The sequence below is a fragment of the Syngnathus floridae genome, unplaced genomic scaffold, assembly GCF_059516105.1.
Source record: "Syngnathus floridae isolate MCC-2025c unplaced genomic scaffold, RoL_Sflo_1.0 HiC_scaffold_164, whole genome shotgun sequence".
NCBI lineage: Eukaryota > Metazoa > Chordata > Actinopteri > Syngnathiformes > Syngnathidae > Syngnathus > Syngnathus floridae.
In genome coordinates, this window is record NW_028284182.1 from 1 (window position 1) to 50,877 (window position 50,877).

Sequence of the window (50,877 nt, forward strand, 5' to 3'; positions counted from 1 at the left end):
AACTTACTTGTCTCCCGTGTGGTTCTTGCAAAATAAGTTGGAGCGAGCGCAACTCTAACAGGGTGCATTTTGCCACTAGCTGCCTACGGACAATGACGTCGCGCTCGCGGCTCATGGTTGACGGGCTGAGCAGCCGGGCAAGTCCGTCGTTTTCAGCGCACAGCGAGTGGCAAAGGCGCTGACAAAACGGGAGCTTTGAGCTGCTGAAAACGGCAAAACAAGTCTAAAGCGTGTTCAAACGCGTGCGCACAATGCTCCTGCTTGAAAGGTCGGAATTTAAGGGGCCAATTTTTTGGATGGCGGCCGCCGGCCAAGCTTTGGACGGAAAAGGTTTCCTGGCGACAGCGAGCGAGCGCGGCGCTGCCGTACGTGCACCGAGTCGCCTGCCTGAAGACCTTGGACAAGTCGTCGATGATGTGCCGCTGCTCCACAACTTGAAGGAACTCCATTTCACCGTCCTGCTGGCCGCAACCGCGGTCCAGGTCATTGAGCGAACTAGGCCTTCTCTGTGGAACACAAATGCAGTGGACTCTGTTGGCACGCCGCCGTTGTCCGCGTCGACTTACCAAGCTTGCCATCTCCTCGTTCTCCTGGGTGACAAAGCGCACTTTGTTTTCAAGGCGACACAGCACCAGCGAGAGTTCTTCATTCTTCCTGCTCAGGCGTTTGTTTTTGTACAGGAGTGGCAGAAACTGGCTTTCTGTTTCTCTCAGTCGCTTTAGCTGCAAGCATGAAGTGCGGGATGTGAAAGACGCACAACACGCGGGCCAGAACGTATCCATTCCTTTTGCATCGGTTTGAACGGAATCGTGGCTTTGGCTCCCAATAAAAGACATCTACCAGGCAACCGACTCGCCGCGCCGCTCAACTAATAAGCAAGCGCAATGGGTGCCTCGCTGGATGGCGCGCATCAAACGTAGCGCAAACCTTCAAGCGTGCCGTCAATAAATTACCAGTTCATTGCGCTCTTCAGAAAGCAGGGCGTTTCGATCCTCCAGTTTCCTGATGACTGCGCTGAGCTCAGCGATTTTCAGATGAAACCGTCGCGTGTCCCGATCCTCCTGAGACTGAAAACGCCCCGCAACACACACACACAAGCACTCGTTCAAAGTTCAAAACAGTTTTTGTGCTACCTTCCTCCAGCAACGAACTAAGTCATGCGTACTGCAAGTGTGTGATGAGGTGGCTTACGCAATGAAGAGGATTGCTAGTAGCGGCGTTGACCCCACGTCCAGGGTAGTTTAGGCCCGCCCTTTGGGAATCCCTCAGGGCAGCGATCTGCTGCTCGGCAGCCTGAGTCTGCAGCTGAAGGCGGTGGACGTGGCCGGCCCCAGGGCTTCATCCAAAACACTAACCGCTCTGTCTTTCAGCTTGATCTCATCCGTCTGGATGTACAAACGGGGAGCGCTCAGGCAGGCGGGCAAACTCATTTGCCAGAATTGTGACAAAAACAAAGAGAGCAACCGGCCAATTTTTTTCTTGAATCGACTAGAACACCTTTGCTGTGACAAAAGCGAAGCGAGCAACCGGACATTTTCTTCTTGTGAAATAGAATAGAATAGAATGCCTTAGGTGTCATTGCACTGCAGGTATACAACGAAATTGGGAACATAGCCACGCACCGCGCATCTGATCAGTCCTACCAGTCGGCGGATCTCCCTCTCGCAGTCTCTCTTGGTTCGGCTCAGCTCCTCCCGATGCTGGTGATGAGCCGATCGGAGCTCGGCCGCTCGGGACTGCCAGGCCTGCTGGGCCGCTGCCAGGGCTTCCTCCGCGCTCCTGGTGGAGGCGACACCGCTCGGTCTCCCGACACCGCCGCGTCTCCTCCACCTCCGCCAGCAAAGCGCCCCCCCTCCTCACCTGAGCAGACATTGCGCCACACCGGGCCGTTGAGACCGCAACGGAGCGCCGCGACGCTTACTGGGGACAAGCTACACAATACGGTAGCGGCCGCATCGAAGCCCGACGTGGCGTGCGGATAGTCAGACACGGATAGAGCGGATCACCTTGTCCATGGAGCCGTCCCTCAGGCTGAGGACCAAGGCATTCAGTCGCTGGATCTCTCCATCTTTGATTTTGATCACTCTCATCAGCTCCATTTCATGCTGCCGCAGTAATGTCTCCCTGGTAATGGCTAACTCTTTCTGCTTCTCCTCATGGAGTTTGCTTTTGAGTTCCGTCATGGCGGCGGTGGCACGGTGGTGCTCCGCCCGCAGGTCCTGACTTCTCTCTCTCTCCAGACAGCTGACCTGACATGACTTAGACTTAGACAAACTTTATTGTCATCTTGTCTGCACATGGTGCATACAAAACGAAATTCCGTTGCATACGTCTTACAACAAAGTAGTGATATTGCAGTTGAATAGAAGTAACATATCCTATGAAAATATATATATATACATATATACTATATATATATATATATATATATATATTAAAAATAAGTATAAAGTGCAGCAGTGATAATTATGCAATAGTGCAAGTAGGCAAAACAGTATTCAAGAGTGTGCAGAGGAATGCTAAACCATGTATTAAACTTCTATTTAAAGGGTTTATACAAGTTCAGTAAAGTTGGTAGTGCGAGATAGTGCAAGATAGAGGTCCGTAGTGTCATAAAGTACAGTTCTGTGAATGTGTGATGCAGAGTTCAGTTTAGAGCTCAACAGTTCTAGTGTTCAACAGTCTGATGACAGCAGGGAAAAAGCTGTTGCAGAACCTGGTGGACCTGCAGCGGATGCTGCAAACCTCTTCCCAGAGGGCAGCAGGGAGAACAGTCCATGGTGGGGGTGTGATGGGTCATTGATGATGTTACGGGCACGGGACATGCAGCGCTGAGATGAAATGTCCTGAATGGAGGGAAGAGGAGCCCCTATGATCCTCTCTGCTGTCCTCACCACTCTCCTCACGTTCTTCCAATCGGAGGCGGTGCAGCCTCCACACCACACAGAGAGACAGCTTGTCAGAATGCTCTCTATGGTGCTCCTGTAGAACGTCCTCATGATGGGTGGGGGCAGGTGGGCTCTCCTCATCCTCCGCAGGAAGTACAAGCGCTTCTGTGCCCTCTTGACCAGTGCCGTAGTGTTCATAGTCCAGGTGAGGTCTTCTGTGATGTGGACCCCCAGGAATTTGGTGGTGCTGACCACCTCCACAGCTGAGCTGTTGATGATCAGTGGAGCGTGGTGAGGCTGTTTTTTCCTGAAGTCGACGATGATCTCCTTCATCTTCTCCTCATTCAGGATCAGGCTGTTTTCTCTGCACCAGCCCACCAGCTGCTCCACCTCCTCTCTGTAGTCCAGGTCGTTGTTGTCTCTGATGAGCCCCACCACCGTTGTGTCGTCTGCTGACTTCACGATGTGATTGGTGGTGAACCTGAGGACGCAGTCGTGTGTCATCAGGGTGCACAGCAGGGGGCTCAGGACGCAGCCCTGAAGGGAGCCTGTGCTGAGGGTGATGACATCAGAGGTGTTCTGTCCGACCCGGACTGACTGAGGTCTGTTGGTGAGGAAGTCTAGCAGCCAGTTGCGAAGGGGGGTGTTGAAGCCCAGGTGTTCCAATTTTCCTACCAGATGCTGTGGGATGATGGTGTTAAACGCTGAGCTGAAGTCCAGGAACAGCCTCCGCACATGGGTGTTCTTCTCCTCCAGGTGAGCCAGGCTCAGGTGAAGAACGGAGGAGATGGCGTCCTGAGTGAAGCGGTTTTGCCGGTCGGCAAACTGGAACGGGTCAAATAATAGGGGGAGTCTGGAAACGATGTGACCTTTAAGCAGCCTTTCGAAGCACTTCATCATAACCGGAGTCAGTGCAACAGGCCGGTAATCATTAAATGAGGTGATTTGAGGTTTCTTCGGCACCGGAATGATGGAGGCAGTCTTAAAGCACGCCGGCACTGTGGCTTGGCCCAGCGAGGTATTAAAAATGTCTGTGATGACCCCAGCCAGATGACTTGCACATTCCCTGAACACACGCCCAGGAATGTTGTCGGGGCCAGGGGCCTTACAGGGGTTGACTCTCCTCAGGGTCTTCAACACATCGGCGGAGTCAAGGCAGAGTACCTCCTCTTCCTGATGGGGGACAGTTTTAACTGCTGGAGTGCCGTTTAGTGCCTCGAACCTCCCAAAGAAGTTATTTAGACCATTTAGAAAGTCAGCATCAACTACACCCACCGGGGGGGGGGAGGGTGAGTTGTAGTCTGTAATCGCCCGTATGCCTTGCCACATACTCCTGATGTTTTTGACGTCGTGGAAACGATCCTGAAATTTTCGACTGCGGTCTCGCTTCGCTATCCTGATGGCACGGTTCAAGTTGTCTCTCGCTGTCCTCAGTGTCTCCTTGTCGCCAGACTTGAAGGCAGAGTTCCGCGCTCGTAGCGTTTGACGTACCTCCTCAGTCATCCAGGGTCGTTGGTTGCCCCGGGTGATGATATTCTTAGTGGTGCTGACGTCCTCGGTGCATTTGTTGATGTAGGCTGACACAGTCATGGCACACGCATGTCTAATCTACATCGGGAAAACTGGGAGGGAGGGAGGCAGGCAGGGAGGCAGGCAGGGAGGCAGGCAGGGAGGCAGGCAGTGTCTGTCTGTTGAGGTTTTCACCTTGTTCTTCTCCTGCTGAAGTTCTAACTGGACGTCCATCAGTTTGGTTCTCAGCTCGTCATTGGCGGCCTGAAGGGCGTCCGTTCGCTCCGCCTTGGCCCGCCCTGCCGGAGCTCGTTTGGACATCTCTTACTCGAGTCTCGCCCGGTCGTCAGTCAGAGATCACAACATTTGTACCTGGAGAGCACAAACGCAGCGCTGTTTTCCACTGGCTTCGAACTCAACTTCAATCGCTACCGTAACTTACAACATCATAAACATAGAACTAGCTTGACTTATTCATTGAATAAATGCATTTGGTTCTTCAAAACTGCATCACGCAACATAGCGTGACCGAGACGGCCGTTATCCACCTGCGTGAAGTTATTTGGTGAAATGAATGAGATGTTTAAGACACCATCGTTCTGTCTCTATGTAGATGAAGGTAAATAATCGATTGCTGAAGGTCCAAAGGTGTTGTGATAAACAAATAAACATATTAGTGATTAGTGACATATTTGTGATAAACATATTAGGCAGGATAATCACATATGTTAACGTGACTGCCCACACTGTATTTATTTATGGTTATTTGTTAAATCGAGTACTGTTAGACATGAAATAGGAAGTGTTTAACATAAATGGAAGACGAAAGGGGTACTCACCATTGTAGCTCCTGCTGGTCAATGATACGAGCCTCTTCTTGCAGTGGAAAACATACAGCCAACAAACACCGTGGAACCTAAAGGAATGAAATTAAACATTAACATTTAGCCTCAACCAACATTCACAGATACAACGCAACGCAAACTACACAAACGTAAATCTTTTTAAACACAATGAGTTGTACTTACCGTGTACGCTCTAGACGGTCCACTTGCAAGCAGAAAATAAAGATATTTCTGTTGATAATCGTCGTGTTTGTATCCGGTGTCTCGCTCAAGGCCATTGCGCCCACAGATTTGAATTTTGGCGAGAGTTCAGCCTATTGACGTCATTTCCGCGGTGTAATACCCGCATATCTGAAACGGCAAAGTTAAGAGTAGAGTTAAATAAAGTTTTTAGTCAACGCAATAATTTACAACCGTTGACCAGTCGAAATAATCGTCGAAATTTGGCGTCTGTGGCTGGAAGCAGACGCCGAGTTCGACATTCCTCCCAAACGCCACACTCCCTCGCTTTTCAGGGCTAAAAAAAACCAGTTGTAATTACCTTGTACGCTCTAGACGGTCAAGTTGCAAGCTGAAAACAAAAATATTTGCCTTGTTAGTCATCGTGTTACTAACCGCTGTGTCTTGTTTGCCAGAACTGCCGCTTTCCTACTTCCTGTTGCAAGCCACGCCCACGGATTATAATTTTGCCGTGAGTTCCGCCTATTGACGTCATGTCCGCGTCACATGACTGCGACGTAATATTATCTAAAACTGTTTGTGCGGTATTGTGTTGTTCTGTGCGGTATTGTGTTATTCTGTGCGGCGTCGTGTTGTTCTGTGCGGCGTCGTGTTGTTCAGTGCGACGTCGTGTTGTTCAGTGCGGCATGGTGTTGTTCAGTGCGGCATGGTGTTGTTCAGTACGGCATGGTGTTGTTCAGTGCGGCATAATGTTGTTCAGTGCGGCATAATGTTGTTCAGTGCGGCATGGTGTTGTTCAGTGCGGCATGGTGTTGTTCAGTGCGGCATGGTGTTGTTCAGTGCGGCATAATGTTGTTCAGTGCGCCATAATGTTGTTCAGTGCGGCATGGTGTTGTTCAGTGCGGGATGGTGTTGTTCAGTGCAGGATGGTGTTGTTCAGTGCGGCATGGTGTTGTTCAATGCGGCATGGTGTTGTTCAGTGCGGGATGGTGTTGTTCAGTGCGGCATGGTGTTGTTCAGTGCGGCATAATGTTGTTCAGTGCGGCATGGTGTTGTTCAGTGCGGCATGGTGTTGTTCAGTGCGGCATGGTGTTGTTCAGTGCGGCATGGTGTTGTTCAGTGCGGAATGGTGTTGTTCAGTGCGGCATGGTGTTGTTCAGTTTGGGATGGTGTTGTTCAATGCGGGATCGTGTTGTTCAGTGCGGGGTGGTGTTGTTCAGTGCGGCATGGTGTTGTTCAATGCGGCATGGTGTTGTTCAGTGCGGCATGGTGTTGTTCAGTGCGGGATGGTGTTGTTCATTGCGGCATGGTGTTGTTCAGTGCGGCATGGTGTTGTTCAGTGCGGCATGGTGTTGTTCAGTGCGGCATGGTGTTGTTCAGTGCGGCATAATGTTGTTCAGTGCGGCATGGTGTTGTTCAGTGTGGAAAGGTGTTGTTCAGTGCAGGATGGTGTTGTTCAGTGCGGCATGGTGTTGTTCAATGCAGGATCGTGTTGTTCAGTGCAGCATAATGTTGTTCAGTGCAGCATGGTGTTGTTCAGTGCGGCATGGTGTTGTTCAATGCGGCATGGTGTTGTTCACTGCGGGATGGTGTTGTTCAATGCGGGATCGTGTTGTTCAGTGCGGCATAATGTTGTTCAGTTCAGCATGGTGTTGTTCAGTGCGGCATGGTGTTGTTCAGTGCGACATAATGTTGTTTAGTGCGGCATAATGTTGTTCAGTGCGGCATAATGTTGTTCAGTGCGGCATGGTGTTGTTCAGTGCGGCATGGTGTTGTTCAGTGCGGCATGGTGTTGTTCAGTGCAGGATGGTGTTGTTCAGTGCGGCATGGTGTTGTTCAATGCGGCATGGTGTTGTTCAGTGCGGGATGGTGTTGTTCAGTGCGGAATGGTGTTGTTCAGTGCGGCATGGTGTTGTTCAGTGCGGGATGGTGTTGTTCAATGCGGGATCGTGTTGTTCAGTGCGGGGTGGTGTTGTTCAGTGCAGGATGGTGTTGTTCAGTGCAGGATGGTGTTGTTCAGTGCGGCATGGTGTTGTTCAATGCAGGATCGTGTTGTTCAGTGCAGCATAATGTTGTTCAGTGCAGCATGGTGTTGTTCAGTGCGGCATGGTGTTGTTCAATGCGGCATGGTGTTGTTCAGTGCGGGATGGTGTTGTTCAGTGCGGCATGGTGTTTTTCAGTGCGGCATAATGTTGTTCAGTGCGGCATGGTGTTGTTCAGTGCGGCATGGTGTTGTTCAGTGCGACATAATGTTGTTCAGTGCGGCATAATGTTGTTCAGTGCGGCATGGTGTTGTTCAGTGCGGCATGGTGTTGTTCAGTGCGGCATGGTGTTGTTCAGTGCGGCATGGTGTTGTTCAGTGCAGGATGGTGTTGTTCAGTGCAGGATGGTGTTGTTCAATGCGGCATGGTGTTGTTCAGTGCGGGATGGTGTTGTTCAGTGCAGGATGGTGTTGTTCAGTGCGGCATGGTGTTGTTCAGTGCGGAATGGTGTTCAGTGCGGCATGGTGTTGTTCAGTGCGGCATGGTGTTGTTCAGTGCAGGATGGTGTTGTTCAATGCGGGATGGTGTTGTTCAGTGCGGGATGGTGTTGTTCAGTGCAGGATGGTGCTGTTCAGTGCGGCATGGTGTTGTTCAATGCGGCATGGTGTTGTTCAGTGCAGGATGGTGTTGTTCAGTGCGGCATGGTGTTGTTCAATGCGGCATGGTGTTGTTCAATGCGGCATGGTGTTGTTCAGTGCGGCATGGTGTTGTTCAGTGCGGCATGGTGTTGTTCAGTGCAGCGTAATGTTGTTCAGTGCGGCATGGTGTTGTTCAGTGCGGAATGGTGTTGTTCAGTGCGGCATGGTGTTGTTCAGTGCGGGATGGTGTTGTTCAGTGCGGCATGGTGTTGCTCAGTGCGGCATGGTGTTGTTCAGTGCGGGATGGTGTTGTTCATTGCGGCATGGTGTTGTTCAGTGCGGCATGGTGTTGTTCAGTGCGGCATGGTGTTGTTCAGTGCGGCATAATGTTGTTCAGTGCGCCATAATGTTGTTCAGTGCGGCATGGTGTTGTTCAGTGCGGGATGGTGTTGTTCAGTGCAGGATGGTGTTGTTCAGTGCGGCATGGTGTTGTTCAATGCGGGATCGTGTTGTTCAGTGCGGCATGGTGTTGTTCAGTGCGGCATGGTGTTGTTCAGTGCGGCATGGTGTTGTTCAGTGCGGCATGGTGTTGTTCAGTGCGGCATAATGTTGTTCAGTGCGGCATAATGTTGTTCAGTGCGGCATAATGTTGTTCAGTGCGGCATAATGTTGTTCAGTGCGGGATGGTGTTGTTCATTGCGGCATGGTGTTGTTCAGTGCGGCATGGTGTTGTTCAGTGCGGCATGGTGTTGTTCAGTGCGGGATGGTGTTGTTCAGTGCAGGATGGTGTTGTTCAGTGCGGCATGGTGTTGTTCAGTGCGGCATGGTGTTGTTCATTTCGGCATAATGTTGTTCAGTGCGGCATAATGTTTAGTGCGGCATGGTGTTGTTCAGTGCGGGATGGTGTTGTTCAGTGCGTTATAATGTTGTTCAGTGCGGCATGGTGTTGTTCAGTGCGGCATGGTGTTGTTCAGTGCGGCATGGTGTTGTTCAGTGCGGCATAATGTTGTTCAGTGCGGCATAATGTTGTTCAGTGCGGCATGGTGTTGTTCAGTGCGGGATGGTGTTGTTCAGTGCGGGATGGTGTTGTTCAGTGCGGCATGGTGTTCAATGCGGAATGGTGTTGTTCAGTGCAGGATGGTGTTGTTCAGTGCGGCATGGTGTTGTTCAGTGCGGCATAATGTTGTTCAGTGCGGCATGGTGTTGTTCAGTGCGGCATGGTGTTGTTCAGTGCGGCATGGTGTTGTTCAGTGCGGCATAATGTTGTTCAGTGCGGCATGGTGTTTTTCAGTGCGGCATGGTGTTGTTCAGTGCGGCATAATGTTCAGTGCGGCATAATGTTGTTCAGTGCGGCATGGTGTTGTTCAGTGCGGGATGGTGTTGTTCAGTGCAGGATGGTGTTGTTCAGTGCGGCATGGTGTTCAGTGCGGGATGGTGTCTTTCAGTGCGGCATGGTGTCGTTCAGTGCGGCATGGTGTCTTTCAGTGCGGCATGGTGTCGTTCAGTGAGGCATGGTGTTGTTCAGTGCGGCATGGTGTTGTTTAGTGCGGCATGGTGTTGTTCAGTGCGGGATGGTGTTGTTCAGTGTGGCATGGTGTTCAGTGCGGCATGGTGTTGTTCAGTGCGGTATCGTGTTGTTCAGTGCGGTATCGTGTTTCTCAGTGCGGTATCGTGTTGTTCAGTGCAGTATCGTTGTGTTGTTCGTATTGTGTTTAACACTTAGCCTCTAACACTTAGCCTCTAACACTTAGCCTCTAGCATCTAGAAGGTAAATAAATAGGAAGGAAGGACTCACCGGTGACGTCTTCGCCCACGTCCAAGCGTTGTACTTTGTATTTTCATCCTTCTGACAGTGGAAAACATAGCCAACAAACACCGTGGAACCTAAACGAATGAAAGAAAACTATCATTTGGCCACAACCAACATTCACAGATACAACACAATGTGACGTGCGGGGTTGAGGTTAAAGGTTGAGTGAAGGGCCCTCGTTTTAAACTACTTTTTTGAAAAGGATTGGGAACAAGTAAGACGTATTTAATTTATTTAATGGGAAGTAGTAAGAGCTATTGAATTTAATCTATGTATTATATTCTATTGTATTGTATTCTGTTGTATTCTTTTGGATTGTATTCACACTAACCCCACTAAAACTTCAGCCCACAAAAACTCGCCTCTGGCGCCTAGCCTCTGGCACTTAGCCTCTAACACTTAGCCTTTAACACTTAGCCTTTAACACTTAGCCTTTAACACTTAGCCTAGAAGGTGAATAAATAGGGTTAAAGGTTGAGTGAAGGGACCTCGTTTTAAACTACTTTTTTGTAAAGGAGTGGGAACAAGTAAGACGTATTTAATTTATTTAATGGGAAGTAGTAAGACTTATTAAATTTATTTAATCTACTTTTCTTCCCAGGCAAAATTTGATGTGCTGCAATTCCAAATTTCCAAAGTGAATGAAGGAATGAAGTCCTTTAAATTATGATTTTGTATAAATACTAGGCATTAACACAAAATCGACGGCACAAAATGGGCAGACTTTACTTGTTTGAAAAGGACTGGTTACAAGACAGACTTTTTTAATTTATTTAATGGGAAGAAGACTTATTTAGTTTAATTGATCTATTTTTGTTCCCTGGCAAAATTCGATTTGCTGCAATTCCAAATTTCCAAAGTGAATGAAGGAAAGAAGTCGTTTAAATTATGATTTTGTTTAAATACTAGGCATAGACACAAAATCTACGGCACAAAATGGGCAGACTTTACTTGTTTGAAGAAGACTGGTTACAAGACAGACTTTTCTGATTTATTTAATGGGAAGAAGACTTATTTAGTTTATTTAATCTATTTTTGTTCCCTGGCAAAATTGGATTTGCTGAAATTGTATTTTGCCAAATCTTGCCTTGAGACCTGATAGGAAGTATTAAACGCTTAGTTAAATCAATACAAGTTGGTAATAAGAGCGAGTAATGTTGGTTGAACCGATGAATGAAGGTTGAAAGCAATTTAAATTATGACTTTGTATAAATACTAGATATTAACAGAACATCTACTGCGCGAAATGGGCAGAGTTTACTTGTTTGAGAAGGAGTGGCTTATTCAAAACTAAGATTTATTTAATCTGTTTGTTCCCAGGCAAAATTGGATGTGATGCAATTCCAAATTTCACCACATGATGGTGCCCAATTTTGACTTCATAGGACATATTAAACACTTAGCTTGTTATTATGTTCAAGGTAATCAGATTTGTTTATTATTCTAATGGCCTCTTCAAAACTATTCTGGATTACTACTTTGGATCTATTCTACATTACTTGGCAACAACATACTCTGTAACAGATTAGGCAGTATAATCATATCTGTTAACTTGAGAGTGCCCACACTCAATCTACTTATCGTGATGTGTGAAATCAATTACTGTTAGACATTATTTGTCTGATAATCTACCAAATCTTTGAATTGAAGAATTTGTGATTTAATTAATAGCTTGTTGTTATGTTAAGGGTAATCAGACTTGTATATAATTCTAATGGCCTTCTTTTGAAAACTATTCTGAATTACAACTTTGGATCTTATATTACTTTGCAACAATCTACTCCGTGACAGATTAGGCAGTATAATCACATATGTTAACTTCAGTGCCCACACTGTATTTATTTATGGTTATTTGTTAAATCAAGTACTGTTAGACATGAAATAGGAAGTGTTTAACATAAATGTTATGGCTACTCACCATTGTAGCTCGCTCCTGGTCAATGATACGAGCCTCTTCTTGCAGTGGAAAACTTGCAGCCAACAAACACCGTGGAACCTAAAGGAATGAAATTAAACATTAACATTTCGCCTCGACCAATTTTCACACGTACAACGCAACGCGGCTACACTTCTGCTATTACAAACGTAAATCTCCTTAAACACAATGAGTGTTACTTACCGTGTACGCTCTAGACGGTCCAGTTGCAAGCAGAAAATAAAGATATTTCTGTTGATAATCGTCGCTGCTCAGTGGCTCACGGCCATCGCGCCAACAGATTTGAATTTTGGCGGAGGTTCGGGCAATTACGTCATATCCACGGCACATGACTGCGACGTAATACCCGCTTATCTGAAACGGCAGTTAAAAGTAGAGTTACATCAAGTTTTCTTGGAACCTAAACGAATGAAAGAAAACTATCATTTGGCCACAACCAACATTCACAGATACAACACAACGTGCGGGGTTGGGGTTAAAGATTGAGTGAAGGGCCCTCGTTTTAAACTACTGTTTTGAAAAGGAGTGGGAACAAGTAAGACGTATTTAATTTATTTAATGGGAAGTAGTAAGACTTATTAAATTTATTTAATCTACTTTTCTTCCCAGGCAAAATTTGATGTGCTGCAATTCCAAATTTCCAAAGTGAATGAAGGAATGAAGTCCTTTAAATTATGATTTTGTATAAATACTAGGCATTAACACAAAATCGACGGCACAAAATGGGCAGACTTTACTTGTTTGAAAAGGACTGGTTACAAGACAGACTTTTTTAATTTATTTAATGGGAAGAAGACTTATTTAGTTTAATTGATCTATTTTTGTTCCCTGCCAAAATTCGATTTGCTGCAATTCCAAATTTCCAAAGTGAATGAAGGAAAGAAGTCGTTTAAATTATGATTTTGTTTAAATACTAGGCATAGACACAAAATCTACGGCACAAAATGGGCAGACTTTACTTGTTTGAAGAGGACTGGTTACAAGACAGACTTTTCTGATTTATTTAATGGGAAGAGGACTTATTTAGTTTATTTAATCTATTTTTGTTCCCTGGCAAAATTGGATTTGCTGAAATTGTATTTTGCCAAATCTCGATTTGAGACCTGATAGGAAGTATTAAACGCTTAGTTAAATCAATACAAGTTGGTAATAAGAGCGAGTAATGTTGGTTGAACCGATGAATGAAGGTTGAAAGCAATTTAAATTATGACTTTGTATAAATACTAGATATTAACAGAACATCTACTGCGCAAAATGGGCAGAGTTTACTTGTTTGAGAAGGAGTGGCTTATTCAAAACTAAGATTTATGTAATCTGTTTGTTCCCAGGCAAAATTGGATGTGATGCAATTCCAAATTTCACCACATGATGGTGCCCAATTTTGACTTCATAGGACATATTAAACACTTAGCTTGTTATTATGTTCAAGGTAATCAGATTTGTTTATCATTCTAATGGCCTCTTCAAAACTATTCTGGATTACTACTTTGGATCTATTCTACATTACTTGGCAACAACATACTCTGTAACAGATTAGGCAGTATAATCACATATGTTAACTTGAGAGTGCCCACACTCAATCTACTTATCGTGATGTGTTAAATCAATTACTGTTAGACATTATTTGTCTGATAATCTACCAAATCTTTGAATTGAAGAATTTGTGATTTAATTAATAGCTTGTTCAGGGTAATCAGACTTGTATATAATTCTAATGGCCTTCTTTTGAAAACTATTCTGAATTACAACTTTGGATCTTATATTACTTTGCAACAATCTACTCGGTGACAGATTAGGCAGTATAATCACATATGTTAACTTCAGTGCCCACACTGTATTTATTTATGGTTATTTGTTAAATCAAGTACTGTTAGACATGAAATAGGAAGTGTTTAACATAAATGTTATGGCTACTCACCATTGTAGCTCGCTCCTGGTCAATGATATGAGCCTCTTCTTGCAGTGGAAAACTTGCAGCCAACAAACACCGTGGAACCTAAAGGAATGAAATTAAACATTAACATTTCGCCCGGACCAACATTCACACGTACAACGCAACGCGGCTACACTTCTGCTATTACAAACGTAAATCTCCTTAAACACAACCAGTGTTACTTACCGTGTACGCTCTAGGCAAAATTGGATGTGATGCAATTCCAAATCTATCTGAAACGGCAGTTAAAAGTAGAGTTACATCAAGTTTTCTTTTTTAATCAACACAATCATTTACAACCGTTGACCAGAAAGAATCGTCGAAATTCGACGTCCCCCACAAACGCCACGCTCACTCGCTTTTCAGGGCAACAAAAGTACTTCTTTTTAAAAACGATGAGTTGTACTTACCGTGTACGCTCTGGACGGTCCAGTTGCAAGCAGAAAATAAAAATATTTCTCTTGTTAGTCGTATGTTACCATCCGCTGTGTCTTTGTCAACATCGCCGCCATTTTCCTACTTCCTGCTGCGAGCCACGCCCACGGATTTAAATTTGGGCGGAAGCTCTTTCCATTGGCGTCGTTTTCGCGTATAGCAAATCCGATTGGTTGGGAAGGGGGCACGGTTATGCAGCCGAGGGGTCCTGTGATCGGTGGGATGTAAAGTAGGCGTCGACGTCACGTCCGCGTCACGTGACCACGACGTGGCAGACGTCATATAGCAACCGCTGTTTTGTTTAGTAGACTTACAGTTGTTATGCATTGACATAATGGCGCACACACCAAATAGATTTAAATAAATTAAATAATTCTTCTGCCCACTCTCTTTTAAACAAGTTAACTCTCCCCGCGGATTTGAATTCCGGCGAAAGTTACGCCCATCGACGTCACGTATGTCACGTGACCACGACGTGGCAGATGTCATATAGCAACCGCTGTTTTGTTTAGTAGATTTACAGTTGTTATGCATTGGCATAATGGTGTGCACTCAAAATAGATTTAAATAAATTAAATATTTCTTCTGCCTACTCCCTTTTAAACAAGTTAACTCTGCCCACGTCCATTGACGTCTTGTCTGCGTCACGTGACCACGACGTAGCGACGTCATATAGTAACCGCTGTTTTGACCAGTAGACTTAGTTATTATGCGTTGACATAATGGCGCACTGGTTAGCATGGCCACCTCTTAAGCATGATGATGCGGGTTCGACGCCTGATCAATGTTAGCATGGAGTGAGCTGAAGTGCATGGCGCTGAAGATTTGAATCTTTGAAATGCGCTGAGGTCTGACATATCAGGCAGAATGGTTTGCCATCACGTTCAACAAAAAATAGAAACTTTCCCACTCTGATTAAAACGTCCTGTGTTCATCTACGTATTTTCGTTTTGCTGTGCATCTTTTCCCTGCCATTTCGAGAGCCCAATTGACACTCATAGTTTAAAGAAATGTGTTTGCCCATCCTACTTTGTGGAATTTCACCACATGCGCTTTTGACCAAAATACCAAATTGAACTCAAGTGAAGCCAACACGCACAACCCCCCCCCCCCACACACACACACACACACACACACACACAAATGTTGATATGAACATAAAAGAGCCGCATGCGGTTCGGCAGTTGCGGCTTGGCCAAACCTGTACTATACAACTTTATTTGTATAAAATTTTCACAACAGCTGTCACACAAACAAAGCGGGAAAAACCGAAGACGTGCGTGTTCCGCCCACGCTGGATTTATTTGCACCTTTGAAAAGACACCGTATTGCCGCAGATGTGGCAAAGAGTACTTTTGGGCATCTGAGACGGAAGGATGTCCAAAGCATCACGTCACCTGCTCTGGTAGGCATGGTGGTGGGACGTTGAGGTCAACCGCTTTGGGGTTGGCTGACTCTTTGATCGCAGGATGCCACACACTTGAAGACAGAAGCAGAAAAGCAGAGCTAAATGCAAAATGTACTCACCGGTGACTCCAATTTTTTTCCCCCCTGAAGAAACAGCTGGACGGGTGGCCCCGGCTGGCCAGTGGGACTCTTGTTATTCTGACCCTTTTTAGTGCGCGTTTGGGGCAACAACCGTTTTTTGTGGCGCTCTCTTCTGGTTCAAAAGTGCCCTGCATGTGAATTTGCTTTTCCTGCCTTCTGATTGGATGAGCGCCGGTGTGACGCGGTGCCTCTGTCACCGTGGCGGGGGGTATACGTTGGCATCGGAGCGTCTGCCAACGTCTGAGACCGGCTGGCAGTGTATCGGAGGTGTCGAGTGCGGTGCCGCTGGAGCTCACTCACCAGCTGGTGTTAGGGCCACAGAATGAAGGCCAAGGAGAAGAATAGAAAGAGAAACAGAAACTTCTCCTCCAATTGTTTGATTTGTCTCTTCTGAGCTTCGATGAATTCTTTCAGCTCTTTGTTCCTCTAGGACGGACAAATGGAAAGTGGCATTCAAAAGCCAGTAAGCGTGCAAGTAAGTGCCGGGCTGGCTTTGGGCCCTTACCTGTTGCGCGCTGTGCAGCAGATCCATTCTCTCTTGGAGGATGCAAGCGTCGCGCTCCCTCAACTCGCACATCAGGGCTCGCTTCCATTGGTCCACGGCGCTCCTAAGCTCTTCTCTCTGATCCGCCGTCAGCACGTCATTCACGCCAGCGTGGCTGGCTTTTTCGCCGTCCGTGGCGGGGCAGTCCCGCTGCGGTAGCGCCTCGTACAACATGGCCTCCAGCTCCAGGATCCTCTGGGCCGCAATCCTCGTCCATCAGTGGTCCGGCGGGAGATTTGAGGGCGGCTTACCTTATGAGCCTGGTCCATGGAACACTTCCTGAAGTCCAACTCTTCATCCAGGTAGCCCTTCTGCTTGCAGAACATATCCTAGCACAGCTCAAGGTCAGAATTGTTGGGGCACATTGCCGGAGTTCCCCTTGGCTGATGTCGCGTGTCTGTCTACCTTCTCACTTTCAATGTCCAACATCTTCTGTTGAAGTGCTGACTTGGTCACTTTGATGTATTCTAACCACTGAGGAAAGGCTGCTGTCACATAAGCAGAATGCGAGAGCGTGCGTGGACGTGCGCGTTACCTTCTCGGCTAGGGTGAGAAGGGTCCTGGCGTGATTCACGACCACCTGCTCCTCGTTGGTGAGATTCTGCAAGAGCCCAAAGGCACAGCGTCAACAAGCTTCTTTCAGCGCAAAGCCTTCCAAAAGTCACATTTGAGCCGCCGAGTCTCGTGGAGTGCGAACATAAGGAGTTCGACATACACTTACGGCGTTATAGCCCAGGATGTCCAGCTTCTTCATCAGATCACTGATGACGATGTCCGGGGGAAAGGCGCAAGGAGCAATGTAAGGTGTTCTGGGACCTCGGGTTAAGGTTAGGGTTGCGAGGGACGCCTTACGTACGCTCACGCCCTCGGCCTCGCAGTAGATCTGCAAAGGGCTGAGGCCGTCTGGGAAACGGACTTGCAGAAACTTCAAGACGGGGGAGCGCCACTCCCTCTCCTGAAAGGCAGAGGCATGCATCCGTCCGTCCGTCCGTCCGTCCGTCACATCTCTGGCCTCAACACGCTTGTGCGAGTCTTCCCACCTCCAGCTCCAGGATGCGGAACTCAAGCAGTTCGTTTTGGTCTCGGATATCCTGGATGTGCTCTTTCAGACGCGCTTCTTCCGCCTCCATCCGCCTGACCTGAAAAGACAGTCAGACCTCATCTGCGGGGCTTCCCGACAGGTGTGACGCCAAGCGACTCCGCCCAGCGCCTTTCTTTCCGTCACCTTTTCGGCCAACTGCTGATTGCTCTGACGCAGCAGCTGCTTCTCCTCCACCCACTTGACATTCTAGAAGAGACAAACGCGTGGACAGCTTTGGAATGTTGTGTCATTTTCATCCACAAATTCTTTGGTTGACTGGAAAATGACATTTGCTTTTCTCCGCATTTTCCCAGCCACGTTCGGGGGGGGGGGGGGGGGGGGGTTGGTCCAGTAATGCCAGACGGATGAGTGACTGAAGAATGTAGCTATTTTGTCTGAGAAAAAGGTGTGCTCATTGATGAGCTTACCTGTCCTTGTTGCTTCAGCGCTGACTCCAGATCTGCTACTCTGCTTTGATAGTGACCCATTTCTACCATCAGCTTTTCTCTGGTCTGAAAGGAGGAGGAGGGAGGCTCCTCCTCCTCCTTTCAGACCAGAGAACACCCGAGGCTGGGTGAGAACGGGGAGGCTGCGACCCGGCCGGGGGTTGCGGGAAGGGGCGCCACCTTGATCTCCTTCTCGGCGTCGTAGTCCCCTTTCGCTGGTCTGGGCTAGCAGAGCGTAGGCTCGTTGCAGCGCTTGATATTCTTGCGTCAGCTGGCGGTAGCGAAGCTCCGCCTCTTCATGCACACACCAATGCAACACAGCACTAGTACCAGAATCAGTCAGACCGGCGACAAAGCACCCGCGACGCAAAGACGAGTCCGATTCCAGGCTGAAGAGGAATGTTTGGTGCCAATACGCTGGCAGAAATGGCGGGCTACCTCTTCGGGTTCCGTGTCGGGGGTTCTGTCGGTGTGAAAAGACAAGGACGATCCGTCCGAGTCCACCAACACGTCTTCGTCGTAGCCGTAAAATGTTTCGATGACCTGCGGGCGCGGAAGCAAACATCTCTCTGAACAAACTGAAGCGACACCTCACGATGAATCGACGAGAGGAACGATAGCGAGAAAAAGGCCATTTCATCTTGCGCAACACCAAGCAGCCGCAAACAAACAGACTCACCTTGCAGGACCTCACGCTTTGTTCCTCCTCAGAGATTCTCGACGTCGGTATCGTAGCAGCAAATCTCTCTCCTGTCGACACAAATAATCCGCCTTTGAGATTCTTTGGATGCAAAGGGAACGAACGGCTCCGGCGCAGAAACAAACGCGACTCACAATGACATTTCTGACATGAGCTCCTGTCTCCAGAGCCTGAAAAACACGTCACCGGCGATGATTGGAGGGACGCTCGTCTTTTCCAAAAGTGACAACTACAGGGTGTGTCAGGGTTTTCCAGATTATCTTTATCGTATCATTGTGTTGCTTTGACTTTGACTGCGACCTGTAATAAATAATATTATTTATCCCTTATTTATCCCTATCGCTTATCCCTTCCTACACAAAGTCGTAAAACACCCCTTGCTATGTTTTGACTAGAGGTCAAGGGCTTCCTCTATTCAATCCACTCTTACACCCACCCTGTTTCTCTTAATTAAAATGCTCGTGCAGGAGCCGAGAGTCAGACTTCATTCGTACAACGGATGGACTCTCCACCTGCAGGTGTCCAAAAGAACTTACTTGTCTCCCGTGTGGTTCTTGCAAAATAAGTTGGAGCGAGCGCAACTCTAACAGGGTGCATTTTGCCACTAGCTGCCTACGGACAATGACGTCGCGCTCGCGGCTCATGGTTGACGGGCTGAGCAGCCGGGCAAGTCCGTCGTTTTCAGCGCACAGCGAGTGGCAAAGGCGCTGACAAAACGGGAGCTTTGAGCTGCTGAAAACGGCAAAACAAGTCTAAAGCGTGTTCAAACGCGTGCGCACAATGCTCCTGCTTGAAAGGTCGGAATTTAAGGGGCCAATTTTTTGGATGGCGGCCGCCGGCCAAGCTTTGGACGGAAAAGGTTTCCTGGCGACAGCGAGCGAGCGCGGCGCTGCCGTACGTGCACCGAGTCGCCTGCCTGAAGACCTTGGACAAGTCGTCGATGATGTGCCGCTGCTCCACAACTTGAAGGAACTCCATTTCACCGTCCTGCTGGCCGCAACCGCGGTCCAGGTCATTGAGCGAACTAGGCCTTCTCTGTGGAACACAAATGCAGTGGACTCTGTTGGCACGCCGCCGTTGTCCGCGTCGACTTACCAAGCTTGCCATCTCCTCGTTCTCCTGGGTGACAAAGCGCACTTTGTTTTCAAGGCGACACAGCACCACCGAGAGTTCTTCATTCTTCCTGCTCAGGCGTTTGTTTTTGTACAGGAGTGGCAGAAACTGGCTTTCTGTTTCTCTCAGTCGCTTTAGCTGCAAGCATGAAGTGCGGGATGTGAAAGACGCACAACACGCGGGCCAGAACGTATCCATTCCTTTTGCATCGGTTTGAACGGAATCGTGGCTTTGGCTCCCAATAAAAGACATCTACCAGGCAACCGACTCGCCGCGCCGCTCAACTAATAAGCAAGCGCAATGGGTGCCTCGCTGGATGGCGCGCATCAAACGTAGCGCAAACCTTCAAGCGTGCCGTCAATAAATTACCAGTTCATTGCGCTCTTCAGAAAGCAGGGCGTTTCGATCCTCCAGTTTCCTGATGACTGCGCTGAGCTCAGCGATTTTCAGATGAAACCGTCGCGTGTCCCGATCCTCCTGAGACTGAAAACGCCCCGCAACACACACACACAAGCACTCGTTCAAAGTTCAAAACAGTTTTTGTGCTACCTTCCTCCAGCAACGAACTAAGTCATGCGTACTGCAAGTGTGTGATGAGGTGGCTTACGCAATGAAGAGGATTGCTAGTAGCGGCGTTGACCCCACGTCCAGGGTAGTTTAGGCCCGTCCTTTGGGAATCCCTCAGGGCAGCGATCTGCTGCTCGGCAGCCTGAGTCTGCAGCTGAAGGCGGTGGACGTGGCCGGCCCCAGGGCTTCATCCAAAACACTAACCGCTCTGTCTTTCAGCTTGATCTCATCCGTCTGGATGTACAAACGGGGAGCGCTCAGGCAGGCGGGCAAACTCATTTGCCAGAATTGTGACAAAAACAAAGAGAGCAACCGGCCAATTTTTTTCTTGAATCGACTAGAACACCTTTGCTGTGACAAAAGCGAAGCGAGCAACCGGACATTTTCTTCTTGTGAAATAGAATAGAATAGAATGCCTTAGGTGTCATTGCACTGCAGGTATACAACGAAATTGGGAACATAGCCACGCACCGCGCATCTGATCAGTCCTACCAGTCGGCGGATCTCCCTCTCGCAGTCTCTCTTGGTTCGGCTCAGCTCCTCCCGATGCTGGTGATGAGCCGATCGGAGCTCGGCCGCTCGGGACTGCCAGGCCTGCTGGGCCGCTGCCAGGGCTTCCTCCGCGCTCCTGGTGGAGGCGACACCGCTCGGTCTCCCGACACCGCCGCGTCTCCTCCACCTCCGCCAGCAAAGCGCCCCCCCTCCTCACCTGAGCAGACATTGCGCCACACCGGGCCGTTGAGACCGCAACGGAGCGCCGCGACGCTTACTGGGGACAAGCTACACAATACGGTAGCGGCCGCATCGAAGCCCGACGTGGCGTGCGGATAGTCAGACACGGATAGAGCGGATCACCTTGTCCATGGAGCCGTCCCTCAGGCTGAGGACCAAGGCATTCAGTCGCTGGATCTCTCCATCTTTGATTTTGATCACTCTCATCAGCTCCATTTCATGCTGCCGCAGTAATGTCTCCCTGGTAATGGCTAACTCTTTCTGCTTCTCCTCATGGAGTTTGCTTTTGAGTTCCGTCATGGCGGCGGTGGCACGGTGGTGCTCCGCCCGCAGGTCCTGACTTCTCTCTCTCTCCAGACAGCTGACCTGACATGACTTAGACTTAGACAAACTTTATTGTCATCTTGTCTGCACATGGTGCATACAAAACGAAATTCCGTTGCATACGTCTTACAACAAAGTAGTGATATTGCAGTTGAATAGAAGTAACATATCCTATGAAAATATATATATATACATATATACTATATATATATATATATATATATATATTAAAAATAAGTATAAAGTGCAGCAGTGATAATTATGCAATAGTGCAAGTAGGCAAAACAGTATTCAAGAGTGTGCAGAGGAATGCTAAACCATGTATTAAACTTCTATTTAAAGGGTTTATACAAGTTCAGTAAAGTTGGTAGTGCGAGATAGTGCAAGATAGAGGTCCGTAGTGTCATAAAGTACAGTTCTGTGAATGTGTGATGCAGAGTTCAGTTTAGAGCTCAACAGTTCTAGTGTTCAACAGTCTGATGACAGCAGGGAAAAAGCTGTTGCAGAACCTGGTGGACCTGCAGCGGATGCTGCAAACCTCTTCCCAGAGGGCAGCAGGGAGAACAGTCCATGGTGGGGGTGTGATGGGTCATTGATGATGTTACGGGCACGGGACATGCAGCGCTGAGATGAAATGTCCTGAATGGAGGGAAGAGGAGCCCCTATGATCCTCTCTGCTGTCCTCACCACTCTCCTCACGTTCTTCCAATCGGAGGCGGTGCAGCCTCCACACCACACAGAGAGACAGCTTGTCAGAATGCTCTCTATGGTGCTCCTGTAGAACGTCCTCATGATGGGTGGGGGCAGGTGGGCTCTCCTCATCCTCCGCAGGAAGTACAAGCGCTTCTGTGCCCTCTTGACCAGTGCCGTAGTGTTCATAGTCCAGGTGAGGTCTTCTGTGATGTGGACCCCCAGGAATTTGGTGGTGCTGACCACCTCCACAGCTGAGCTGTTGATGATCAGTGGAGCGTGGTGAGGCTGTTTTTTCCTGAAGTCGACGATGATCTCCTTCATCTTCTCCTCATTCAGGATCAGGCTGTTTTCTCTGCACCAGCCCACCAGCTGCTCCACCTCCTCTCTGTAGTCCAGGTCGTTGTTGTCTCTGATGAGCCCCACCACCGTTGTGTCGTCTGCTGACTTCACGATGTGATTGGTGGTGAACCTGAGGACGCAGTCGTGTGTCATCAGGGTGCACAGCAGGGGGCTCAGGACGCAGCCCTGAAGGGAGCCTGTGCTGAGGGTGATGACATCAGAGGTGTTCTGTCCGACCCGGACTGACTGAGGTCTGTTGGTGAGGAAGTCTAGCAGCCAGTTGCGAAGGGGGGTGTTGAAGCCCAGGTGTTCCAATTTTCCTACCAGATGCTGTGGGATGATGGTGTTAAACGCTGAGCTGAAGTCCAGGAACAGCCTCCGCACATGGGTGTTCTTCTCCTCCAGGTGAGCCAGGCTCAGGTGAAGAACGGAGGAGATGGCGTCCTGAGTGGAGCGGTTTTGCCGGTCGGCAAACTGGAACGGGTCAAATAATAGGGGGAGTCTGGAAACGATGTGACCTTTAAGCAGCCTTTCGAAGCACTTCATCATAACCGGAGTCAGTGCAACAGGCCGGTAATCATTAAATGAGGTGATTTGAGGTTTCTTCGGCACCGGAATGATGGAGGCAGTCTTAAAGCACGCCGGCACTGTGGCTTGGCCCAGCGAGGTATTAAAAATGTCTGTGATGACCCCAGCCAGATGACTTGCACATTCCCTGAACACACGCCCAGGAATGTTGTCGGGGCCAGGGGCCTTACAGGGGTTGACTCTCCTCAGGGTCTTCAACACATCGGCGGAGTCAAGGCAGAGTACCTCCTCTTCCTGATGGGGGACAGTTTTAACTGCTGGAGTGCCGTTTAGTGCCTCGAACCTCCCAAAGAAGTTATTTAGACCATTTAGAAAGTCAGCATCAACTACACCCACCGGGGGGGGGGAGGGTGAGTTGTAGTCTGTAATCGCCCGTATGCCTTGCCACATACTCCTGATGTTTTTGACGTCGTGGAAACGATCCTGAAATTTTCGACTGCGGTCTCGCTTCGCTATCCTGATGGCACGGTTCAAGTTGTCTCTCGCTGTCCTCAGTGTCTCCTTGTCGCCAGACTTGAAGGCAGAGTTCCGCGCTCGTAGCGTTTGACGTACCTCCTCAGTCATCCAGGGTCGTTGGTTGCCCCGGGTGATGATATTCTTAGTGGTGCTGACGTCCTCGGTGCATTTGTTGATGTAGGCTGACACAGTCATGGCACACGCATGTCTAATCTACATCGGGAAAACTGGGAGGGAGGGAGGCAGGCAGGGAGGCAGGCAGGGAGGCAGGCAGGGAGGCAGGCAGTGTCTGTCTGTTGAGGTTTTCACCTTGTTCTTCTCCTGCTGAAGTTCTAACTGGACGTCCATCAGTTTGGTTCTCAGCTCGTCATTGGCGGCCTGAAGGGCGTCCGTTCGCTCCGCCTTGGCCCGCCCTGCCGGAGCTCGTTTGGACATCTCTTACTCGAGTCTCGCCCGGTCGTCAGTCAGAGATCACAACATTTGTACCTGGAGAGCACAAACGCAGCGCTGTTTTCCACTGGCTTCGAACTCAACTTCAATCGCTACCGTAACTTACAACATCATAAACATAGAACTAGCTTGACTTATTCATTGAATAAATGCATTTGGTTCTTCAAAACTGCATCACGCAACATAGCGTGACCGAGACGGCCGTTATCCACCTGCGTGAAGTTATTTGGTGAAATGAATGAGATGTTTAAGACACCATCGTTCTGTCTCTATGTAGATGAAGGTAAATAATCGATTGCTGAAGGTCCAAAGGTGTTGTGATAAACAAATAAACATATTAGTGATTAGTGACATATTTGTGATAAACATATTAGGCAGGATAATCACATATGTTAACGTGACTGCCCACACTGTATTTATTTATGGTTATTTGTTAAATCGAGTACTGTTAGACATGAAATAGGAAGTGTTTAACATAAATGGAAGACGAAAGGGGTACTCACCATTGTAGCTCCTGCTGGTCAATGATACGAGCCTCTTCTTGCAGTGGAAAACATACAGCCAACAAACACCGTGGAACCTAAAGGAATGAAATTAAACATTAACATTTAGCCTCAACCAACATTCACAGATACAACGCAACGCAAACTACACAAACGTAAATCTTTTTAAACACAATGAGTTGTACTTACCGTGTACGCTCTAGACGGTCCACTTGCAAGCAGAAAATAAAGATATTTCTGTTGATAATCGTCGTGTTTGTATCCGGTGTCTCGCTCAAGGCCATTGCGCCCACAGATTTGAATTTTGGCGAGAGTTCAGCCTATTGACGTCATTTCCGCGGTGTAATACCCGCATATCTGAAACGGCAAAGTTAAGAGTAGAGTTAAATAAAGTTTTTAGTCAACGCAATAATTTACAACCGTTGACCAGTCGAAATAATCGTCGAAATTTGGCGTCTGTGGCTGGAAGCAGACGCCGAGTTCGACATTCCTCCCAAACGCCACACTCCCTCGCTTTTCAGGGCTAAAAAAAACCAGTTGTAATTACCTTGTACGCTCTAGACGGTCAAGTTGCAAGCTGAAAACAAAAATATTTGCCTTGTTAGTCATCGTGTTACTAACCGCTGTGTCTTGTTTGCCAGAACTGCCGCTTTCCTACTTCCTGTTGCAAGCCACGCCCACGGATTATAATTTTGCCGTGAGTTCCGCCTATTGACGTCATGTCCGCGTCACATGACTGCGACGTAATATTATCTAAAACTGTTTGTGCGGTATTGTGTTGTTCTGTGCGGTATTGTGTTATTCTGTGCGGCGTCGTGTTGTTCTGTGCGGCGTCGTGTTGTTCAGTGCGACGTCGTGTTGTTCAGTGCGGCATGGTGTTGTTCAGTGCGGCATGGTGTTGTTCAGTACGGCATGGTGTTGTTCAGTGCGGCATAATGTTGTTCAGTGCGGCATAATGTTGTTCAGTGCGGCATGGTGTTGTTCAGTGCGGCATGGTGTTGTTCAGTGCGGCATGGTGTTGTTCAGTGCGGCATAATGTTGTTCAGTGCGCCATAATGTTGTTCAGTGCGGCATGGTGTTGTTCAGTGCGGGATGGTGTTGTTCAGTGCAGGATGGTGTTGTTCAGTGCGGCATGGTGTTGTTCAATGCGGCATGGTGTTGTTCAGTGCGGGATGGTGTTGTTCAGTGCGGCATGGTGTTGTTCAGTGCGGCATAATGTTGTTCAGTGCGGCATGGTGTTGTTCAGTGCGGCATGGTGTTGTTCAGTGCGGCATGGTGTTGTTCAGTGCGGCATGGTGTTGTTCAGTGCGGAATGGTGTTGTTCAGTGCGGCATGGTGTTGTTCAGTTTGGGATGGTGTTGTTCAATGCGGGATCGTGTTGTTCAGTGCGGGGTGGTGTTGTTCAGTGCGGCATGGTGTTGTTCAATGCGGCATGGTGTTGTTCAGTGCGGCATGGTGTTGTTCAGTGCGGGATGGTGTTGTTCATTGCGGCATGGTGTTGTTCAGTGCGGCATGGTGTTGTTCAGTGCGGCATGGTGTTGTTCAGTGCGGCATGGTGTTGTTCAGTGCGGCATAATGTTGTTCAGTGCGGCATGGTGTTGTTCAGTGTGGAAAGGTGTTGTTCAGTGCAGGATGGTGTTGTTCAGTGCGGCATGGTGTTGTTCAATGCAGGATCGTGTTGTTCAGTGCAGCATAATGTTGTTCAGTGCAGCATGGTGTTGTTCAGTGCGGCATGGTGTTGTTCAATGCGGCATGGTGTTGTTCACTGCGGGATGGTGTTGTTCAATGCGGGATCGTGTTGTTCAGTGCGGCATAATGTTGTTCAGTTCAGCATGGTGTTGTTCAGTGCGGCATGGTGTTGTTCAGTGCGACATAATGTTGTTTAGTGCGGCATAATGTTGTTCAGTGCGGCATAATGTTGTTCAGTGCGGCATGGTGTTGTTCAGTGCGGCATGGTGTTGTTCAGTGCGGCATGGTGTTGTTCAGTGCAGGATGGTGTTGTTCAGTGCGGCATGGTGTTGTTCAATGCGGCATGGTGTTGTTCAGTGCGGGATGGTGTTGTTCAGTGCGGAATGGTGTTGTTCAGTGCGGCATGGTGTTGTTCAGTGCGGGATGGTGTTGTTCAATGCGGGATCGTGTTGTTCAGTGCGGGGTGGTGTTGTTCAGTGCAGGATGGTGTTGTTCAGTGCAGGATGGTGTTGTTCAGTGCGGCATGGTGTTGTTCAATGCAGGATCGTGTTGTTCAGTGCAGCATAATGTTGTTCAGTGCAGCATGGTGTTGTTCAGTGCGGCATGGTGTTGTTCAATGCGGCATGGTGTTGTTCAGTGCGGGATGGTGTTGTTCAGTGCGGCATGGTGTTTTTCAGTGCGGCATAATGTTGTTCAGTGCGGCATGGTGTTGTTCAGTGCGGCATGGTGTTGTTCAGTGCGACATAATGTTGTTCAGTGCGGCATAATGTTGTTCAGTGCGGCATGGTGTTGTTCAGTGCGGCATGGTGTTGTTCAGTGCGGCATGGTGTTGTTCAGTGCGGCATGGTGTTGTTCAGTGCAGGATGGTGTTGTTCAGTGCAGGATGGTGTTGTTCAATGCGGCATGGTGTTGTTCAGTGCGGGATGGTGTTGTTCAGTGCAGGATGGTGTTGTTCAGTGCGGCATGGTGTTGTTCAGTGCGGAATGGTGTTCAGTGCGGCATGGTGTTGTTCAGTGCGGCATGGTGTTGTTCAGTGCAGGATGGTGTTGTTCAATGCGGGATGGTGTTGTTCAGTGCGGGATGGTGTTGTTCAGTGCAGGATGGTGCTGTTCAGTGCGGCATGGTGTTGTTCAATGCGGCATGGTGTTGTTCAGTGCAGGATGGTGTTGTTCAGTGCGGCATGGTGTTGTTCAATGCGGCATGGTGTTGTTCAATGCGGCATGGTGTTGTTCAGTGCGGCATGGTGTTGTTCAGTGCGGCATGGTGTTGTTCAGTGCAGCGTAATGTTGTTCAGTGTGGCATGGTGTTGTTCAGTGCGGAATGGTGTTGTTCAGTGCGGCATGGTGTTGTTCAGTGCGGGATGGTGTTGTTCAGTGCGGCATGGTGTTGCTCAGTGCGGCATGGTGTTGTTCAGTGCGGGATGGTGTTGTTCATTGCGGCATGGTGTTGTTCAGTGCGGCATGGTGTTGTTCAGTGCGGCATGGTGTTGTTCAGTGCGGCATAATGTTGTTCAGTGCGCCATAATGTTGTTCAGTGCGGCATGGTGTTGTTCAGTGCGGGATGGTGTTGTTCAGTGCAGGATGGTGTTGTTCAGTGCGGCATGGTGTTGTTCAATGCGGGATCGTGTTGTTCAGTGCGGCATGGTGTTGTTCAGTGCGGCATGGTGTTGTTCAGTGCGGCATGGTGTTGTTCAGTGCGGCATGGTGTTGTTCAGTGCGGCATAATGTTGTTCAGTGCGGCATAATGTTGTTCAGTGCGGCATAATGTTGTTCAGTGCGGCATAATGTTGTTCAGTGCGGGATGGTGTTGTTCATTGCGGCATGGTGTTGTTCAGTGCGGCATGGTGTTGTTCAGTGCGGCATGGTGTTGTTCAGTGCGGGATGGTGTTGTTCAGTGCAGGATGGTGTTGTTCAGTGCGGCATGGTGTTGTTCAGTGCGGCATGGTGTTGTTCATTTCGGCATAATGTTGTTCAGTGCGGCATAATGTTTAGTGCGGCATGGTGTTGTTCAGTGCGGGATGGTGTTGTTCAGTGCGTTATAATGTTGTTCAGTGCGGCATGGTGTTGTTCAGTGCGGCATGGTGTTGTTCAGTGCGGCATGGTGTTGTTCAGTGCGGCATAATGTTGTTCAGTGCGGCATAATGTTGTTCAGTGCGGCATGGTGTTGTTCAGTGCGGGATGGTGTTGTTCAGTGCGGGATGGTGTTGTTCAGTGCGGCATGGTGTTCAATGCGGAATGGTGTTGTTCAGTGCAGGATGGTGTTGTTCAGTGCGGCATGGTGTTGTTCAGTGCGGCATAATGTTGTTCAGTGCGGCATGGTGTTGTTCAGTGCGGCATGGTGTTGTTCAGTGCGGCATGGTGTTGTTCAGTGCGGCATAATGTTGTTCAGTGCGGCATGGTGTTTTTCAGTGCGGCATGGTGTTGTTCAGTGCGGCATAATGTTCAGTGCGGCATAATGTTGTTCAGTGCGGCATGGTGTTGTTCAGTGCGGGATGGTGTTGTTCAGTGCAGGATGGTGTTGTTCAGTGCGGCATGGTGTTCAGTGCGGGATGGTGTCTTTCAGTGCGGCATGGTGTCGTTCAGTGCGGCATGGTGTCTTTCAGTGCGGCATGGTGTCGTTCAGTGAGGCATGGTGTTGTTCAGTGCGGCATGGTGTTGTTTAGTGCGGCATGGTGTTGTTCAGTGCGGGATGGTGTTGTTCAGTGTGGCATGGTGTTCAGTGCGGCATGGTGTTGTTCAGTGCGGTATCGTGTTGTTCAGTGCGGTATCGTGTTTCTCAGTGCGGTATCGTGTTGTTCAGTGCAGTATCGTTGTGTTGTTCGTATTGTGTTTAACACTTAGCCTCTAACACTTAGCCTCTAACACTTAGCCTCTAGCATCTAGAAGGTAAATAAATAGGAAGGAAGGACTCACCGGTGACGTCTTCGCCCACGTCCAAGCGTTGTACTTTGTATTTTCATCCTTCTGACAGTGGAAAACATAGCCAACAAACACCGTGGAACCTAAACGAATGAAAGAAAACTATCATTTGGCCACAACCAACATTCACAGATACAACACAATGTGACGTGCGGGGTTGAGGTTAAAGGTTGAGTGAAGGGCCCTCGTTTTAAACTACTTTTTTGAAAAGGATTGGGAACAAGTAAGACGTATTTAATTTATTTAATGGGAAGTAGTAAGAGCTATTGAATTTAATCTATGTATTATATTCTATTGTATTGTATTCTGTTGTATTCTTTTGGATTGTATTCACACTAACCCCACTAAAACTTCAGCCCACAAAAACTCGCCTCTGGCGCCTAGCCTCTGGCACTTAGCCTCTAACACTTAGCCTTTAACACTTAGCCTTTAACACTTAGCCTTTAACACTTAGCCTAGAAGGTGAATAAATAGGGTTAAAGGTTGAGTGAAGGGACCTCGTTTTAAACTACTTTTTTGTAAAGGAGTGGGAACAAGTAAGACGTATTTAATTTATTTAATGGGAAGTAGTAAGACTTATTAAATTTATTTAATCTACTTTTCTTCCCAGGCAAAATTTGATGTGCTGCAATTCCAAATTTCCAAAGTGAATGAAGGAATGAAGTCCTTTAAATTATGATTTTGTATAAATACTAGGCATTAACACAAAATCGACGGCACAAAATGGGCAGACTTTACTTGTTTGAAAAGGACTGGTTACAAGACAGACTTTTTTAATTTATTTAATGGGAAGAAGACTTATTTAGTTTAATTGATCTATTTTTGTTCCCTGGCAAAATTCGATTTGCTGCAATTCCAAATTTCCAAAGTGAATGAAGGAAAGAAGTCGTTTAAATTATGATTTTGTTTAAATACTAGGCATAGACACAAAATCTACGGCACAAAATGGGCAGACTTTACTTGTTTGAAGAAGACTGGTTACAAGACAGACTTTTCTGATTTATTTAATGGGAAGAAGACTTATTTAGTTTATTTAATCTATTTTTGTTCCCTGGCAAAATTGGATTTGCTGAAATTGTATTTTGCCAAATCTTGCCTTGAGACCTGATAGGAAGTATTAAACGCTTAGTTAAATCAATACAAGTTGGTAATAAGAGCGAGTAATGTTGGTTGAACCGATGAATGAAGGTTGAAAGCAATTTAAATTATGACTTTGTATAAATACTAGATATTAACAGAACATCTACTGCGCGAAATGGGCAGAGTTTACTTGTTTGAGAAGGAGTGGCTTATTCAAAACTAAGATTTATTTAATCTGTTTGTTCCCAGGCAAAATTGGATGTGATGCAATTCCAAATTTCACCACATGATGGTGCCCAATTTTGACTTCATAGGACATATTAAACACTTAGCTTGTTATTATGTTCAAGGTAATCAGATTTGTTTATTATTCTAATGGCCTCTTCAAAACTATTCTGGATTACTACTTTGGATCTATTCTACATTACTTGGCAACAACATACTCTGTAACAGATTAGGCAGTATAATCATATCTGTTAACTTGAGAGTGCCCACACTCAATCTACTTATCGTGATGTGTGAAATCAATTACTGTTAGACATTATTTGTCTGATAATCTACCAAATCTTTGAATTGAAGAATTTGTGATTTAATTAATAGCTTGTTGTTATGTTAAGGGTAATCAGACTTGTATATAATTCTAATGGCCTTCTTTTGAAAACTATTCTGAATTACAACTTTGGATCTTATATTACTTTGCAACAATCTACTCCGTGACAGATTAGGCAGTATAATCACATATGTTAACTTCAGTGCCCACACTGTATTTATTTATGGTTATTTGTTAAATCAAGTACTGTTAGACATGAAATAGGAAGTGTTTAACATAAATGTTATGGCTACTCACCATTGTAGCTCGCTCCTGGTCAATGATACGAGCCTCTTCTTGCAGTGGAAAACTTGCAGCCAACAAACACCGTGGAACCTAAAGGAATGAAATTAAACATTAACATTTCGCCTCGACCAATTTTCACACGTACAACGCAACGCGGCTACACTTCTGCTATTACAAACGTAAATCTCCTTAAACACAATGAGTGTTACTTACCGTGTACGCTCTAGACGGTCCAGTTGCAAGCAGAAAATAAAGATATTTCTGTTGATAATCGTCGCTGCTCAGTGGCTCACGGCCATCGCGCCAACAGATTTGAATTTTGGCGGAGGTTCGGGCAATTACGTCATATCCACGGCACATGACTGCGACGTAATACCCGCTTATCTGAAACGGCAGTTAAAAGTAGAGTTACATCAAGTTTTCTTGGAACCTAAACGAATGAAAGAAAACTATCATTTGGCCACAACCAACATTCACAGATACAACACAACGTGCGGGGTTGGGGTTAAAGATTGAGTGAAGGGCCCTCGTTTTAAACTACTGTTTTGAAAAGGAGTGGGAACAAGTAAGACGTATTTAATTTATTTAATGGGAAGTAGTAAGACTTATTAAATTTATTTAATCTACTTTTCTTCCCAGGCAAAATTTGATGTGCTGCAATTCCAAATTTCCAAAGTGAATGAAGGAATGAAGTCCTTTAAATTATGATTTTGTATAAATACTAGGCATTAACACAAAATCGACGGCACAAAATGGGCAGACTTTACTTGTTTGAAAAGGACTGGTTACAAGACAGACTTTTTTAATTTATTTAATGGGAAGAAGACTTATTTAGTTTAATTGATCTATTTTTGTTCCCTGCCAAAATTCGATTTGCTGCAATTCCAAATTTCCAAAGTGAATGAAGGAAAGAAGTCGTTTAAATTATGATTTTGTTTAAATACTAGGCATAGACACAAAATCTACGGCACAAAATGGGCAGACTTTACTTGTTTGAAGAGGACTGGTTACAAGACAGACTTTTCTGATTTATTTAATGGGAAGAGGACTTATTTAGTTTATTTAATCTATTTTTGTTCCCTGGCAAAATTGGATTTGCTGAAATTGTATTTTGCCAAATCTCGATTTGAGACCTGATAGGAAGTATTAAACGCTTAGTTAAATCAATACAAGTTGGTAATAAGAGCGAGTAATGTTGGTTGAACCGATGAATGAAGGTTGAAAGCAATTTAAATTATGACTTTGTATAAATACTAGATATTAACAGAACATCTACTGCGCAAAATGGGCAGAGTTTACTTGTTTGAGAAGGAGTGGCTTATTCAAAACTAAGATTTATGTAATCTGTTTGTTCCCAGGCAAAATTGGATGTGATGCAATTCCAAATTTCACCACATGATGGTGCCCAATTTTGACTTCATAGGACATATTAAACACTTAGCTTGTTATTATGTTCAAGGTAATCAGATTTGTTTATCATTCTAATGGCCTCTTCAAAACTATTCTGGATTACTACTTTGGATCTATTCTACATTACTTGGCAACAACATACTCTGTAACAGATTAGGCAGTATAATCACATATGTTAACTTGAGAGTGCCCACACTCAATCTACTTATCGTGATGTGTTAAATCAATTACTGTTAGACATTATTTGTCTGATAATCTACCAAATCTTTGAATTGAAGAATTTGTGATTTAATTAATAGCTTGTTCAGGGTAATCAGACTTGTATATAATTCTAATGGCCTTCTTTTGAAAACTATTCTGAATTACAACTTTGGATCTTATATTACTTTGCAACAATCTACTCGGTGACAGATTAGGCAGTATAATCACATATGTTAACTTCAGTGCCCACACTGTATTTATTTATGGTTATTTGTTAAATCAAGTACTGTTAGACATGAAATAGGAAGTGTTTAACATAAATGTTATGGCTACTCACCATTGTAGCTCGCTCCTGGTCAATGATATGAGCCTCTTCTTGCAGTGGAAAACTTGCAGCCAACAAACACCGTGGAACCTAAAGGAATGAAATTAAACATTAACATTTCGCCCGGACCAACATTCACACGTACAACGCAACGCGGCTACACTTCTGCTATTACAAACGTAAATCTCCTTAAACACAACGAGTGTTACTTACCGTGTACGCTCTAGGCAAAATTGGATGTGATGCAATTCCAAATCTATCTGAAACGGCAGTTAAAAGTAGAGTTACATCAAGTTTTCTTTTTTAATCAACACAATCATTTACAACCGTTGACCAGAAAGAATCGTCGAAATTCGACGTCCCCCACAAACGCCATGCTCACTCGCTTTTCAGGGCAACAAAAGTACTTCTTTTTAAAAACGATGAGTTGTACTTACCGTGTACGCTCTGGACGGTCCAGTTGCAAGCAGAAAATAAAAATATTTCTCTTGTTAGTCGTATGTTACCATCCGCTGTGTCTTTGTCAACATCGCCGCCATTTTCCTACTTCCTGCTGCGAGCCACGCCCACGGATTTAAATTTGGGCGGAAGCTCTTTCCATTGGCGTCGTTTTCGCGTATAGCAAATCCGATTGGTTGGGAAGGGGGCACGGTTATGCAGCCGAGGGGTCCTGTGATCGGTGGGATGTAAAGTAGGCGTCGACGTCACGTCCGCGTCACGTGACCACGACGTGGCAGACGTCATATAGCAACCGCTGTTTTGTTTAGTAGACTTACAGTTGTTATGCATTGACATAATGGCGCACACACCAAATAGATTTAAATAAATTAAATAATTCTTCTGCCCACTCTCTTTTAAACAAGTTAACTCTCCCCGCGGATTTGAATTCCGGCGAAAGTTACGCCCATCGACGTCACGTATGTCACGTGACCACGACGTGGCAGATGTCATATAGCAACCGCTGTTTTGTTTAGTAGATTTACAGTTGTTATGCATTGGCATAATGGTGTGCACTCAAAATAGATTTAAATAAATTAAATATTTCTTCTGCCTACTCCCTTTTAAACAAGTTAACTCTGCCCACGTCCATTGACGTCTGCGTCACGTGACCACGACGTAGCGACGTCATATAGTAACCGCTGTTTTGACCAGTAGACTTAGTTATTATGCGTTGACATAATGGCGCACTGGTTAGCATGGCCACCTCTTAAGCATGATGATGCGGGTTCGACGCCTGATCAATGTTAGCATGGAGTGAGCTGAAGTGCATGGCGCTGAAGATTTGAATCTTTGAAATGCGCTGAGGTCTGACATATCAGGCAGAATGGTTTGCCATCACGTTCAACAAAAAATAGAAACTTTCCCACTCTGATTAAAACGTCCTGTGTTCATCTACGTATTTTCGTTTTGCTGTGCATCTTTTCCCTGCCATTTCGAGAGCCCAATTGACACTCATAGTTTAAAGAAATGTGTTTGCCCATCCTACTTTGTGGAATTTCACCACATGCGCTTTTGACCAAAATACCAAATTGAACTCAAGTGAAGCCAACACGCACAACCCCCCCCCCCCCCCCCCCACACACACACACACACACACACAAATGTTGATATGAACATAAAAGAGCCGCATGCGGTTCGGGAGTTGCGGCTTGGCCAAACCTGTACTATACAACTTTATTTGTATAAAATTTTCACAACAGCTGTCACACAAACAAAGCGGGAAAAACCGAAGACGTGCGTGTTCCGCCCACGCTGGATTTATTTGCACCTTTGAAAAGACACCGTATTGCCGCAGATGTGGCAAAGAGTACTTTTGGGCATCTGAGACGGAAGGATGTCCAAAGCATCACGTCACCTGCTCTGGTAGGCATGGTGGTGGGACGTTGAGGTCAACCGCTTTGGGGTTGGCTGACTCTTTGATCGCAGCATGCCACACACTTGAAGACAGAAGCAGAAAAGCAGAGCTAAATGCAAAATGTACTCACCGGTGACTCCAATTTTTTTCCCCCCTGAAGAAACAGCTGGACGGGTGGCCCCGGCTGGCCAGTGGGACTCTTGTTATTCTGACCCTTTTTAGTGCGCGTTTGGGGCAACAACCGTTTTTTGTGGCGCTCTCTTCTGGTTCAAAAGTGCCCTGCATGTGAATTTGCTTTTCCTGCCTTCTGATTGGATGAGCGCCGGTGTGACGCGGTGCCTCTGTCACCGTGGCGGGGGGTATACGTTGGCATCGGAGCGTCTGCCAACGTCTGAGACCGGCTGGCAGTGTATCGGAGGTGTCGAGTGCGGTGCCGCTGGAGCTCACTCACCAGCTGGTGTTAGGGCCACAGAATGAAGGCCAAGGAGAAGAATAGAAAGAGAAACAGAAACTTCTCCTCCAATTGTTTGATTTGTCTCTTCTGAGCTTCGATGAATTCTTTCAGCTCTTTGTTCCTCTAGGACGGACAAATGGAAAGTGGCATTCAAAAGCCAGTAAGCGTGCAAGTAAGTGCCGGGCTGGCTTTGGGCCCTTACCTGTTGCGCGCTGTGCAGCAGATCCATTCTCTCTTGGAGGATGCAAGCGTCGCGCTCCCTCAACTCGCACATCAGGGCTCGCTTCCATTGGTCCACGGCGCTCCTAAGCTCTTCTCTCTGATCCGCCGTCAGCACGTCATTCACGCCAGCGTGGCTGGCTTTTTCGCCGTCCGTGGCGGGGCAGTCCCGCTGCGGTAGCGCCTCGTACAACATGGCCTCCAGCTCCAGGATCCTCTGGGCCGCAATCCTCGTCCATCAGTGGTCCGGCGGGAGATTTGAGGGCGGCTTACCTTATGAGCCTGGTCCATGGAACACTTCCTGAAGTCCAACTCTTCATCCAGGTAGCCCTTCTGCTTGCAGAACATATCCTAGCACAGCTCAAGGTCAGAATTGTTGGGGCACATTGCCGGAGTTCCCCTTGGCTGATGTCGCGTGTCTGTCTACCTTCTCACTTTCAATGTCCAACATCTTCTGTTGAAGTGCTGACTTGGTCACTTTGATGTATTCTAACCACTGAGGAAAGGCTGCTGTCACATAAGCAGAATGCGAGAGCGTGCGTGGACGTGCGCGTTACCTTCTCGGCTAGGGTGAGAAGGGTCCTGGCGTGATTCACGACCACCTGCTCCTCGTTGGTGAGATTCTGCAAGAGCCCAAAGGCACAGCGTCAACAAGCTTCTTTCAGCGCAAAGCCTTCCAAAAGTCACATTTGAGCCGCCGAGTCTCGTGGAGTGCGAACATAAGGAGTTCGACATACACTTACGGCGTTATAGCCCAGGATGTCCAGCTTCTTCATCAGATCACTGATGACGATGTCCGGGGGAAAGGCGCAAGGAGCAATGTAAGGTGTTCTGGGACCTCGGGTTAAGGTTAGGGTTGCGAGGGACGCCTTACGTACGCTCACGCCCTCGGCCTCGCAGTAGATCTGCAAAGGGCTGAGGCCGTCTGGGAAACGGACTTGCAGAAACTTCAAGACGGGGGAGCGCCACTCCCTCTCCTGAAAGGCAGAGGCATGCATCCGTCCGTCCGTCCGTCCGTCCGTCACATCTCTGGCCTCAACACGCTTGTGCGAGTCTTCCCACCTCCAGCTCCAGGATGCGGAACTCAAGCAGTTCGTTTTGGTCTCGGATATCCTGGATGTGCTCTTTCAGACGCGCTTCTTCCGCCTCCATCCGCCTGACCTGAAAAGACAGTCAGACCTCATCTGCGGGGCTTCCCGACAGGTGTGACGCCAAGCGACTCCGCCCAGCGCCTTTCTTTCCGTCACCTTTTCGGCCAACTGCTGATTGCTCTGACGCAGCAGCTGCTTCTCCTCCACCCACTTGACATTCTAGAAGAGACAAACGCGTGGACAGCTTTGGAATGTTGTGTCATTTTCATCCACAAATTCTTTGGTTGACTGGAAAATGACATTTGCTTTTCTCCGCATTTTCCCAGCCACGTTCGGGGGGGGGGGGGGGGGGGGGGGTTGGTCCAGTAATGCCAGACGGATGAGTGACTGAAGAATGTAGCTATTTTGTCTGAGAAAAAGGTGTGCTCATTGATGAGCTTACCTGTCCTTGTTGCTTCAGCGCTGACTCCAGATCTGCTACTCTGCTTTGATAGTGACCCATTTCTACCATCAGCTTTTCTCTGGTCTGAAAGGAGGAGGAGGGAGGCTCCTCCTCCTCCTTTCAGACCAGAGAACACCCGAGGCTGGGTGAGAACGGGGAGGCTGCGACCCGGCCGGGGGTTGCGGGAAGGGGCGCCACCTTGATCTCCTTCTCGGCGTCGTAGTCCCCTTTCGCTGGTCTGGGCTAGCAGAGCGTAGGCTCGTTGCAGCGCTTGATATTCTTGCGTCAGCTGGCGGTAGCGAAGCTCCGCCTCTTCATGCACACACCAATGCAACACAGCACTAGTACCAGAATCAGTCAGACCGGCGACAAAGCACCCGCGACGCAAAGACGAGTCCGATTCCAGGCTGAAGAGGAATGTTTGGTGCCAATACGCTGGCAGAAATGGCGGGCTACCTCTTCGGGTTCCGTGTCGGGGGTTCTGTCGGTGTGAAAAGACAAGGACGATCCGTCCGAGTCCACCAACACGTCTTCGTCGTAGCCGTAAAATGTTTCGATGACCTGCGGGCGCGGAAGCAAACATCTCTCTGAACAAACTGAAGCGACACCTCACGATGAATCGACGAGAGGAACGATAGCGAGAAAAAGGCCATTTCATCTTGCGCAACACCAAGCAGCCGCAAACAAACAGACTCACCTTGCAGGACCTCACGCTTTGTTCCTCCTCAGAGATTCTCGACGTCGGTATCGTAGCAGCAAATCTCTCTCCTGTCGACACAAATAATCCGCCTTTGAGATTCTTTGGATGCAAAGGGAACGAACGGCTCCGGCGCAGAAACAAACGCGACTCACAATGACATTTCTGACATGAGCTCCTGTCTCCAGAGCCTGAAAAACACGTCACCGGCGATGATTGGAGGGACGCTCGTCTTTTCCAAAAGTGACAACTACAGGGTGTGTCAGGGTTTTCCAGATTATCTTTATCGTATCATTGTGTTGCTTTGACTTTGACTGCGACCTGTAATAAATAATATTATTTATCCCTTATTTATCCCTATCGCTTATCCCTTCCTACACAAAGTCGTAAAACACCCCTTGCTATGTTTTGACTAGAGGTCAAGGGCTTCCTCTATTCAATCCACTCTTACACCCACCCTGTTTCTCTTAATTAAAATGCTCGTGCAGGAGCCGAGAGTCAGACTTCATTCGTACAACGGATGGACTCTCCACCTGCAGGTGTCCAAAAGAACTTACTTGTCTCCCGTGTGGTTCTTGCAAAATAAGTTGGAGCGAGCGCAACTCTAACAGGGTGCATTTTGCCACTAGCTGCCTACGGACAATGACGTCGCGCTCGCGGCTCATGGTTGACGGGCTGAGCAGCCGGGCAAGTCCGTCGTTTTCAGCGCACAGCGAGTGGCAAAGGCGCTGACAAAACGGGAGCTTTGAGCTGCTGAAAACGGCAAAACAAGTCTAAAGCGTGTTCAAACGCGTGCGCACAATGCTCCTGCTTGAAAGGTCGGAATTTAAGGGGCCAATTTTTTGGATGGCGGCCGCCGGCCAAGCTTTGGACGGAAAAGGTTTCCTGGCGACAGCGAGCGAGCGCGGCGCTGCCGTACGTGCACCGAGTCGCCTGCCTGAAGACCTTGGACAAGTCGTCGATGATGTGCCGCTGCTCCACAACTTGAAGGAACTCCATTTCACCGTCCTGCTGGCCGCAACCGCGGTCCAGGTCATTGAGCGAACTAGGCCTTCTCTGTGGAACACAAATGCAGTGGACTCTGTTGGCACGCCGCCGTTGTCCGCGTCGACTTACCAAGCTTGCCATCTCCTCGTTCTCCTGGGTGACAAAGCGCACTTTGTTTTCAAGGCGACACAGCACCAGCGAGAGTTCTTCATTCTTCCTGCTCAGGCGTTTGTTTTTGTACAGGAGTGGCAGAAACTGGCTTTCTGTTTCTCTCAGTCGCTTTAGCTGCAAGCATGAAGTGCGGGATGTGAAAGACGCACAACACGCGGGCCAGAACGTATCCATTCCTTTTGCATCGGTTTGAACGGAATCGTGGCTTTGGCTCCCAATAAAAGACATCTACCAGGCAACCGACTCGCCGCGCCGCTCAACTAATAAGCAAGCGCAATGGGTGCCTCGCTGGATGGCGCGCATCAAACGTAGCGCAAACCTTCAAGCGTGCCGTCAATAAATTACCAGTTCATTGCGCTCTTCAGAAAGCAGGGCGTTTCGATCCTCCAGTTTCCTGATGACTGCGCTGAGCTCAGCGATTTTCAGATGAAACCGTCGCGTGTCCCGATCCTCCTGAGACTGAAAACGCCCCGCAACACACACACACAAGCACTCGTTCAAAGTTCAAAACAGTTTTTGTGCTACCTTCCTCCAGCAACGAACTAAGTCATGCGTACTGCAAGTGTGTGATGAGGTGGCTTACGCAATGAAGAGGATTGCTAGTAGCGGCGTTGACCCCACGTCCAGGGTAGTTTAGGCCCGCCCTTTGGGAATCCCTCAGGGCAGCGATCTGCTGCTCGGCAGCCTGAGTCTGCAGCTGAAGGCGGTGGACGTGGCCGGCCCCAGGGCTTCATCCAAAACACTAACCGCTCTGTCTTTCAGCTTGATCTCATCCGTCTGGATGTACAAACGGGGAGCGCTCAGGCAGGCGGGCAAACTCATTTGCCAGAATTGTGACAAAAACAAAGAGAGCAACCGGCCAATTTTTTTCTTGAATCGACTAGAACACCTTTGCTGTGACAAAAGCGAAGCGAGCAACCGGACATTTTCTTCTTGTGAAATAGAATAGAATAGAATGCCTTAGGTGTCATTGCACTGCAGGTATACAACGAAATTGGGAACATAGCCACGCACCGCGCATCTGATCAGTCCTACCAGTCGGCGGATCTCCCTCTCGCAGTCTCTCTTGGTTCGGCTCAGCTCCTCCCGATGCTGGTTATGAGCCGATCGGAGCTCGGCCGCTCGGGACTGCCAGGCCTGCTGGGCCGCTGCCAGGGCTTCCTCCGCGCTCCTGGTGGAGGCGACACCGCTCGGTCTCCCGACACCGCCGCGTCTCCTCCACCTCCGCCAGCAAAGCGCCCCCCCTCCTCACCTGAGCAGACATTGCGCCACACCGGGCCGTTGAGACCGCAACGGAGCGCCGCGACGCTTACTGGGGACAAGCTACACAATACGGTAGCGGCCGCATCGAAGCCCGACGTGGCGTGCGGATAGTCAGACACGGATTAGAGCGGATCACCTTGTCCATGGAGCCCGTCCCTCAGGCTGAGGACCAAGGCATTCAGTCGCTGGATCTCTCCATCTTTGATTTTGATCACTCTCATCAGCTCCATTTCATGCTGCCGCAGTAATGTCTCCCTGGTAATGGCTAACTCTTTCTGCTTCTCCTCATGGAGTTTGCTTTTGAGTTCCGTCATGGCGGCGGTGGCACGGTGGTGCTCGCCCGCAGGTCCTGACTTCTCTCTCTCTCCAGACAGCTGACCTGACATGACTTAGACTTAGACAAACTTTATTGTCATCTTGTCTGCACATGGTGCATACAAAACGAAATTCCGTTGCATACGTCTTACAACAAAGTAGTGATATTGCAGTTGAATAGAAGTAACATATCCTATGAAAAATATATATATACATAGTATACTATATATATATATATATTATATATATTAAAAATAAGTATAAAGTGCAGCAGTGATAATTAATGCAATAGTGCAAGTAGGCAAAACAGTATTCAAGAGTGTGCAGAGGAATGCTAAACCATGTATTAAACTTCTATTTAAAGGGTTCTATACAAGTTCAGTAAAGTTGGTAGTGCGAGATAGTGCAAGATAGAGGTCCGTGAGTGTCATAAAGTACAGTTCTAGTGAATGTGTGATGCAGAGTTCAGTTTAGAGCTCAACAGTTCTAGTGTTCAACAGTCTGATGACAGCAGGGAAAAAGCTGTTGCAGAACCTGGTGGACCTGCAGCGGATGCTGCAAACCTCTTCCAAGAGGGCAGCAGGGAGAACAGTCCATGGTGGGGGTGTGATGGGTCATTGATGATGTTACGGGCACGGGACATGCAGCGCTGAGATGAAATGTCCTGAATGGAGGGAAGAGGAGCCCCTATGATCCTCTCTGCTGTCCTCACCACTCTCCTCACGTTCTTCCAATCGGAGGCGGTGCAGCCTCCACACCACACAGAGAGACAGCTTGTCAGAATGCTCTCTATGGTGCTCCTGTAGAACGTCCTCATGATGGGTGGGGGGCAGTGGGCTCTCCTCATCCTCCGCAGGAAGGTACAAGCGCTTCTGTGCCCTCTTGACCAGTGCCGTAGTTGTTCATAGTCCAGGTGAGGTCTTCTGTGATGTGGACCCCCAGGAATTTGGTGGTGCTGACCCCACCTCCACAGCTGAGCTGTTGATGATCAGTGGAGCGTGGTGAGGCTGTTTTTTCCTGAAGTCGACGATGATCTCCTTCATCTTCTCCTCATTCAGGATCAGGCTGTTTTCTCTGCACCAGCCCACCAGCTGCTCCACCTCCTCTCTGTAGTCCAGGTCGTTGTTGTCTCTGATGAGCCCCACCACCGGTTGTGTCGTCTGCTGACTTCACGATGTGATTGGTGGTGAACCTGAGGACGCAGTCGTGTGTCATCAGGGTGCACAGCAGGGGGCTCAGGACGCAGCCCTGAAGGGAGCCTGTGCTGAGGGTGATGACATCAGAGGTGTTCTGTCCGACCCGGACTGACCTGAGGTCTGTTGGTGAGGAAGTCTAGCAGCCAGTTGCGAAGGGGGGTGTTGAAGCCCAGGTGTTCCAATTTTCCTACCAGATGCTGTGGGATGATGGTGTTAAACGCTGAGCTGAAGTCCAGGAACAGCCTCCGCACATGGGTGTTCTTCTCCTCCAGGTGAGCCAGGCTCAGGTGAAGAACGAGGAGATGGCGTCCTGAGTGGAGCGGTTTTTGCCGGTCGGCAAACTGGAACGGGTCAAATAATAGGGGGGAGTCTGGAAACGATGTGACCTTTAAGCAGCCTTCGAAGCACTTCATCATAACCGGAGTCAGTGCAACAGGCCGGTAATCATTAAATGAGGTGATTTGAGGTTTCTCGGCACCGAATGATGAGGCAGTCTTAAAGCACGCCGGCACTGTGGCTTGGCCCAGCGAGGTATTAAAAATGTCTGTGATGACCCCAGCCAGATGACTTGCACTTTCCCTGAACACACGCCCAGGAATGTTGTCGGGGCCAGGGGCCTTACAGGGGTTGACTCTCCTCAGGGTCTTCAACACATCGGCGGAGTCAAGGCAGAGTACCTCCTCTTCCTGATGGGGGACAGTTTTAACTGCTGGAGTGCCGTTTAGTGCCTCGAACTCCCAAAGAAGTTATTTAGACCATTTAGAAAGTCAGCATCAACTACACCCACCGGGGGGGGGGAGGTGAGTTGTAGTCTGTAATCGCCCGTATGCCTTGCCACATACTCCTGATGTTTTGACGTCGTGGGAAACGATCCTGAAATTTTCGACTGCGGTCTCGCTTCGCTATCCTGATGGCACGGTTCAAGTTGTCTCTCGCTGTCCTCAGTGTCTCCTTGTCGCCAGACTTGAAGGCAGAGTTCCGCGCTCGTAGCGTTTGACGTACCTCCTCAGTCATCCAGGGTCGTTGGTTGCCCCGGGTGATGATATTCTTAGTGGTGCTGACGTCCTCGGTGCATTTGTTGATGTAGGCTGACACAGTCATGGCACACGCATGTCTAATCTACATCGGGAAAACTGGGAGGGAGGGAAGGCAGGCAGGGAGGCAGGCAGGGAGGCAGGCAGGGAGGCAGGCAGTGTCTGTCTGTTGAGGTTTTCACCTTGTTCTTCTCCTGCTGAAGTTCTAACTGGACGTCCATCAGTTTGGTTCTCAGCTCGTCATTGGCGGCCTGAAGGGCGTCCGCTCGCTCCGCCTTGGCCCGCCCTGCCGGAGCTCGTTTGGACATCTCTTACTCGAGTCTCGCCCGGTCGTCAGTCAGAGATCACAACATTTGTACCTGGAGAGCACAAACGCAGCGCTGTTTTCCCACTGGCTTCGAACTCAACTTCAATCGCTACCGTAACTTACAACATCATAAACATAGACTAGCTTGACTTATTCATTGAATAAATGCATTTGGTTCTTCAAAACTGCATCACGCAACATAGCGTGACCGAGACGGCCGTTATCCACCTGCGTGAAGTTATTTGGTGAAATGATGAGATGTTTAAGACACCATCGTTCTGTCTCTATGTAGATGAAGGTAAATAATCGATTGCTGAAGGTCCAAAGGTGTTGTGATAAACAAATAAACATATTAGTGATTAGTGACATATTTGTGATAAACATATTAGGCAGGATAATCACATATGTTAACGTGACTGCCCACACTGTATTTATTTATGGTTATTTGTTAAATCGAGTACTGTTAGACATGAAATAGGAAGTGTTTAACATAAATGGAAGACGAAAGGGGTACTCACCATTGTAGCTCTGCTGGTCAATGATACGAGCCTCTTCTTGCAGTGGAAAACATACAGCCAACAAACACCGTGGACCTAAAGGAATGAAATTAAACATTAACATTTAGCCTCACCAACATTCACAGATACAACGCCAACGCAAACTACACAACGTAAATCTTTTTAAACACAATGAGTTGTACTTACCGTGTACGCTCTAGACGGTCCACTTGCAAGCAGAAAATAAGATATTTCTGTTGATAATCGTCGTGTTGTATCCGGTGTCTCGCTCAAGGCCATTGCGCCCACAGATTTGAATTTTGGCGAGAGTTCAGCCTATTGACGTCATTTCCGCGGTGTAATACCCGCATATCTGAAACGGCAAAGTTAAGAGTAGAGTTAAATAAAGTTTTTAGTCAACGCAATAATTTACAACCGTTGACCAGTCGAAATAATCGTCGAAATTTGGCGTCTGTGGCTGGAAGCAGACGCCGAGTTCGACATTCCTCCCAAACGCCACACTCCCTCGCTTTTCAGGCTAAAAAAAAACCAGTTGTAATTACCTTGTACGCTCTAGACGGTCCAAGTTGCAAGCTGAAAACAAAAATATTTGCCTTGTTAGTCATCGTGTTACTAACCGCTGTGTCTTGTTGCCAGAACTGCCGCTTTCCTACTTCCTGTTGCAAGCCACGCCCACGGATTATAATTTTGCCCGTGAGTTCCGCCTATTGACGTCATGTCCGCGTCACATGACTGCGACGTATATTATCTAAAACTGTTTGTGCGGTATGGTATTGTGTTGTTCTGTGCGGTATTGTGTTATTCTGTGCGGCGTCGTGTTGTTCTGTGCGGCGTCGTGTTGTTCAGTGCGACGTCGTGTTGTTCAGTGCGGCATGGTGTTGTTCAGTGCGGCATGGTGTTGTTCAGTACGGCATGGTGTTGTTCAGTGCGGCATAATGTTGTTCAGTGCGGCATAATGTTGTTCAGTGCGGCATGGTGTTGTTCAGTGCGGCATGGTGTTGTTCAGTGCGGCATGGTGTTGTTCAGTGCGGCATAATGTTGTTCAGTGCGCCATAATGTTGTTCAGTGCGGCATGGTGTTGTTCAGTGCGGGATGGTGTTGTTCAGTGCAGGATGGTGTTGTTCAGTGCGGCATGGTGTTGTTCAATGCGGCATGGTGTTGTTCAGTGCGGGATGGTGTTGTTCAGTGCGGCATGGTGTTGTTCAGTGCGGCATAATGTTGTTCAGTGCGGCATGGTGTTGTTCAGTGCGGCATGGTGTTGTTCAGTGCGGCATGGTGTTGTTCAGTGCGGCATGGTGTTGTTCAGTGCGGAATGGTGTTGTTCAGTGCGGCATGGTGTTGTTCAGTTTGGGATGGTGTTGTTCAATGCGGGATCGTGTTGTTCAGTGCGGGGTGGTGTTGTTCAGTGCGGCATGGTGTTGTTCAATGCGGCATGGTGTTGTTCAGTGCGGCATGGTGTTGTTCAGTGCGGGATGGTGTTGTTCATTGCGGCATGGTGTTGTTCAGTGCGGCATGGTGTTGTTCAGTGCGGCATGGTGTTGTTCAGTGCGGCATGGTGTTGTTCAGTGCGGCATAATGTTGTTCAGTGCGGCATGGTGTTGTTCAGTGTGGAAAGGTGTTGTTCAGTGCAGGATGGTGTTGTTCAGTGCGGCATGGTGTTGTTCAATGCAGGATCGTGTTGTTCAGTGCAGCATAATGTTGTTCAGTGCAGCATGGTGTTGTTCAGTGCGGCATGGTGTTGTTCAATGCGGCATGGTGTTGTTCACTGCGGGATGGTGTTGTTCAATGCGGGATCGTGTTGTTCAGTGCGGCATAATGTTGTTCAGTTCAGCATGGTGTTGTTCAGTGCGGCATGGTGTTGTTCAGTGCGACATAATGTTGTTTAGTGCGGCATAATGTTGTTCAGTGCGGCATAATGTTGTTCAGTGCGGCATGGTGTTGTTCAGTGCGGCATGGTGTTGTTCAGTGCGGCATGGTGTTGTTCAGTGCAGGATGGTGTTGTTCAGTGCGGCATGGTGTTGTTCAATGCGGCATGGTGTTGTTCAGTGCGGGATGGTGTTGTTCAGTGCGGAATGGTGTTGTTCAGTGCGGCATGGTGTTGTTCAGTGCGGGATGGTGTTGTTCAATGCGGGATCGTGTTGTTCAGTGCGGGGTGGTGTTGTTCAGTGCAGGATGGTGTTGTTCAGTGCAGGATGGTGTTGTTCAGTGCGGCATGGTGTTGTTCAATGCAGGATCGTGTTGTTCAGTGCAGCATAATGTTGTTCAGTGCAGCATGGTGTTGTTCAGTGCGGCATGGTGTTGTTCAATGCGGCATGGTGTTGTTCAGTGCGGGATGGTGTTGTTCAGTGCGGCATGGTGTTTTTCAGTGCGGCATAATGTTGTTCAGTGCGGCATGGTGTTGTTCAGTGCGGCATGGTGTTGTTCAGTGCGACATAATGTTGTTCAGTGCGGCATAATGTTGTTCAGTGCGGCATGGTGTTGTTCAGTGCGGCATGGTGTTGTTCAGTGCGGCATGGTGTTGTTCAGTGCGGCATGGTGTTGTTCAGTGCAGGATGGTGTTGTTCAGTGCAGGATGGTGTTGTTCAATGCGGCATGGTGTTGTTCAGTGCGGGATGGTGTTGTTCAGTGCAGGATGGTGTTGTTCAGTGCGGCATGGTGTTGTTCAGTGCGGAATGGTGTTCAGTGCGGCATGGTGTTGTTCAGTGCGGCATGGTGTTGTTCAGTGCAGGATGGTGTTGTTCAATGCGGGATGGTGTTGTTCAGTGCGGGATGGTGTTGTTCAGTGCAGGATGGTGCTGTTCAGTGCGGCATGGTGTTGTTCAATGCGGCATGGTGTTGTTCAGTGCAGGATGGTGTTGTTCAGTGCGGCATGGTGTTGTTCAATGCGGCATGGTGTTGTTCAATGCGGCATGGTGTTGTTCAGTGCGGCATGGTGTTGTTCAGTGCGGCATGGTGTTGTTCAGTGCAGCGTAATGTTGTTCAGTGCGGCATGGTGTTGTTCAGTGCGGAATGGTGTTGTTCAGTGCGGCATGGTGTTGTTCAGTGCGGGATGGTGTTGTTCAGTGCGGCATGGTGTTGCTCAGTGCGGCATGGTGTTGTTCAGTGCGGGATGGTGTTGTTCATTGCGGCATGGTGTTGTTCAGTGCGGCATGGTGTTGTTCAGTGCGGCATGGTGTTGTTCAGTGCGGCATAATGTTGTTCAGTGCGCCATAATGTTGTTCAGTGCGGCATGGTGTTGTTCAGTGCGGGATGGTGTTGTTCAGTGCAGGATGGTGTTGTTCAGTGCGGCATGGTGTTGTTCAATGCGGGATCGTGTTGTTCAGTGCGGCATGGTGTTGTTCAGTGCGGCATGGTGTTGTTCAGTGCGGCATGGTGTTGTTCAGTGCGGCATGGTGTTGTTCAGTGCGGCATAATGTTGTTCAGTGCGGCATAATGTTGTTCAGTGCGGCATAATGTTGTTCAGTGCGGCATAATGTTGTTCAGTGCGGGATGGTGTTGTTCATTGCGGCATGGTGTTGTTCAGTGCGGCATGGTGTTGTTCAGTGCGGCATGGTGTTGTTCAGTGCGGGATGGTGTTGTTCAGTGCAGGATGGTGTTGTTCAGTGCGGCATGGTGTTGTTCAGTGCGGCATGGTGTTGTTCATTTCGGCATAATGTTGTTCAGTGCGGCATAATGTTTAGTGCGGCATGGTGTTGTTCAGTGCGGGATGGTGTTGTTCAGTGCGTTATAATGTTGTTCAGTGCGGCATGGTGTTGTTCAGTGCGGCATGGTGTTGTTCAGTGCGGCATGGTGTTGTTCAGTGCGGCATAATGTTGTTCAGTGCGGCATAATGTTGTTCAGTGCGGCATGGTGTTGTTCAGTGCGGGATGGTGTTGTTCAGTGCGGGATGGTGTTGTTCAGTGCGGCATGGTGTTCAATGCGGAATGGTGTTGTTCAGTGCAGGATGGTGTTGTTCAGTGCGGCATGGTGTTGTTCAGTGCGGCATAATGTTGTTCAGTGCGGCATGGTGTTGTTCAGTGCGGCATGGTGTTGTTCAGTGCGGCATGGTGTTGTTCAGTGCGGCATAATGTTGTTCAGTGCGGCATGGTGTTTTTCAGTGCGGCATGGTGTTGTTCAGTGCGGCATAATGTTCAGTGCGGCATAATGTTGTTCAGTGCGGCATGGTGTTGTTCAGTGCGGGATGGTGTTGTTCAGTGCAGGATGGTGTTGTTCAGTGCGGCATGGTGTTCAGTGCGGGATGGTGTCTTTCAGTGCGGCATGGTGTCGTTCAGTGCGGCATGGTGTCTTTCAGTGCGGCATGGTGTTGTTCAGTGCGGCATGGTGTTGTTCAGTGCGGCATGGTGTTGTTTAGTGCGGCATGGTGTTGTTCAGTGCGGGATGGTGTTGTTCAGTGTGGCATGGTGTTCAGTGCGGCATGGTGTTGTTCAGTGCGGTATCGTGTTGTTCAGTGCGGTATCGTGTTTCTCAGTGCGGTATCGTGTTGTTCAGTGCAGTATCGTTGTGTTGTTCGTATTGTGTTTAACACTTAGCCTCTAACACTTAGCCTCTAACACTTAGCCTCTAGCATCTAGAAGGTAAATAAATAGGAAGGAAGGACTCACCGGTGACGTCTTCGCCCACGTCCAAGCGTTGTACTTTGTATTTTCATCCTTCTGACAGTGGAAAACATAGCCAACAAACACCGTGGAACCTAAACGAATGAAAGAAAACTATCATTTGGCCACAACCAACATTCACAGATACAACACAATGTGACGTGCGGGGTTGAGGTTAAAGGTTGAGTGAAGGGCCCTCGTTTTAAACTACTTTTTTGAAAAGGATTGGGAACAAGTAAGACGTATTTAATTTATTTAATGGGAAGTAGTAAGAGCTATTGAATTTAATCTATGTATTATATTCTATTGTATTGTATTCTGTTGTATTCTTTTGGATTGTATTCACACTAACCCCACTAAAACTTCAGCCCACAAAAACTCGCCTCTGGCGCCTAGCCTCTGGCACTTAGCCTCTAACACTTAGCCTTTAACACTTAGCCTTTAACACTTAGCCTTTAACACTTAGCCTAGAAGGTGAATAAATAGGGTTAAAGGTTGAGTGAAGGGACCTCGTTTTAAACTACTTTTTTGTAAAGGAGTGGGAACAAGTAAGACGTATTTAATTTATTTAATGGGAAGTAGTAAGACTTATTAAATTTATTTAATCTACTTTTCTTCCCAGGCAAAATTTGATGTGCTGCAATTCCAAATTTCCAAAGTGAATGAAGGAATGAAGTCCTTTAAATTATGATTTTGTATAAATACTAGGCATTAACACAAAATCGACGGCACAAAATGGGCAGACTTTACTTGTTTGAAAAGGACTGGTTACAAGACAGACTTTTTTAATTTATTTAATGGGAAGAAGACTTATTTAGTTTAATTGATCTATTTTTGTTCCCTGGCAAAATTCGATTTGCTGCAATTCCAAATTTCCAAAGTGAATGAAGGAAAGAAGTCGTTTAAATTATGATTTTGTTTAAATACTAGGCATAGACACAAAATCTACGGCACAAAATGGGCAGACTTTACTTGTTTGAAGAAGACTGGTTACAAGACAGACTTTTCTGATTTATTTAATGGGAAGAAGACTTATTTAGTTTATTTAATCTATTTTTGTTCCCTGGCAAAATTGGATTTGCTGAAATTGTATTTTGCCAAATCTTGCCTTGAGACCTGATAGGAAGTATTAAACGCTTAGTTAAATCAATACAAGTTGGTAATAAGAGCGAGTAATGTTGGTTGAACCGATGAATGAAGGTTGAAAGCAATTTAAATTATGACTTTGTATAAATACTAGATATTAACAGAACATCTACTGCGCGAAATGGGCAGAGTTTACTTGTTTGAGAAGGAGTGGCTTATTCAAAACTAAGATTTATTTAATCTGTTTGTTCCCAGGCAAAATTGGATGTGATGCAATTCCAAATTTCACCACATGATGGTGCCCAATTTTGACTTCATAGGACATATTAAACACTTAGCTTGTTATTATGTTCAAGGTAATCAGATTTGTTTATTATTCTAATGGCCTCTTCAAAACTATTCTGGATTACTACTTTGGATCTATTCTACATTACTTGGCAACAACATACTCTGTAACAGATTAGGCAGTATAATCATATCTGTTAACTTGAGAGTGCCCACACTCAATCTACTTATCGTGATGTGTGAAATCAATTACTGTTAGACATTATTTGTCTGATAATCTACCAAATCTTTGAATTGAAGAATTTGTGATTTAATTAATAGCTTGTTGTTATGTTAAGGGTAATCAGACTTGTATATAATTCTAATGGCCTTCTTTTGAAAACTATTCTGAATTACAACTTTGGATCTTATATTACTTTGCAACAATCTACTCCGTGACAGATTAGGCAGTATAATCACATATGTTAACTTCAGTGCCCACACTGTATTTATTTATGGTTATTTGTTAAATCAAGTACTGTTAGACATGAAATAGGAAGTGTTTAACATAAATGTTATGGCTACTCACCATTGTAGCTCGCTCCTGGTCAATGATACGAGCCTCTTCTTGCAGTGGAAAACTTGCAGCCAACAAACACCGTGGAACCTAAAGGAATGAAATTAAACATTAACATTTCGCCTCGACCAATTTTCACACGTACAACGCAACGCGGCTACACTTCTGCTATTACAAACGTAAATCTCCTTAAACACAATGAGTGTTACTTACCGTGTACGCTCTAGACGGTCCAGTTGCAAGCAGAAAATAAAGATATTTCTGTTGATAATCGTCGCTGCTCAGTGGCTCACGGCCATCGCGCCAACAGATTTGAATTTTGGCGGAGGTTCGGGCAATTACGTCATATCCACGGCACATGACTGCGACGTAATACCCGCTTATCTGAAACGGCAGTTAAAAGTAGAGTTACATCAAGTTTTCTTGGAACCTAAACGAATGAAAGAAAACTATCATTTGGCCACAACCAACATTCACAGATACAACACAACGTGCGGGGTTGGGGTTAAAGATTGAGTGAAGGGCCCTCGTTTTAAACTACTGTTTTGAAAAGGAGTGGGAACAAGTAAGACGTATTTAATTTATTTAATGGGAAGTAGTAAGACTTATTAAATTTATTTAATCTACTTTTCTTCCCAGGCAAAATTTGATGTGCTGCAATTCCAAATTTCCAAAGTGAATGAAGGAATGAAGTCCTTTAAATTATGATTTTGTATAAATACTAGGCATTAACACAAAATCGACGGCACAAAATGGGCAGACTTTACTTGTTTGAAAAGGACTGGTTACAAGACAGACTTTTTTAATTTATTTAATGGGAAGAAGACTTATTTAGTTTAATTGATCTATTTTTGTTCCCTGCCAAAATTCGATTTGCTGCAATTCCAAATTTCCAAAGTGAATGAAGGAAAGAAGTCGTTTAAATTATGATTTTGTTTAAATACTAGGCATAGACACAAAATCTACGGCACAAAATGGGCAGACTTTACTTGTTTGAAGAGGACTGGTTACAAGACAGACTTTTCTGATTTATTTAATGGGAAGAGGACTTATTTAGTTTATTTAATCTATTTTTGTTCCCTGGCAAAATTGGATTTGCTGAAATTGT

The 50,877-nt window shown here is 47.4% G+C and overlaps 2 protein-coding genes across 2 annotated transcripts; both read right to left on the reverse strand.

Annotated features, from left to right (window-relative positions):
* Positions 1-328: 328 nt before the first annotated feature.
* Positions 329-36,224, reverse strand: LOC148377437 (janus kinase and microtubule-interacting protein 3-like). The gene is made up of 27 exons (XM_088368238.1): positions 35,970-36,224; positions 35,784-35,849; positions 35,654-35,722; positions 35,500-35,577; positions 35,210-35,443; positions 35,005-35,130; positions 34,554-34,635; positions 32,912-32,958; positions 32,711-32,788; positions 30,976-31,146; positions 30,775-30,852; positions 28,842-28,930; positions 24,788-24,817; positions 24,430-24,597; positions 13,707-13,784; positions 11,972-12,142; positions 11,771-11,848; positions 9,838-9,926; positions 5,784-5,813; positions 5,426-5,593; positions 5,237-5,313; positions 4,593-4,769; positions 2,007-2,249; positions 1,644-1,860; positions 1,192-1,385; positions 954-1,067; positions 329-722 (listed from the first exon to the last, which is right to left on the reverse strand). Exons 1-6 carry the CDS (start codon positions 36,222-36,224, stop codon positions 35,014-35,016), a joined length of 819 nt encoding a protein of 272 aa, XP_088224364.1. The 3' UTR covers positions 329-722; positions 954-1,067; positions 1,192-1,385; positions 1,644-1,860; positions 2,007-2,249; positions 4,593-4,769; positions 5,237-5,313; positions 5,426-5,593; positions 5,784-5,813; positions 9,838-9,926; positions 11,771-11,848; positions 11,972-12,142; positions 13,707-13,784; positions 24,430-24,597; positions 24,788-24,817; positions 28,842-28,930; positions 30,775-30,852; positions 30,976-31,146; positions 32,711-32,788; positions 32,912-32,958; positions 34,554-34,635; positions 35,005-35,013.
* On the reverse strand, positions 16,210-17,224 carry LOC148377438 (janus kinase and microtubule-interacting protein 3-like; the record flags this gene model as incomplete). The annotated part of the gene is made up of 5 exons (XM_088368237.1): positions 16,970-17,224; positions 16,784-16,849; positions 16,654-16,722; positions 16,500-16,577; positions 16,210-16,443 (listed from the first exon to the last, which is right to left on the reverse strand). Coding segments are annotated over exons 1-5 (702 nt in total), but the record flags the coding sequence as incomplete, so codon positions are not given.
* Positions 36,225-50,877: the final 14,653 nt, after the last annotated feature.

What these genes read in the sequence shown, in the direction of transcription:
- LOC148377437 (XM_088368238.1), bottom strand. Translation starts at nt 36,224, where the DNA reads ATGCATGCCTCTGCCTTTCAGGAGAGGGAGTGGCGCTCCCCCGTCTTG. An exon ending in ACATCCTGGGCTATAACGCC is followed by an intron (nt 35,850 to 35,969) that starts GTAAGTGTATGT and finishes GGGCTCTTGCAG; the next exon opens with AATCTCACCAACGAGGAGCA. An exon ending in CCATGGACCAGGCTCATAAG is followed by an intron (nt 35,444 to 35,499) that starts GTAAGCCGCCCT and finishes ATTGCGGCCCAG; the next exon opens with AGGATCCTGGAGCTGGAGGC.